The 72,089-nt window shown below is 37.4% G+C and overlaps 2 protein-coding genes across 2 annotated transcripts in view; both read left to right on the forward strand.

Annotated features, from left to right (window-relative positions):
• Positions 1–28,096: 28,096 nt before the first annotated feature.
• elovl2 (ELOVL fatty acid elongase 2) lies at positions 28,097–44,565 on the forward strand. Its single transcript, XM_083530044.1, has 8 exons — positions 28,097–28,228; positions 29,853–29,916; positions 30,905–31,092; positions 32,434–32,511; positions 37,650–37,821; positions 38,667–38,791; positions 43,161–43,295; positions 43,416–44,565. The coding sequence occupies exons 1-8, from the start codon at positions 28,211–28,213 to the stop codon at positions 43,518–43,520; spliced, it is 885 nt and encodes a 294-aa protein (XP_083386170.1). The 5' UTR covers positions 28,097–28,210; the 3' UTR covers positions 43,521–44,565.
• A 21,102-nt stretch (positions 44,566–65,667) lies between these two features.
• Positions 65,668–72,089, forward strand: part of LOC310720100 (uncharacterized protein) — a gene marked incomplete at its 3' end in the record, with an annotated part of 129,996 nt that continues 123,574 nt past the window's right edge. Inside the window, exon 1 of the mRNA XM_083530441.1 lies at positions 65,668–66,455. The remainder of the gene's footprint in view (positions 66,456–72,089) is intronic.

The raw sequence follows: 72,089 nt of genomic DNA on the forward strand, positions 1-72,089 counted from the left end.
CTTATTGCACCTTTAGGCAATTTTTCATTTTTCCTTTTAACTATTTGTCATGAAACTATGCTTAAGAATGTGAAAATTTACATTTTTATAATGATCATATTATGAAAATATTTTTGTCAAAACAGGATTTGTCTTCACCTTTTTGTTTTTCGGACACATATTGCACCTTTTAGCAATGTTTCATTAAATTTAGTTAACAATATGAAAATTTATATTTTCATAATGTTATATTTATTCATGTAAAATAATTTTTGTCAAAACAAGATCTGTCATGTCACTTCTATTTCATTCAGTTATTTGTCCCTTGTAACGGTTTGTCAGGAAAATATGCTCAACAATATGAAAGTTACAATTTTTATAATATCATATTATAAAAAAAATCATATTAATATAAAATTTTGTTTAACAATATAAAAATGTATATTGTCATGAATAAATTTTAATTCATGAAAAGATATATTTTTGTCAAAACAGGATTTGTCATGTCACCTTTTCTTTTTTATTCACTTATTGCACCTTTTAGCAATTTTTCATTTTCACATTTTAACTGATTGTCATGAAATAATGTTTAAAAATATGAAAATTTACATTTTTATAATGATCATATTATGAAAAAATGTCATATTTTGTCAAAACAGGATTTGTCGTCACCTTTTCGTTTTTTTTCGGTCAATTATTGCACCTTTAGCAATTTTTCATAAAATTTAGTTAACAATATAAAAATTAATGTTAATTTTTCATGGTGTTAAACAAAATTTTATGGAACAGTGCTAAAAGGTGCAATAAGCGACTGAAAAACGGAAAGGTGAAGGACGTCATGTTTTGACAAAAAAAAATACTTTTCATGAAAAAATATGACTGAAATTAGGACAATTTACCTTTTCATATTCTTAATCATATTTTCATGACAAACCAATAAAATATGCAATAAGTGAAATATAAATTTTCATATTGTTAAACTAAATTTTATGAAAAATTGCTAAAAGGCAACGGGTCAGACTAAGAGCGGTTCAAAAAACCCTTATGAGAAAAAACATACTAAGGACCGTGACGTCGCCCGGTATGGCGCAGCCGGGGCCCCACCCTGGAGACAGGCCCGGGGCTGGGGCTCGTATGCGAGCGCCTGGTGGCCGGGCCTTCCCCCACGGGGTCCGGCTGGGCTCAGCCCGAAGGAGCGACGTGGGGCCGCCTTCCAGTGGGCTCACCACCTGCAGGAGGGACCGTAAGGGGCCGGTGCTGAGAGGATCGGGCAGCAGTCGAAGGCGGGGCCCTTGACAACCCGATCCCTGGACAAGGAAGCTAGCTCTAGGGACATGGAATGTCACCTCGCTGGCGGGGAAGGAGCCTGAGATTGTGCGTGAGGTTGAGAGGTTCCGACTAGAGATAGTCGGGATTACCTCTAAGCACCGCTTGGGCTCTGGAACCACACTCCTCGAGAGAGGATGGACTCTTCACCACTCTGGAGTTGCCCATGGTGAAAGGTGGCGGGCTGGTGTGGGTTTGCTTATAGCCCCCCAGCTTAGCCGCCATGTGTTGGAGTTTGTTGGTGAATGAGAGGGTCGTTTCCCTGCGCCTACGGGTCGGGGATAGGTCTCTCACTGTCGTGTGTGCCTACGGGCCAAACGGCAGTGTGGGGTCTCTGGGAGGGGTGCTGGACAGTGCTCTGACTGGGGACTCCGTCATTCTACTGGGAGACTTCAATGCCCACGTGGGCAGCGACAGTGACACCTGGAGGGGTGTGATTGGGAGGAACGGCCTCCCTGATTTGAATCCGAGTGGTATTCAGTTATTGGACTTCTGTGCTAGTTACAGTTTGTCCATAACGAACACCATGTTCAAGCATAAGGGTGTCCATCAGTGCACGTGGCACCAGGACACCCTAGGCCGTAGGTCGATGATCGACTTTGTGGTCGTTTCATCTGACCTGCGGCCGTATGTCTTGGACACTCGGGTAAAGAGAGGGGTGGAGCTGTCAACTGATCACCACCTGGTGGTGAGTTGGATCCGATGGCGGGGGAGGAAGCTGGACAGACTCGGCAGACCCAAGCGTACTGTGAGGGTCTGCTGGGAACGTTTGACCGAGTCTCCTGTCAGAGAGATCTTCAACTCCCACCTCCGGCGGAGCTTTGACCGGATCCCGAGGGAGGCCGGAGATATTGAGTCCAAGTGGACCATGTTCTCCACCTCCTTGTCGAAGCTGCCGCTCAGAGCTGTGGCCGTAAGGTCTCCGGTGCCTGTCGAGGCGGAAATCCCCGAACCCGGTGGTGAAAACCGGAAGTAAGGGATGCCGTCAAGCTGAAGAAGGAGTCCTATCGGGCCTGGTTGGCTTGTGGGACTCCTGAGGCAGCTGACAGGTACCGGCAGGCTAAGCGAACTGCAGCCCGGGTGGTTGTGGAGGCAAAAACTCGGGCCTGGGAGGAGTTCGGTGAGGCCATGGAGAAGGACTATCGGCTGGCCTCGAAGAGATTCTGGCAAACCGTCTGGCGCCTCAGGAGAGGGAAGCAGTGCCCTACCAATGCTGTTTACAGTGGAGGTGGGGAGCTGTTGACCTCAACTGGGGATGTCGTTGGATGGTGGAAGGAATACTTCGAGGATCTCCTCAATCCCGCCGTCACATCTTCCATTGAGGAAGCAGAGGCTCAGAGGTGGACTCATCCATCACCCAAGCTAAAGTCACCGAAGTAGTAAAGAAACTCCTCGGTGGCAGGGCACCAGGGGTGGATGAGATCCGCCCTGAGTACCTCAAGTCTCTTGACGCCTCTGCAGCATCGCGTGGCGGTCGAGGACAGTGCCTCTGGAATGGCAGACCTCTTTTTAAGAAGGGGGACCGGAGGATGTGTTCCTACTATAGGGCGATCACACTTCTCAGCCTACCTGGGAAAGTCTATGCCAGGGTACTGGAGAGGAGAATAAGGCCGATAGTAGAACCTCAGATTCAGGAGGAACAGTGTGGTTTTCGTCCAGGCCGTGGAACACTAGACCAGATCTATACCCTCTACAGGGTGCTGGAGGGTTCATGGGAGTTTGCCCAACCAGTCCACATGTGTTTTGTGGATTTGGAAAAGGCATTCGACTGTGTCCCTCACGGCGGCCTGTGAAGGGTGCTCCGGGAGGGTGCTCCGGGAGTACCGGGGCCCTTTACTAAGGGCTGTCCGCTCCCTGTAAGACCAAAGCAAGAGCTTGGTTCGCATTGCCGGCAGTAAGTCAGACTTGTTCCCGGTGCATGTTGTACTCCAGCAGGGCTGCCCTTTGTCACCGGTTCTGTTCATAATTTTTATGGACAGAATTTCTAGGTGCAGCCAGGGGCCGGAGGGTGTCCGGTTTGGTGACAACACGATTTCGTCCTGCTCTTTGCAGATAATGTTGTCGTGTTGGCTTCATCAGACCAGGACCTTCAGCACGCACTGGGACGGCCGTGTGTGAAGTGGCTGGGATGAGAATCAGCACCTCCAAATCCGAGGCCATGGTCCTCAGTAGGAAAAGGGTGGCTTGCCTACTTCAGGTTGGTGGAGAGTTCCTGCCACAAGTGAAGGAGTTTAAGTATCTTGGGGTTTTGTTCACGAGTGAGGGAAGGGTGGAACGGGAGATTGACAGACAGATCGGTGCAGCTTCTGCAGTAATGCGGTCGATGTACCGGTCTGTCGTGGTGAAGAAAGAGCTGAGCCGCAAGGCGAAACTCTCGATTTACCGGTCAATCTACGTTTCTACTCTCACCTATGGTCATGAGACAAAATCCCGGATACAGTCGGCCGAAATGAGCTTTCTCCGCAGGGTTGCTGGGCGATCCCTTAGAGATAGGGTGAGAAGCTCGGTCACTCGGGAGGAGTTCAGGGTAGAGCCGCTGCTCCTCCACATCGAGAGGGGTCAGCTGAGGTGGGTCAGCTAAGGTGGCTCGGGCATCTGTTCCGGATGCCTCCTGGACGCCTTCCCGGGAAGGTGTTCCGGGTGCGTCCCACTGGGAGGAGACCCCGGGGAAGACCTAGGACATGTTGGAGAGACTATGTCTCCCGGCTGGCCTGTGAACGCCTCGGTGTCCCCCGGAAGAGCTGGAAGAAGTGTCTAGGGAGAGGGAAGTCTGGGCATCTCTGCTTAGACTTCTGCCCCCGCGACCCGGCCTTGGATAAGCGGGAGAAGATGTAATGTAATGTAATGTAATGTAATTGCTAAAAGGTGCAATAAGTGAGCAGAAAAAAAATGTGACGACAAATCCTGTTTTGACAAAAATATGACTTTTTTTCATAATATGATTATAAAAAAATTTATTTTCATATTCTTAAGCATAATTTCATAACAGTAAAAGGTTAAAATGAAAAATTGCTAAAAGGTGCAATAAGTGAATGAAAAAAAAGGTGACAACAAATACTGTTTTGACAGAAATATGACTTTTCCATAATATGATCATTATAAAAATTTGAATTTTCATATTCTTAATCATAATTTTATGACAAACAGTTAAAAGGGAAAAAGAAAAAATATTGCTAAAAGGGGCAATAAATGAACGAAAAAAGAAAAGGTGACATGACAAATCCTGTCTTGACAAAAATATACCTTTTTTTAATAATAGGATAATTATAAAACATTTATATTTTTATATTCTTGAGCATATTTTCTTGAAAAAACGTTAAATGGTGCAAACAACTGAATGAAAAAGAAGTGACATGACAGATCCTGTTTTGACAAAAATTATAACTTTTCATGATTAACCTTTAATCGGTCCTTGGGGTCTATATGACCCCAATCGACTTTTCCTTGATAAAAAAAAGGGTTTCTTTCATCTGAGTGGAATAATATTTTGTGACTTTTCCTACATAATCTATCTATACACACACAAAAAAACTTTCTGAAAAAAAAACTGATTCGGTTGTTCTGAAGGTATGTAAAAAGATTTTTTACACTTCTGGTCTTCGGGGTCAATATGAAATATAGAAAAATCTATAAATCCAGCATAAATCAGAAATTTAGATCATCATTTAAGTGATTTTTTCATAAAAAATTAATATTTCATATGCAAGCTTATGGTGTAGTTGAGGAATTGTGTGGTAAATAGGTACAAAAGTACTTCATATCTCCCAAAACACAGCATTAATGAATAGATGAGAAGTAAACAAAAAAATATATATATTATTTGTATAATTTAAAATGTATATTTTTTGTATAATTTCTCTATCAATTGTTGGGGTCATATAGACCCCAAAGACCAGATTTGTAAACAGGAAACGAAGACCTTATGAGGGTTAAATATAAATAAATATGAAACATTGCTAAAAGGTGCAATAACTGACCGAAAAAAAAATGGTGATGACAAATCCTGTTTTGACAAAAATATGACTTTTTTTTTCATGTTGTTAACTAAATTTAATGAAACATTACTAAAAGGTGCAATAAGTGACCGAAAAACGAAAATCATGTTTTGACAAAAATTTTACTTTTCATGAATAAATATGACAGTGATTAAGACAATTTGAATTTTCATATTGTTGAGCATAATTTCATGACAAACCAATAAAAGGTGAAAATAACTGAAAAAAAAAAAGTGACATGATACATTTTTGTCATGAAATTATGCTCAAGAATATGAAAAAAATTTTTTTTTATAATTATCCTAATATGAAAAACAGTCATATTTTTGTCAAAACAGGATTTGTCATGTCACGCTTTTGTTTTTTGGTCACTTATTGCAACTTTTAATGGGTTGTCATTAAATTTTGTTTAACAATATAAAAAATTTATATTGTCATAAATAAATTTTTATTCATGAAAAGTCATATTTTTGTCAAAACGACATATTTGTTTAACAATACATATTAAGATTTTTTTCATGAATAACAAAAATATAATATAATAATAATGTAAATAACATTTTACACATTTATAATACATATCATATTTGTTTAATAATATGAAAATCATCACCCTTTTTTCATTCACTTTTTTAGCAATTTTTTATTTTTACCTTTTAACTGTTATGAAATTATGCTTAAGAATATAAAAATTCTAATTTTTATAATGATATTATTAAAAAATAAAAAAATTTGTCACAACAGGATTTGTCGTCACCTTTTTGTTCTTCGGTCACTTATTGCACCTTTTAGCAATGTTTCTTAAAATTTTGTTTAACAATAAGAAAATTCATATTTTCATAATGTCATATTTGTTCATGAAAATTCAAATTGTCTTAATCACAGTCATATTTATTCATGAAAAGTCAAATTTTTTCAAAACATGATTTGTCATTTCACCTTTTAGTTTTTTTGGTCACTTATTGCACCTTTTAGCAATGTTTCATGAAAAGTCATATTTTTGTCAAAACAGGACATATTTGTTTAACAATACATAATTTTTTATAAATAACAAAAATATAATTTAATAATATTGTAAATTATTATTCATGAAAAGTCATATTTTTATCAAAACAGGACATATTTGTTCAACAATACATATTTATATTGTAAATTTACAATTTACATATTTATAATACATATTATATTTGTTTAACAATATGAAAATCATCTCACCTTTACTTTTTTTGTTTATTTATTGCACCTTTTAGCAATTTTTTCCTTTTTCCTTTTTAACTGTTTGTCATAAAATTATATAATAATGATCATTGTTAGTGTTAAGACTGTTGTCACACTGCTTTGCAGTGTTTACGATGTTAGTATGTAAACAGGGAGTCTTTATCTGGTCTTACACATCTCTGGCTAGTATATCCTTTTATCTAAACAGGAAACAACTTTAGGTCAGCTTTCTCTCCAATGTGTGTATATATACGTGTCTGCTGAATGCAATAAACCGATGAAGAACATTTGCTGTGTTTATAATGAGATATGATATAACAAAACATTTTCTGACCAAATGATAATTTTTACATAAATATTAGTTATTTCAAAAATATGAATTTTCATATTCATAATCATAATTTCATAAATACTGCAAAAAATGGGTTAGAAATTCATAATTCATCAAACACAAAACAACAGCACATATTTGGCAAAGTCTTCTGCGCTCAAGATTGAGTTTCTTAGCCGCTAAAAATGCCATTCTGCAAGTCTCAGGCTTCTAGGACAAAGAGAAAGCTGTTTTTCGACCCAAGCAAATTTGCACTTATAACATGGACTTGACCATGATAAATTTACATGAGATATGATGTTACAAATAATTTTCTGACTAAAATATAACATTGTTTACATAAATATTTTAGTTATTGCAATAAATAGTTTGTGCGTTAGATATTGCAAAAAGAGCATTTAGTTTATATTTACCAAGAGTTTATATTTACTAAATATAAACAGACATGACATATTATGCTTAGACAAAAATATGATGTTTTAAATAAAAAAAAATATTTTGTATTCATTAGCAAATACATTTTTCTGATTACACATTAATCAGAAAAAATTAAAATATTTTTGTCAAAACAAATCATTTGTTTTTTGTCAAAACAAATCATGTTTTGACAACAATATGGCTTTTTCATTGAATACGTAATGGTTAGTGTGAAAATATAAAATTTCATATTTATAAGCATGATTTAATAAAAAAAAGTTAAAAAGTGCAATTTGTATGCGACTTGAAATATGAAAAACTTACATCAAATGATATGACAAATCAAGTTTTTAAAATGTATTGTGAAAAATGACTTCATATTCATAAGCATCATTTAACTACGAACTGTTAAAAGTGCAAAAAATCACAGCAAAACGTGATATGACAAACAATGGTTGGAAAATCTTATTTTTTTTCATATATTCACTATATTTTTTTCATGAAAATATAAAATTTCCTATTTATAATCAAAATAAAAAAATACATTACCCTTTACCATAATAATATGAGTAATTGTGAAACTGTAAATAATATGATCATGGAAAACCTTTAAAAAAAAGTGCTATAAGTGACTGAAAAACAAAAGAGTGACCACAAAAATATGAATTTTTCATTAGAAATGTGATAGTTATTAAAGTGAATTTTTATATTTATAAGCAGCTTTTAATGAAAAAACGTTAAAATTGTAATATGTATAATTATGTAAGCGAAAAACCTACATGATAATGATTTGAGCGAAAAATACAGTTTTTTAATACAAATATTAAATTAATTGGTGAAATATAAATTCTCCTATTCATCAGCATAATAATTAATGAGAAACTGTTAAAAATAATTCTATGAAAAACATATTTATAAGCATCATTTCACTAAGAATCGTTAAAAGTGCAATCAATGAACAAAAAAGGTTTCATGATATACCATGTTTTGACATAATTACTTTTTTCTTATTAATATAAAATGAATAGGTAAAATATGAATTTTCATACTCAAAGGAATAATTTCATGAAAACTGTAAAAAAAAAAAAAAAAAAAAAAAAAAAGTGCAAAAATACAATGAAAAACGTGATATGACAATTATGAAATTATAACTTTTCATATTCATAAGCATCATTTAAGAAAAAAACATTAAAAAGTTCAAATGTTCATCACAAAAACTGTTATAACAAACAATGGTTTGAAACAAATTTCTTTTATAAAAAATTTTTTTTTTTAATTGTTTTTATTAAATTACATTTTAAACTCATAATTTTCACCTTTATTTGCATGAACGTGGTGGTACGGCTGCGGGGATTCTAGCCCAGGAACATGGTGACAGATTTCGCCCTGTTGCGTATCTTTCTAAATCTTTAGACAACCTAGCACAAGGGTTGCCCTCATTCTTGCGTGCAGTGGCTGCTGATGGTCTGATGGTCCGGAATGCTCAGAAAACAGTGCTGTCACATCCTTTGATACTGGTTATGAAATCATGCTCTTGGCAACAGAAAACGTAACCATTAAGCCTTCTTCTCAGCCGCATTCAGCTGTAGTAACGCTGCGTGATCTGCTAGACTTTATTGACTTAGATGGTTTTGACGACGCACACGATTGCCTTAAACATATTAAACAAGATACCTCTTGTAGGCCCGATCTTTTAGATATGGCCCTGGAAGCGGGGGTTTCCTTATATGTAGATAGATCGTGTTCAAAACCCTCTGATGTGTATTTATGTGGATATGCAGTTGTAAGATTACCTGATGAAATAGTTGAAGCTAAACCATTACCATACACATCTGCACAAGCTGCAGAGTTGGTCGCACTTACAAGAGCATGTCAGATGTCTGAAGGTAAAGTAGTGACTATATACACTGATTCTAAGTACGTTTATGATGTTGTGCATGATTTTGCCGAAACATGGAAGCAAAGACACTTTAAAACAGCTCATGGAAAGCCCATAGCACATTTTAATCTCATAGGCGACGTTTTAAATGCTGTTCAACTCCCTGCCAAAGTGGCCATAGTTAAGGTTAAAGGACATGCCGCAGGTGATTCAGAGGAAATTCGGGGGGAAACACGTTAGCGGATAAAGTAGCTAAGGAAGCAGCAAAACAACCAGTAGATTTGGACACAGTACATACAAATTCTGAGATCCCAATGATGACACATATCTCCAGTATACCAGATATTGACCTAAAAATTACTTCAAAGTCAGCCTACTGGACATAAAGTACTGGGCTTCTAAACAATGTAAATCATATTACTTCAGAGTCAGCCTACAGGACATAAAGTACTGGGCTTCTAAACAATGTAAATCATATTCTGCTGGTATCATTAGAGATGTACAGTAGATGGAAAAAATGCTCTGCCTAAACTAGCTTAAATAGTGTTGGTGAAGCATTACCATGGGGTGTCGCACATTAGCATATCTAAAATTACACAGGCTATTAACGCATCATACTGTATTGCTGATGTAGCTAAAACAACCAAGCTAGTGTTAGATTCATGTTTGACTTGTGCCAAAACTAACATACAATGACCTGTACGACATGATGCGCTTACTTTTCCTGAGCAACCTTTCCGACACCTACAGATCGATTTCACACATATGCCACCAGTAGGAAATTTGAGAAACCTGTTGGTTATAGTTGACAGATTCAGTAAGTGGCCAGAAGCATTTGCATGGGTGACAGAGAACGCTAAAACAGTTGTAAAAATATTAACGAAAGAGATCATCTCTAGGTTTGGTATTCCTAGTGTGATTGAAAGTGATAACGGCACACCTTTTGCTTCTAAAGTAACACAACTTTTGGCTAAAAGCTTTGCAATTGATTGCCATTTTAATATTCCCCATCACCCACAGTCAGCTGGAGTAGTAGAGAGAACAAACAGAACCATTAAGGAACGTGTTACTAAAGCCTGCATTGAAACAGGCCGAAATTGGGCTGTTGTTCTCCTGGCAGTACTCACAGAAATGAGAATGACTCCATCTTCAACTACTAAACTGTCACCTTTTGAAATTCTAATGGGCCGGCCTTTCCCGAGCAGGATCAAAACAGCACCCCCTTTATATGTGCATTAATTGGTCTGTTGGCCTAAGAAGCCTGCCTAAATGAGTTTTCAGGGCTGAAATAGTTGAGAGCCCATGGAAAGATCCTTTCTTTATAGTAGAAAGGGGGCCAACTCCCGGGTGAAGATGTGTGTCACTTGACTGTTTTGTTTAGCTTACCCTGATACCTGCTCTAGGTCTAAATTCTATAACAATATATGCATAGTTGTAATTACAATACAAATGTTCTTAGTTCTCTTTGAACACATCATTCAGAGAGAAGAAACTGCTACGTATTGTCGAGAAATTTTGCTAGTTTTAGGTATAAAAATAAGTAGAATACCAAAATAATAAAAAGAAAATAAAGGTAGTTGTGATAAGAGTATGATGGTTTATTGGAGAAAAGTATTGGAGAATTACAGGGTGCATTTTTGCAGAGTGTACAAAATGTTTACAACAACAAGCGGATAAGCTAGGCCAGAAACCGCAGGGTATTTTTGTCTGGTGTATCAAGGTTACCTAAGCGAGGAACTGCATAGCATGTGCATCTTGTATATGAGGGTGCACAAATGTAATTTTCATAAGCAACATTTCATTTCATTTCATTTCATCTTCTCCCGCTTATCCGTAATTCGGGTCGCGGGGGCAGCAGTCTAAGCAGAATCCCCAGACACTTCTCCGTGTCCAGGGATCGGGCCGTCAAGGCCCCTGCCTTTGACTGCTGCCCAATCCTCTCAGCACCGGTCCCTTACGGTCCCTCCTGCAGGTGGTGAGCCCACGGGAAGGCATAAGCAACATTTAACTAAAAACTGTTAAAAGTGCAAAAAATCAATGCAAAATGTAATGAAAATGCTTGAAAAAAAATATTGTTCAAATTCAAAATTGATTGTTTTTATTTAAATATTACATTTCATGTTCATAAATGAAATTTCATAAAAAAAAGTTAACCTTTATCATAAAAAATGTTTATTGTGAAAATATGAATTTTTAGATACATTAACATAATTTCATTAAAAACTATTACAGTGCAATAAGTGCACAAAAAAGTGACATGACAAAATGACGTTTTTCATAAAAATTGCTATTGTAAAAATATTAATATTCTTATAAGCCTAATTAAATGAAAAAAGGTTAAAAAGTGCAATCCGTGAACGAAAAACATTTACATGAGAAACCGTGGTTTGATAAAAATGACATTTTGCATAACAAAATATGATAGTCATTATGAAAATATGAATTTTCATATTGAGAAGCATATGTTCACAGAAAACCTTTAAAAACGTCCCATTAAGAAACAAAAAAAGTGATTATACAAATCATGTTTGACAAAAATGACATTTTCATTGAAAATGTGATATTGTGAAAATATGAATTTGCACTTGTCCGTGATAACTGAGGAGAACTCGGGTAGTTTTGCTGTTAAGAGTAGGCAAGACTACCTTCTGGGTAGTCTTGCTGTTAAGAAAGCTCACTCCTGAAAGGCCTTCTAGGACCGGGTTATATTAACTGCAGTAAAGTGATTTGCTTCTTCTCATATAATGACTGGAAGATTCTTCATTTGGTCTGGCTGTTTAATATTTGGTATTTTTAGACTTATTGGTAACTATATAGTAATTGCTTCGAATTGATTCGAACGAAGAGCCACTTAATTGATGTGTCCGCTCAGGCACAGGGTCTGAGTTCTAACAGTATACCTGATAAAACTGCTAATAGACATATTGAACAAGCACTAAGTAAAAATTGTCTCATGATGTCTTGGAGAAGATGAAATAACACCGATCCTATTTTATTAGTGTGTGATGCTGAATCATAAAACGATTTAAAGTGGCCATTGTTAGTGTTAAGATGGTTCTCATTTACATTTACATTTACATTTGCAGCATTTAGCAGACGCCCTTATCCAGAGCGACGTACAAAAATGCTTTGAGTCTCTAGCAATGAATAAATCTACACTTGTACGCAAGATTACAAACTTAACACTCACACATTTCCCACACTGGTTCACACACATTCCTTTGTCTGTTCAGTGTCTATAGAATATTTACGATGTTAGTACGTTAGGTATACAGGGAGTCTTTATTTGGGCTCACACATCGGCTAGTATGTCTTCTTATCCAAACAGTAAACAGCTTTAGGTCAGGCTTTCTTTCCAATGTATATGTGTATATGTATATGTGTGTGTGTATATATATATATATAGTGAGGAAAATAAGTATTTGAACACTCTGCTATTTTGCAAGTTCTCCCACTTAGAAATCATGGAGGGGTCTGAAATTGTCATCGTAGGTGCATGTCCACTGTGAGAAACATAATCTAAAAAAATTAATCTTGAAATCACTAAGTATAATTTTTAAACTATTTATTTGTATGATACAGCTGCAAATAGGTATTTGAACACCTGTCTATCAGCCAGAATTCTGACCCTCAAAGACCTGTTAGTCTGCCTTTAAAATGTCCACCTCCACTACATTTATTATCCTAAATTAGATGCACCTGTTTGAGGTCGTTAGCTGCATAAAGACACCTGTCCACCCCATACAATCAGTAAGAATCCAACTACTAACATGGCCAAGACCAAAGAGCTGTCCAAAGACACTAGAGACAAAAATGTACACCTCCACAAGGCTGGAAAGAGCTACGGGGAAATTGCCAAGCAGCTTGGTGAAAAAAGGTCCACTGTTGGAGCAATCATTAGAAAATGGAAGAAACTAAACATGACTGTCAATCTCCCTCGGACTGGGGCTCCATGCAAGATCTCACCTCGTGGGGTCTTAATGATCCTAAGGAAGGTGAGAAATCAGCCCAGAACTACATGGGAGGAGCTGGTCAATGACCTGAAAAGAGCTGGGACCACCGTTTCCAAGGTTACTGTTGGTAATACACTAAGACGTCATGGTTTGATATCATGCATGGTACGGAAGGTTCCCCTGTCTCCACCAGCACATTTCCAGGCACGTCTTAAGTTTGCCAATGACCATTTGGATGATCCAGAGGAGTCATGGGAGAGTCATGTGATCAGATGAGACCAAAATAGAAATTTTGGGTCATAATTCCACTAAACGTGTTTGGAGGAAGAAGAATGATGAGTACTATCCCAAGAACACCATCCCTACTGTGAATCATGGGGGTGGTAGCATCATGCTTTGGGGGTGTTTTTCTGCACATGGGACAGGGCGACTGCACTGTATTAAGGAGAGGATGACCGGGGCCATGTATTGCGAGATTTTGGGAAACAACCTCCTTCCCTCAGTTAGAGCATTGAAGATGGGTCGAGGCTGGGTCTTCCAACATGACAATGACCAGAAGCACACAGCCAGGATAACCAAGGAGTGGCTCTGTAAGAAGCATATCAAGGTTCTGGTGTGGCCTAGCCAGTCTCCAGACCTAAACCCAATAGAGAATCTTTGGAGGGAGCTCAAACTCCGTGTTTCTTAGCGACAGGCCAGAAACCTGACTTATCTAGAGAAGATCTGTGTGGAGGAGTGGGCCAAAATCTCTCCTGCAGTGTGTGCAAACCTGGTGAAAAACTACAGTAAACGTTTGACCTCTGTAATTGCAAACAAAGGCTACTGTACCAAATATTAACATTGGCTTTCTCAGGTGTTCAAATACTTATTTGCAGCTGTATCATACAAATAAATAGTTAAAAAATCATACATTGTGACTTCTGGATTTTTTTTTTTAGATTTTGTCTCTCACAGTGGACATGCACCTATGATGACAATTATATATATATATATATATATATATATATATATATATATATATATATATATATATATATATATATATATATATACAGTGAGGAAAATAAGTATTTGAACACCCTGCTATTTTGCAAGTTCTCCCACTTAGAAATCATGGAGGGGTCTGAAATTGTCATCGTAGGTGCATGGTGTTAGCAGGGTGTTCAAATACTTATTTTTATTTTTATTATTATAAATTTTCATGTACAGAAGCATATTTTCTTGAAAAACTATTGAAAAAAGTGAATGAACAAGATTTCATGATAACCATGTTTGGCAAAAATAAGAATTTTTTCATATGAATATGAAATAAATTGGTAAAATAGGAATTGGTATATCTAAAGGAAAAATGTTATGAAAAGCTGTAAAAAAAAAAAAAGTGAAACTTTTTAGAATTCTTTGAATCATTTAACTAAAAAACATTAAAAGTTCTACGCAAAACTTTATATGGCAAACAATGGTTTGAAAATTAAATTTTTTTTAAAATAAAAGAGGGATTGTTTTTATTAAAATACATAATTTCCCATTAAGAATAACATTTCATAAAAACACGTTAACCTTTACCATAAAAATATGAGTAATTGTGAAAATATAAATCATATGTTCATGTAAAACCTTTAAAAAAGTGCCATAAGTGAATCAAAAACCAAAAAATGACCATACAAATCATGTTTTGACAAAAAAGTAACTTTTATTTTATTAACTTTTTATTATAAAATTGAATTCATATTTTAATAATTATGTTTATATGAAAAAAGTAATATTTTAGACAAGACATGATTTTTGTTCATGTCACCTTTTCGTTTATCATTCAGTTATTGCACTTTTTAACAGTTCGTCATGAAATTATGCTTTAGAATATGGAAATTCATTGTTTCATAATTACTATCATATTGTTTATGACAAAAAATTATATTTCTGTGAAAGTGCTTTGTAATGACACTTTTTCGTTTTTCTTTTTTTTTTTAAACAGATTTTCATGAATTTATGCTTAAGAACATGAAAATTAATATTTTCATTAGCAAATTTTATTATGAAAAAATTTCATTTTTGTCAAAATATATTCCTAATTTCTTTGTTTTTTGTTCACTTATTGCACCTTGTAACGTTTATTTTTATGAAAATCTGCTAAATAAAAATTAATATTTTCATAACATCTAGCATATTTATTTATTATGGAAGCGCAAGGCATTCACAAAGAGAAAAGAAAAAAAAAATCACAGAAAGGATCTCATAATTATGACTTAGTATCTCATAACTATGACTTAGTATTTCATAATTACGACTTATCTCATAATTATGACTTAGTATAATTATGAAATAAGTTGGGGCAGTCTGTGGCAGAGGAGCATTTTAGCGCATAACACCGGATCTGATGTTACTGCATTCTTTGCTCGGAAGCGCCTCATTGCGCAACCATGGAGAGATCTGAAGCGGAGCGATGCCCACTGCGGAGGTCTGGAGCGGAGCAAAACCCACAGCATAGATCAGAAGCGGAGCGACACCCACAGTGGCGATCAGAAGGGGAGCGACACACTCTGCGGAGGTCTGGAGACCAATGTGACCTTACCCTCAGAAGAACTTAGCTCGGCAGAACTCTGGAGCGGAGCGCCGTCCTTGGTGGAACACTGGAGCGGAATGGCGCGTTCGGCGGAACACTGGAGCGGAGCGGCGCCCTCTGCGGAACTCTGGAGCGGAGCTGCGCGTTTGGAGGAACACTGGAGCGGAGCGGCGCGCTCAGGGAAGAGACGCCCTTGCTGCTCCCAGTAAAGAGAAGCCACACCCTCAGCGGGACCTCATGAGCTAAGAGGCACCCCCAGTGAGGACAGACGGCTGGGTGATGCCCCCAGTGGAACTTGGAAGCTGGGCGGTACCCAGAACCGTGGGCGCTGAAGTAGGGGCTGTCGTTGTCATCCGGTAAGTTGTTATTGTCCTTAATGTGAGTATAATCCGCAAAGCGGGTAGGATCCAGAACGTCTGTGTAATCCATCAAGCAGGTAGAATCTGTAAAGGCAGGTATAATCCATACAGCGAGTACAATCCATAACGCGAGTGTAGCGAATGGGTGAGAAAAGGGAAAAACCATTGACAAAGATAAAATGAGTATATAGTTTGAATAACAGTTTGCCGGCATTCTCCACCATTCCGTCGCAAAGCTTGCAAAGAAAAGGAAATATTTACAAGTAATTATAACGGTTTATAGTTACTCCTAAATATTTAAATCAAGTTGAATTGACGGTAATTGAATTAACGTTACACTTATTTGGTCTGTTCGTCTGGCGATAAACAGTATAATCTTTAATTAATTCTATAAAAGAGGTATCTCCCTGGCCGAGAAAGAAGCAACCCCCCTTTACTTTATACCGTACAAATAATAGAGCATGTAGTTCAGATCGAATGTTGCAGGAACCTTAAAATGTGAGCGGCACTCAGAGACAATCACTTATGAAAAATGCTGCATTTAATGAGTGAGACAAACACAACATAGAACTAACTACACAAACAAACAAAAAGAAATAAAGAAAATAAATTTGAAAATAAAAATAAACAAAAAGTTAAAAATAAGAAAAGGAGGAAGAGAGGGGAAAAAAGAAATGAGAGAAAGAAAGGAAAGGAATAGCAAACTTAAACTTCAAAATTAAAGTACAGCCTGAAACAAGACTCATCAAGGATTTAAATTCACCTTAAATTGAAGGGCTCAAACTTAAATACGCATCTAAATTGGTTGGTAAAACGGTTACTTGCATTGGCTTGTTGCACAAGAGTCCGGATGCGACAAAGAGATCTTTGAAGAGACAGTTAGGATGGAGTCAGATGTTCTTTCAGGTTCTCCTGAAGATCAGAGCAGTTGTTGTCCTTGAAAGTGAAGCTTGCCGGAAGATCTTGAAGGAAGAGAGTTGTTTCCAAGTTGTTCCAAACGTCTGACCCTCTGGGCCTCTGAGCAAATGAGTTGACTTGACCTGGCTGACTGTCTGACTAGTTGGGTTCAAGATGTTTTTAAGGTCCTGAACCCCACCCATCTTTGGGGAAATGGCCAATGCTATGGCCTGAGATTTTGGAGGGAAAAACTCCCTTTGTTCATGCGTTTGTGGGCATGGTTTCCAGGTTATACTTGCTTTGGAGAACTTAAAGTTTTATCCAAAGTGTATTAAGACAGTATGGTACATTTCATGATCAAATAAAATGCACCATTGTTTGCAAAATAAGGAACAGATAATTTTGGTGATCATTTTGATATTAGACATGGAAAGCAAGGACAGCATTAAACATTACATTACATACCAGTTAACATTTAACATACTATTAACATACCAGTATTTAAGGTATAACTTTGTTAATACAATGTTATATTCAGGTATATAAGATGCACCCTTGTAAGGAAAATAAAGAAAAGATAATCTTATGTCAACTTTGACATCAAGCCTTAAAAGAAAAGACAGCATTAAAACAGATGTACAAAGTACCAGGACCAGTATTTAAGGTATAACTTATGTTAATATAACATTATATTCTGGTGTATACAATGTACCCTTGTTAGTAAAGAAAGAATAAAGAGAAGATCATTTTAAATCAACTTTGAAATCAAAAAGAAGAGACAATATTAAAACAGAGGTATATTACTAAACCTTTTAGAGTGTAACTATTATTGAGGTAGAGTTAAACAATTGCTTTATTTATAGGAGAAGATACAAACAAGATGTATGTTTGTTTCATGTGTGAAGTGGGACATTCTATTTATTATTTAATTCATAAAAGAATGCTCCCTTTTAATGTGTGTGTGTGTGTGTGTCTGTATATGTGTGTGTGTCACAAACAGACATACTGGGGCTGAGTTCCGAGAATGAATTGTTTTATGGTTTGAGGGTCCCTGTGAATTCAACCAGAGACAACCAGAGAGGTGTATATGTGTGTGTGTGTGCGCGTGTGTGTATGTGTGTACTGTGTAAGGTGGCTTGTGTTATCAGTTGAATGCTGCTCATCAGCTGGAGAGGTCAGGGCTTTGTGTCTTCCGGGGTGGGGGTGTGACACGGTGGAATACACAACCTCCAATAAAAGTGTAAGCCGTGGTGCTCACCTTTTGATTAAGATATAGATGTCAAAGGTTAAAAGGAATGCCTTAGACATGAAATCTAAATGACACCCACCAGACGCTACACGAGTATAATCCTAAGAATCGGAACACGGAGTAGGAACCAGCGGGGAATGCTGGCGGTCACTAATCAGAATGCAGAACAGGAACCAGTGGGGAATGCTCGCCTCCTGACATCAGCCATCCGGTCCAGGGCCTTCCCAGAACCGTGGGCGCTGAAGTGGAGGTCTGCTGTTGTCATCTGGTAAGGTTGCTATTGTCCTTAATGCGAGTATATTTCGCAAAGCGTATAGGATCCGGAACGCGTGTGTAATCCGTAAAGCGGGTAGGGTCCAGAACGAGTGTGTAACCGTAAAGCGGGTAGAATACCGTAATGTAACCGTAAAGCGGGTAGAATGGTAAATGTAACCGTAAAGCGGGTAGAATGGTGTTACTGCAGATCTATGACCAGGATAGTACAAACTGAAGGCTCATGGAGCATAGAGCACAACATCTGGGACCTTCTGATTTCTGACTATCATTGACAGCAAGTTATAACTAAGTGGCTAGATACATTATTCTTTATGCATGAGCAAGCATTGAGCGGCCTACTTAAAGAATATTAGTTCACCCGTGATGTGTCTGCTCAGAGATGGGTTCTGATCTCCGACAATAGTTATGTATAAATGAAATTTTAGGCAGGAAAGGCAGGAATAATCAGTACAGCGAGTAAAATCAATAATGCAAGTATAATCCTAAGGATCGGAACATGGAGTAGGAACCAGTGGGGAATGCTGGCGGTTAGAATCGAAACGTGGAACAGGAACCAGCGGGGAATGCTGGCAGTCATGGATCGGGATATAGTGCAGGAACCAGCGGGGAATGCTGGCAGTCTGGAATCCAGGAGATCACTAGCATGAGTACGTAGATCCGACAGTGAGTGGGGTTGGAACTGGAATTTATAAAGGGAAATGGTAACGAGTGACAGGTGACAGCAGTTAGCACGTAGAGGGATCCCTGACACCTCCTGTCACAAGAAAGGTTTTGCAAAGCTTTTATCACTTTGAATTTACAAGTGTTTCCGATGGTTTCGGTATTTAAGAAAATTTGGCAAAGCACTTAGTCTTTGTGTGTCTCTATTGCCAGATATAGTGATTCTTTAACAATTCTTTAGTAAACTGCACTGCTAAAATATTTGGTTTTATGCTGATCATGTTATGTAACTTTCTTCTATTATTTGTTTTAGATGTGACATTTGTTTATTTATTATTGCCTGGCAAATAAATGTTAAATTCTTGATTAACTGAAATTTCCTGAAATCATTTATATCTAGTTGATTATGTAGCCTGGTGTTACTGCAGATCTATGACCAGGATAGTACAAACTGAAGGCTCATGGAGCATAGAGCACAACATCTGGGACCTTCTGATTTCTGACTATCACTGACAGCAAGTTATAACTAAGTGGCTAGATACATTATTCTTTATGCATGAGCAAGCATTGAGCGGCCTACTTAAAGAATATTAGTTCACCCGTGATGTGTCTGCTCAGAGATGGGTTCTGATCTCCGACAATAGTTATGTATAAATGAAATTTTATATTACTTAGCATAATTTCATTAAATCTCTTTTAAGGTGCAACTAGTGAACGGAAAAAAGGTGACATGACGAATTGTTTTAACAAAAATCTCATTTCTTTAAAAAATATGATAATTATGAATATATGAATTTTCCTATTCTAAGGCATAACTTCTTGAAAACCCTAAAAGATGCAACTAGTGAATGACAAAATAAAAAGTGACTTGACAAATTTAGTTTTGACTAAATATGCTATTTTTCATGAAAATAATCTGATTTTTATAATAATTTTCTGAATAACTGTTAAAAAGGGCAATAAGTTAACAATAGACAAAAAAGTGACATGACCGAACATGGTTTGACAAAAAGATGACGCTTTTCATAAAAAATGTGGTAATTATAATAAAAAGATGATTTTTTTAAATATGTATTAGCATAGTTTCATTACTAACCGTTAAAAATTCAATAAGTGAACGGAAAACAAATGTGACATCACAAAAAATATTACTTTTTCTTCGATAATATGATAATTTTATAAAAATATATATTTTTTATTAAATAGCATAATTTCATGAATACCCGTTGAGTTCAACTAGTAAAAGAAAAAAAAGGTGACATGACAAAATATGTAAAAATAAATCTCATAAAACATTATAAAAATATTAAGTTTTATATTAATTAGCATAATTAAATGAATAACTGTTAAAAGGTGCTTCAAGTGAATAAAAAATTCAAAGGTGACAACAAATATTTGTATATTATATGATTTATATTATATATTATATATAGAAATATCATATATTTTTATAAGGAAATATGATGTCATATATTCATGAAATTATAAAAATATGACCATATTCTAAGGTATAATTTCATAAAATTCCATGAAAAGGTGCAAAAAGTGAACGAAAATCAAAAAGGTGACATAACAAATCATGTTTTGACAACAATGACTTTTTTCATAAACAAAAATTTTTAGTAATTATGAAAATATAGATTTTTTTCAAAACAAAACAAAGCAAAAGGTGGCATGACAAATTAGAGTTAGGGTTAGGGTTTAGTGTTAGGGTTAGATTAAAAACAAGTTATGGTATATGACATAACAAATCATGAATATATAAAAATATGAAATTTTTCCTAAAAATAATAAATTAATAATGAAAATATGAATTTTCATTTTCATAATCATAATTTTATGAAAAACTGTTAAAAACTGTGGAAAGTTATTATTTATCTAAAGCGCATCAGCACCTCATGTTTGGCAAAGCCGTGTACGTGCTATGAAGAATTAGCTTCTTAGGCGCTGAAAATGCGATTCTGCAAATATCAGCCTTGCAGGACGAAAGGAAAGCAATTTTTTAAACCAAGGCTTATTTTGACATACAGCATACACTTCACCACAATACAATTACATATTTATGATGAGATAAGACAACTCATATTTTGATAAATATTTGACTTTTTTCATAAATCCTAACAATACAGATGATGTTCCAACAAAAAAAAGACGTTTCTCAGAAAAAATATGCTAATTGTGCAATTATGTGCATGCAATTAAACACGATTCATTTACATGTTTATGATGAGATTTATCATGAAAAATCATGTTTTGTCACAAATATGACTTTTTACACAAAAAAGAAAATATTAATTTTCACATTCATATTCATAATTTCCAAAGCTGCCCACTCACCCATCCTTGAGCCCCCTTTTTCCCTCCTGGGGAGATGGGCGGGTAATGGAAAAATAACAGAAGTTCCCGGAATTCAAACTACTGTACTTGCATAATGTAATAATTACATTTTTGGAATGTACGCATTTTACCTCCACATGTTTGGTATCATTTGAAAGGTCTCAGGATGATTGGAAATATGATCTCAGTCACATATCAGTAGAACAGACTTCAGGTTTGGGGAAATTCTGTCCTACTGACATAAGAATTGCCCCTGAGAAGATCCTTATCATGTATTGGTTTTACATTAGGTGACATTTGGTTTTTAGGTTTGCAAAGCTTTTATCAATTTAAATTTTTGAGTGTTTATGATGCTTTGGTATTTAAAGAAATTTGGCCAAACACTCTTGGAAGCATTCTGTAGTCAGAACTTCACACACAGTTTCTGTGTGTCTCTAGGTACAGTGACTCTTCAACAATTCTTTTGTAAACTGCATTGTTAAACTATTTGGTTATATGCTGATCATGTTGTGTAACTTTCTTTTTTTTTATTTGTTTTAGATGTGACATTTGTTTATTGATTATTGCCTGGCAAATAAATTCGAAATTCTTGATTAACGCTGAAATTTCCTGAAATCATTTATATCTGGTTGATTATGCAGCCTGGTGTAACTGCAAATCTATGACCAGCATCGTACAAACTGAAGGCTCATGAACGTATGGAGCATAGAGCACAACGTCTGTGACCTTCTGATTTCTGACTATCACTGACATAGCAAGTTATAACTAAGTGGCTAAATAAATTATTCTTTATGCATGAGCAAGCATTGAGCGGCCTACTTAAAGAATACAAGTTTACAGACTGGTAAGTTTGTGTCCGTGTGCATGTGTAGTGGCTATCACTGACTTAGGAAGTTATGACCAAGTAACTAAATCAATTATTCTTTATAAATGAGCCAGCATTGAGCCACCTACTTAAAGAATATTAGCTTACCGTTATATCCTCTGACTAAGATTTGGACTGGCCAATGTGCCTCCGTGGTCATTCAAGTATCATTCGCCAAGCACAAGGCTCTAAGCGACTCCAGGTCCATAATGTATGATTATTCAAAGACGGCTGTGGGAGAGCGTATTGTTTCGAGGGAAAGGAACACCACGACAGGACCGTGTCTAAGTCAATCACGTTACTTTTATTGAATGTTTATTTCTGGTGCTCAGTGCCTCAATCACATGTCTCTGGCGCACACACACACACACACACACACACACACACATCCTCGTGCTCCTCCTTAAATGCCCCCTCCGATCACTGAAAGAGAGAGAACACTCATTAGACATTATTCGCTTCAGGTAAGGCATTCCTGTGTCTACCTGCTCACGGCCTCGCCCTCCATTCACAAACCAGCGCTTGGCCACGCCCCCGCTGCCACAACGGCATCTTTAGAATAATCTATTAAAATTTAAGAAGAAATACAGCCAATATGGTGATCAGCTAAAATTAGATATATTCAAGTTAAATATTTATTATAGATTGGAGTCAGATTAGAGGCTAAAATTGGATTGAATGCTGAGCTGAAGTCTATGAACAGCATTAGTACATAAGAGTTCTTGTTGTCTAAGTGGGTGAGGGACATCTGCTAGCTGTTGTGCACATTCCCTGAACACTCTGCCAGGAATGTTGTCTGGTCCAGCAGACTTCTGTGGGTTAACTCTGCATAGAGTTTTCCCTCACTTCAGCTGTGGTTAGACAGAGAACTTAGACAGAGAACCTCCCAATTTAACTGGGAGGAGGGGTGTGGTCTTCCTCGCCACCATGTTGTTCTGCACCTCGAACCGGGTGTACAAGTCGTTCAGTGCATCTGGGAGGGAGACATCACTGTCACAAGCAGGTGATGTCGTCTTGTAGTTTGTGATTGCTGGAAATGCTGGGAGCGGCAGAGCGAGACAGCGTGACAGCTACCGAGGGGGACATGGCAGGTGGATCCCTGACAATGACAAAGCATCTAAAAAATATAACTTTATTCATAAAAAATTTTATTATGAAAATTTGAATGTTTATCCTCATGAGCATAATTTCATAAATAAATCATTGAAACATGTTATATGTGAATGAAAAACAAAAAAATTGACATGACAAAGCATAGTTTGACAAAATAAAGACTTTTTTTTAGTAAAAAATTGAATTGTTAACATGATTGTTTTTCATGTATCTTCATAAGCATAATTTCATAAAATAAAAACATTCTAACATTCTAAGGTGCAATAATTGAATGAAAAACCCAAAATTATATTTATAATGAAAATATGAATTTTCATTCTCGTAAGCATAATATCATGGAAAACCATTAAACTGTGCAAGAAGTGAACCCAAACTAATAAATCATGTTTTGACAAAAATATGACTTTCTTTTTTTTATATTTTTTATTATAATATAAAATTTCTTATTCATAAGCGTAATTTAATGAAAAGCCATTAAAAGGTGCTACAAGAGAATAAAAACAAAATTGTGACATTACAAATCCTCTAAAAAAAAAAAAAAATAAAAAAAAAGTTACATGCCAAATCATGCTTTGACAGAAATCCAACTTAAAATAAAAATATCATAGTATTTTTTTAATATTTTGTACCGAATGGCCTGGCAGAGGGACCGTTTTGGGAAGGATGTGCTGCACGTTAGAGCAATAAAGGATGTAGATAGAAATGTGTTGACTAGTGAGGAGAGTGTGTTGAGAAGACGGAGGGAGTCTTTTGAGCAGCTGATTAATGAGAAAAATGAAAGCGAGAGAAGATTGGATAATGTGGAGATGGTGAAGCAGGAAGTGGATAGGAGTAGTAAGGAGGTCATGAGAGCAGCTATTAAGAAGATGAAGCTTGGAACCAAATTGAACACAAAGAGAATAAACACAAGGGAGGCGCAAAAGAAATTGCCCTTTAGACAGATGCTGCAAAATGTGTCAAAATAAAAGTTTTCTGCCATACATTCAGCAGGACGTTCATCAGCTGCTGTGGCTGATGATGATAGTAGAGGTGGTGGTGGTGACACTAGCATCAACGGCATGCACAGTGAGGAGGATAAACAGATGGTAAGAGTTGAGAGAGAAGTGAGTGTAGAGCCTGCGGTAAGCAGAACTGCTTTCAGAACACTTAGGCTATGTGATAAGTTTAGATATCCCTTGATAAAACTGAGCCAAAAACACAAAATAATGGTTAATTCAATTCAATTCATTTTTATTTGTATAGAGCTTTTAACAATGAACATGGTCTTAAAGCAGCTTTACACATTTTGTGGTGATAAAAATTAATAAGATGTTCTTTATAAGTGTAAGTTTGCACCGAATGTCAAATAAACAATGTTGTGGGGTACAATGATGGTGATCAGAGCAAACTGTAGTCCTGAGTCAGTGTAGCAAACTGTTGACATTAACTACAGTCCAAATCCATCCTCAAAGCTCCAGTTCTTACTACGGAATTTCATGGAACCACCATTGATGAAAAATCATCCCCAGCTGCACAGAGTGGCCTCCAATCGCAGAGAACACTATCCAGAGGCAGGCACGGACGAAGTGGAAAAATCTGAGGGGGGATGTTTTCACTTGTTGCTCAGTGGGCCAAAGTTGTCTTTTCAGATGAAAGTAAAGAAAATTTACCATTTCATTTGTATATCAAGGTCCCAGAGTCTGAAAGAAGAGAGGAGATGCACAGAATCCAAGTTGCAAGTTCCAGTGTAAATATTGCACAGTCAGTGGTGGTTTGGGGAGTCATGTCATCTGCTGGTAATGATCCACTGTGTTTTATCAAGTCCAAGGTCAGCACAGCTGTCTACCAGGAGGTTTTAGAGCACTTCATGCTTCCCTCTGCTGACCAGCTTTATGGAGATGCTGATTTCATTTTCCAGCAGGATCTGGCAGCTGCCCACACTGCCAAAAGCACCAAAAGTTGGTTACTTGACTGGCCAGCAAACTCACCAGACCTGGAGCCCACAGAGAATCTATGGAGTATTGTCATGTGGAACAAGAGACCAAAAATTGCAAATGAGCTGAAGGCCACTGTCAAAAATACCTGGGCTTCCATATGACCTCAGCAGTGCCACAGACTGATCACCCCCACTGCCAAATTGGGGCAGTAATTAAAGGAAAAGGAGCCCTTACCAAGTATTGAGTACATATACAGCAAATGAACAGAAGGCCAACAATTCAAATGTTTTTTTGATTGGTTTAATGAAGAATTCAAATTTTTTGAAATTGGTGGGTTTTTGATAATTGTGAGCCAAAAACATCAAAATTAAAAGAAATAAACAATAAAAATCTATCAGTCTGTGTGTGGCGAATCTATTTTCTATAATATATGTGTTTTACTTTTTTGTATTGAATTACTAAAATAAATAACCTTTTTAATAATATTTCAATTTATTGAGATGCACCTGTATATATGTACATATACAATAATCATTGTGTTTAAACATTCACACAGAACCTGCATAGCTTTGTCTTGATTTTTTTTATTTTATTGAAACACACACCCAACACACACACACACACACACACACACACACACACACACACACACACTCACACACACACACACACACACACACACACACACACACACACACACACACAAACAGACAGACAGATAAATTATAAATACAATATAAATATTATTGCAGAATAAAACTGTATTATAGAAACCTGGATTGAAAAGGGTACGATTTCCAGTAGAAAAAAAGCATTGTTCTGCTAGATTCTAGCATTTTCTAACAGTATCATCATGAGTTAAACTGAGAAACGTACATCTTTAAAGTGGATTTATTTATTTATTTTTTACATAAAATGGTGCTATTTTAATAAGCACAGTTACATACAAACATTTCTAAATTAGCTAATTCTACAACAAAAAATTGTCCCTGGTGCTGCTACTTTCTGTTATTTTTCCTTTGACTACAATAATAAAATCAAACTTTGATTGGATGGGCAAAATGCAAATTTGGTGGGCTAAGCCCAGTCCTGCCCACTGCTGCCACTGAATTATAGAAGGGAGTTGTTTAAATTTGCACTGTATTAGGGTGAACCAGGTGAGGATGGGATCCCTTTGAATCTTGATTTTCTCAAATATAACTCATAAAGCTACCCACAAATATTTAATAATCAAAATGCATAGATAAAGAAAATAAAAATCTACATACCCCTAATAAAATAACAGGCTTTTGTGATGGAAAAAAAATCAACCAGTACAAACTTTTTAGGAACTGAAACTGGGGGCATACATGTGAACATTTATGCAGCCAGTAAATTCTAGTAAACTTTTATATTCTTGCTATTTTTCCTGAATGTTTGATTGTTTATATGTAATCATTTAACAGTGAGGTGAAAAAAAGTTCTGACATGATTTATCTTGGTTTCATTTTTTATATCACAAAAACTTTTAATTTAAAAAAACGTTACATTTTATTTAATTGACAATATCCATTGTTAAAAACTGGAATTGTGTCATCCACAGACTAATGTCTACTCTGTTGTTTCTCTTTATAAATGTTATTTGGACATGGTTAATGTAGGCCAATTGCCTGTCTAAGCAAAAAAAGTGGAGCAGAGGAGACATACGAGTTGCACTTTCGCCTACTTGGAGAAACACACGCACGTACGCGCGCGCACCACAAATACGCTTTTTTTTTTTAAAAACACGTTGGAGAGAGGTTTGTTACTTAAAGCTGTTAACGATTGATTTTAAGTTTTGGTTTTCTTTATAAAAACATGCGGGACATGTCTAAGCACTAAATGTAGTTACAGTAATGCAAAAAATTCATTCCTATTTTTATTTCTATTAAAATTTATTCAGACGCTTTTTTGAAAGATATGATGGCATATCGCCTGCGTGTACCTATGCGGTTGAGAACGATAATGTAATTAAATCCGAGAAACCTTTAACCGCATCCGTTCATCAATGTGTTCTTATCGGTTTTCTTGGCACGCGCACCCCTCTACTGTAGGAGGACCAACCAGAGAGCATGAGCAGCGTCACCCCACATTAACCGCCATCAGCCCACCGCTCTGCAGCCATTCACGCGTGCACAGCAATGGACCAGTGCCAATAAGCGCGACCTTGCATTTGCGCATGCACGAGTTGGAGGCCCGCTTCAGTCGAAACAGGCACGCGCTTTGAATAATGGCATATACTAATAGAGAACTGGTTAAGACGCTTATCTTCAAATATTATGGTCTTTGTGTTACTGTAATGAATAAAATGATTGTTTTTATTGCTAATAGATGAATCTGCAATTGAAGTATAAGGGTCTAAATCGCTCTTAAATTATGAGCTATATTAAACATAATTCGATGAATAAATGTGAATAATCAACAGGTTAAGGTAAAAAAAAATTATATAAGTTAATTAAGGTATATCGTCTAAAAAACCAGAAAGACATTCATGAATTCTAAATTTTATACGAGTGCATTTAAATGTTTTAAATACTATGATGATAAAGCAAAATCTTTTGGAAAAAATACTCATTTTTCCCAAAATGAGTAAATTATGTTTCGTCTTGTGTAGTCACAAGCTATTTCCGTGCTTGGCACCCTATTTATTGTTACTTGAAAATGTACAGATTTTTAAAACAGATTTCCTGCAAAAAGCCTGCAGGTTTTAAAACGCCCCAGTACCCTCTAACCACGCGGAACTTTGGATCATTCGCCCCGCCCACCATACCTAATACCCCACAGTACCGCCATCGCAGACAGAGAAAGGTCTGTTCATTAAGCCGCATCACTCTGTAGTACAAAACAACTGAAAGTCTAGCCATGTATTTAACTGAAAAGGTAAGAAACAACGATTTGCTTATTGCATGCGTTTTAAGATGTAGTTAGTTGTCGTAGTGAATCGGCTTTGCTACTTCATTTTTTTATTCGAATTATTTATTAGCCAGTAATACAACTTTTTTCCCTAATAGTGGATTTCATGCATAATAGCCTACTGACTGTACACAGTCCAGATTAATAAGTAATAAAAATAATAATACTTAATATGTAATTCAGTTGTGATTATTTAGGCATGTCCCTGGATGAAGATATTTAATGACTTAAAGGGATTTTCTAGCTAATTGGCGTAATCCTATGTAACAATTAAAATCTTTACATTTTCAAATGTACATTTCTACTTGCTTTGAAAGCCATCTTTTATGAATAAATAAATGCATGCCTTCCCTCACCACATTCATAAACCTCCCACTAGGCCTTCCTCTTTTCTTCCTTCCTGGGGACTCCATCTGTCAGCGCTCTCCTACCGATATACCCCATGTCTCTCCTCTACACATGTCTAAACCATCTCAACCGCGCCTCCCTCACCTTGTCTCCAATGTGCGGCCCCTCTAATAAACTTGTTTCTAATCCTGTCCATCCTCGTCACTCACAATGAAAATCTCAATATCTTTAGCTCTGCTAACTCCAGCTCCACCTCCTGTCTTGTAGTCAATGCCACAAATGAATGTTCGCCAACTAAATATAAATAATCTTGATGCATTGCTGAATCTTTTTTCAGGAATTTTAACATTTGCTTTTGCTTTGAAAACAAGTCTTTAGAACTCACAGCCTAAAGTAAAAAAGCACACAATTACATTGCTAAATTCATTACCTAGTGGGCAAATTGATTACAAGCAAAAAACAAAAAAACAAAGCAAACACTTTATTAAGCAAAGTCCATATTTTCATCTAAACATTTTCTGTTCATTAAGTCTTATCATAGTGTATCTCTGACTCTGATTGTTATATTTAGTTTCCAATATAGGATCCACAAACAATGGCACACTTGAAAACTTGTTATAGGATCATGAGCTTCCAGACTTTTATACAATTTAAATTTTCACAGCAAAACACTGTATGTATATATATGTAAATAAAGCATAAAAAAAAATCTGGATCTGGAAAGGATTCTGGATATTCCTTTGGATAGAGTGGGGTTACAAAGTTCATTACCACCTCCTTTTTGTTTGTTCCAACTAAGCCATCCTACCCACCTTTTGTCACCATGTACTTTGTATTGTGCCCAGTCAATGAACAGTGAGGCTCTTAGGAGGACAATGTGGCACTGTTTTAAAATGGCCACTCACAGGACAATTAAGAGACTCTGTGACTTTGTTCTTCTCTCTTTCCATCAATCTCTCTTCTCTCTTTCACAAACATACATATATTAGAAGTGGGCTGTGATCTGTAAAATGAGAAAGGACAAAATGATGTGCATACAACATTATTTTTTTGCTGATTGTGTGAACATTCATTTAGGCAGTTCATTAGAAATAACAAGCTGAACAGATTGAACAAATTTATTTGAGTAATTATTTTAAGTAAAAGAGCACTGTTGGCAAGCATATTTTTGAAAAATGGAAAGACTCAAGAAAACCTATTAGCAAATCCCACACATTTCTTTTCAACTTTTTGTGCATTTCAGAACCATTTCTATACCATTGACAAATGGTTAAACTCTGCAGTGGATAAACTATTTGGAGAGAGAGGTTTGTGATTTTTCTCTCTTTGTATTACCTTTATATTCTTAGTCATTGCAATAGTTTTCAGTCTGACTTCTAATTATTGTTTATTTACCTTTGCTTATTTAGTACATCCACTCAATATTGTCAATTTATATCCACTGCAATATCTTTATCCATAAAAAACTGAGGTATAATTTTTTTCCATGCAAATTAAACCAGAAATGGTTCTGTAGCTTAACATTTTAAGAAGATAGGTGTCAAAGTTTATATAGCCATCTGAGCCATATTAATAAAATAAATCTAAGTGGAATCCCACTTATGATTCTTGTGGTAAATTGTGGCCCAAACCCAAAAAAGATTACATTTAAGATTGTGTTAAAGAATAATTCAAATTTATACTTATTTTCTTAATTTTGAATAGAATTAGACTACAGAGGAATACAAATGTGTCTTGGGTTGTTCATTGGGCATGTCTTGGGTAGACATTCCAGTAATCTAAGAATTCAGGCCACTGTTTAACAATCTCTTGACAAAATACATACTGTTATGTAACCCTATATAATCATTCACATTATTAATACTACTGAATAAAAGCTTTTCTCTATGATTTGTAAAACCATGACTGCTTGTTATTTAAATGCATCCGTGATTTAATGTAGCACACAAACAGTGGAAAGTTAGCGGACAGGATAGAAATAGATTATAATATTGTCTGGACCTGGCAGACTCTTGCAGTTAGGTTAAATCATATAATACAAATACATAGTTTGCAGATGTCAACAGTACAACAGAACTGTGGGAACTTGCAAAACAGATGAAATGCCAGACAACAAAACATGAACAATAAAATATTTTGTCTTTCCAAAAATATGTAAAATATGTAATTTTGTATTTCTGTTTTGTTGTCTGTCAAGTTGTACATAGCAATGTGATTGAAATAACAACAGCTAAATACATTTGTCTTTTTAAATAATGCTGATGCAATTATTTATTAGTATGTGTTTGATGGTAGATCCAAGAGTACGAGGTTGGCTGTTGCTGGACTCCTGCACTCCCACTCTGGTCCTCACCTTCATCTACCTCCTGATAGTCTACTTGGGACCAAAGTACATGAAAAACAAGATGGCGTACTCTCTGAAGAATGTATTGCTATTGTACAACTGCAGTGTCACTATGCTGTCCTTCTATATGCTCGTGGAGGTAAGAGGATAAATAAAACAATAGTACAATTAATATATATTATATACATTTATACATTTTATAAACATATACATATTATATACATTTATTTATACATTATATATTAACTGCATTATATTTATGGATTCAAAAAGTATTCAGACCCCTTTCACTTTTTAAAATTTTGCAGGCTGACCCAATAATCATTCAAATAGATTTTTTTCTTATCTATACTTGGTATCCCATAATGGTGGTGAAAACAGAATTCTAGAAATGTCTGTAAAAAAATGATATTTAAATTAACTAAAATATCACATATGCATACTTGTTTAGACCCTTTACCCAAGACTCTGTTGAACCATTGGTATACAGCCACTTTCAGGTCTCTCCAGAGATGTTCAATAGAGGTTCAAGTCAGGGATCTGGCTGGGCCACTCTTGGACATTCACAGAGCTGTCCCTAAGCCACTACTTTGTTGGCTGTGTGCTTAGGGTTGTTGTCCTTTAGGAAGGTATACCTTCGGCTGTGGACCAGGTTTATATTGAGGAAATCTGTACTTTGCTCCATTTAGCTTTCCCTCAACCTTGACCAGTTGCAGTTTTGATGAATTATGAATTTCTAATCCTTTTTCATCCAATGTTTTTGAATATAAAAAGTAATATTTTTATATTAAATAACATATTTTAGTCAAACCAGTTAAAACATGACTGTTGTCCTTCTGGAAGTTGTCCCATTTTCACACAGGATCAGCAGAGCTCAGTCAGAGTGACCATTGGGTTCTTGGCCCTTTTCCCCCGATTCACACACTTCATGACATGATTTTTCAATTACAAAATCAATTTGAACGGTTGTTGCATTAGGCTGCAACATAAAATTGAAAAGTCTGACTACTTTTCGAATGCACTATATACGTATATATGTGTTATATCTGGTTGTAATTTGATATTTGATGTAGGCTTAAGCATTATTTAATTAATTGGCTGCATTGATAAATAGGTTAATAGGTCCTAATAGTCCTTATACAAGGATCATTGAACAAGACTTCCAGAAATGTGTAATTATGTCAGAAACATTATTAAAATATAAAAAAAAAGAAGACAGTAACACAAGAAGCAATCACAGACAAGCCACCTTAGGACAGATAGCAGATGCAAAGGAAAAGGAGAGAGAGATTTATAATAGAAAAAAAAGAAATTAAGTTCCTTTTCTCCTGCCCTTTTTGGACTTTTAATGTTCATGTTCAACAGTTTTTAGTATCTGAACAAAATGCTTTATTTTTTTGTGCATGTGTTTGTGTGTGTGTGTGTGTGTGTGTGTGTGTGTGTGTGTGTGTGTGTGTGTGTGTGTGTGTGAATTCGGTAGCTTATTTCAGCAACCTGGTCAGCAGGATACAAACTGAAATGTCAAGGGCTGTTTAAATCAGGGGAGGGTGACATCAGGGTAAGTGAGATATATTACAGCTCACATCAGTTTTAAATGCCAATCAGCAAAAAATTTTTACGTTTTGTATATAACTGTATCATGGCATTTCTTTACGAGAAGGTACTCTTATTTGTATAAATAATCTGATTGTTCTTATGGCTGGTATACAGAAAACTAACAATGAACTAGAGTAGTAAAAACCTGTTTATATGTTCAATATCTGTTGTAGAGTACTTGCTATTTTCATAGATATTACAAAAGTGTTACCTAAACAGTTTAGTGTGCTTTAAAAAATATATAAAACAGGAAAATAACTGAAGAATCCAGTTTTATTCAGACAAGAGCAAATAAATGTTTTGTTTTTGCATTGTACCAAAACAAGTGGCATTGTGATTTCACTCTGTTCTTTACCATTATGCTAGCAAATCCTCATTTACCGAATGTTTCAGTGTCTCTTAATGTTTCTGTTTAAATGTGGCTATTTGTATTTTTAGGTTTGAATGCACTGCAAATGCAGTGTGCCTGGATGTAAATAAATGTTCTTAAGTAGTACATCATCCCTTCATATAAACATTTAAATTCTTAATTTAAATCTTAAAAAAACTCAACATACAGCCATTTTTGTCAAAATAGATGCCAAGAAAAGTGAACATGTCAAAACTGTGTCCAAAGGGTCAGTATTTTGTGTGAGCCCCATTGTTATCCAGCACTGCCTTAATACTCCTGGGCATGAAATTCACCTGAGCTGCACAAGTTGTTGCTGGGATCCTCTTCCACTCCTCCATAATGACATCAAGGAGCTGCTGGATGTTAGACACATGGCGCTCTTCCACCTTCCCCTTTAGGATGCCCCACAGGTGCTCAATAGGGTTCAGGTCTGGAAACATACTTGGCCACTTCATCACCTTGTCATTTTGGTGGTGTGTTTGGGGTTGTTATCATGTTGGAAAATTGCTGTATGGACCAATTGTTGCAGTGTAGAGCTTATGGTATGAGCACTGACAAGTAGACCTTCCACTTCTGCAACCACTAAAGCAATGCTGGCAGCACTTATGCTTCTGTTTTTTGAAACCAGTTTTTGCAACTGACACACAGCACGAGGACTCAACTTCTCTGATCGACCTTTGCAAGGCCTGTTCCGAGTTCAACCCATCTTGGGAAACCTCTGTATGTCCCTGGCCCCTATACTGTAACTTAGTTTTAACTTTATTTATTTATTTATTTTCTAATATATAAATTTATTTATTTATTTATGGGCATTGTCTTAAAGCAGCTTTACACAGATAAAGCGGTAATAAGGTTATATTAAAGAATGTGTAAGTTGGCCTATAAGTTAGTTCCTTAAAATTGTTTATTCCTGATGATCAAGCCAGTGGCGATTGTGGCAAAACACCTTGAGATGGTATAAGGAAGAAACCTTAAGAGGAACCAGACTCGAAGTGAAACCATCCTCATCTGGGTGGCACCAAATGTCCATTCAATGTATTTATATTGTTAAGGTGTAGTGAAAGGTGGATGAGGTATTTAGTAATAGGTGGATGAGTATGAGGACAGTGTAACAGCAGTGAAGTGTGCAGTAGGAACGACACTGTTTCAAGGTGGAGGTTGGACTGCATCAAGGATCAGCTCTGAGCCCTTTCCTGTTTGCAGTGGTGATGGACAGGTTGACAGACGAGGTCAGGCAGGGGTCGCCGTGGACTATGCGGATGATATTGTGATTTGTGGTGAAAGTAGGGAGCAGGTTGAGAAGAGACTGGAGAGGTGGAGGTACGTGCTGGAGAAAAGGGGAATAAAAGACAGAGTACATGTGTGTGAATGAGAGGGAGGGCAGTGGAGTGGTGTGGTTGCATGAAGAAGAGGTGGTGAAGGTGGAGGAGTTCAGGTACCTTGAGTCAACGGTGCAAAGTAATGGAGAGTGTGTTAGAGAAGTAAAGAAAAGAGTGCAGGCAGGGTGGAGAAGAATGACAGGAGTGGAGCCGGAGGTAGCAGAGCTGAAGATGTTAAGGTTTACATTGGGAGTGACGAGGATGGACAGGATCAGAAAAGAGTTTATTAGAGGGACAGCGCATGTAGGACATTTTGGAGACAAAGTGAGAGAAGCTGAAAGAAGAAGAAGAAGAAGAAGAAGAAGAGTATAGCTAAAAAGTATGAAAATAAGGTTAAGAATAACATGATAAATCTTATAGGAGTATCTTCTGGTTTAGACACAGAATAACCTGCGGGAAGAAGCTCTATATATATATATATATATATATATATATATATATATATATATATATATATATATATATATATATATATATATATATATATATAAAACATTAGAGATTTGGCAAATTCAGTTTCATCAAGTGCCAAAAGATCAACAAGTTGTTGATCTTTTTTTTTTGCCAGTGCATCAATAAACACAGCAGAAAAACTCAAGTTCAGTTTCAGTAGGAACAGTGTTGTTGAACTCCTTATTTTGCCAGTTCATCAAAGTCTGGAGTAAGTTTTGTTGTGGCAATTCTCTTGATAGAGAGGGGTGTTTGTCAGAAACTGTCGCAGTTTTTAAAGAGTATCAGATTAAGCTCTCTTAAGAGAAGAAGAGAGTATTGCACGCGAACAACGTCAATGGAGCTGAAGTGCGACATCATTAGGGGAAACGTGGGCATTACAGGGGAAAGGTGAATTGAACAATGTTTACCCATACCTATTTTAATAGAATTTGGTCACGTTCGGCAGGCCGGATTAATAAACCCAACGGGCCGTGTGTGGCCCGTGGGCCGTAGTTTGCCCATGTCTGGTTTAAAAACAGTGCCATTGACTAAAAGACAGGAGGTGGAGCTGAAGGTGGCGCAGTTGAAGATGCTGAGATTTTCATTGAGGATAAACAGAATTGGAAACGAGTGTATTAAAATAACAGCAATGAGAGATTTAGATGGTTTGGATTTGTGGTGAGGAGGGACATGGGGTATATTGGTGTAATGCTGAATGCTGAAAATGGAGCCACCAGGAAGGAGGAAAAAAGACCAAGGAGGAGGTTTATGGATGTGGTGAGGAAAAACATGCAGGTATTTGGTTTTGATAGCGGCACACATAGAGGACAGGGTAGTGTGGAGATGGATAATCTGCTGTGGCGACAACTAATGGGAGCATGTCAACAGGCAAACAACACTAAGCACACAGCCAATACAACAGAGGACAAGTCTGGTTTAGGGACAACGCTGTGATTGTCCTAGAATGGCACAGCTGGGGCCTGCACATGAACCTTATTGAACATCTCTGGAGAGACCTTAAAAAGCTGTCCACTGATGGTCCCCATTCAATCTGACCCATCTTGAGAGCATTGGCCATGACGAATGGCAGAAAATCCCCCAATCCTGGTGTGCCAAGCATTTTTCATCATACCGCAAAATACTTGAAACTGTAATTGCTGGCAAACTTCAGTTAAGTACTGAGTAAAGGATCTGAATACTTATGTACATGTAATATAAAAAAAAATTGTCATTTGTATAGTGTGCGAGTAATTCAATTAAATTTAATTTTTTTTTTTGTATAGCGCTTTTAACAATGAACATTGTCTCAAAGCAGCTTTACACAGATAATGTGGTGATTAAAAGTGAATATGTTCTTTATAAGTAAGTTTGTCCCTGGCGAGAAAGCCGGTGGCGACTGTGGCTAGAAAAAACTCCCCGAGACGGCATAAGGAAGAAACCTTGAGAGGAACCAGACTCAAGAGGGAACCCATCCTCATCTGGGTTGCACCGAATGTCCATTTATAGCAGATATATGATGTTGCGGGGTGCAGTGATGATGATCAGATGCGAAAAGTAGTCCTGAGTCGATGTAGCAGACTGTTGACATTAACTACAGTCCAATCCATCCTCAAAAGTGCCCGTTCTTACAAGGCGTTGATGAGAGACCGTCCCAAGCTGCAAAGAGTGGCCTCCAGTCTAACAGAACACTATCCAGAGGCAGGCCTGGATGAAGTGGGAAGAGAGAGAGAGAGAGAGAGAGAGAGAGAGAGAGAGAGAGAGAGAGAGAAGAGGGGTGACAGGAAGAGAAGGATATGGATTATTTAGTGTCTTTATTGTTTATGAAAGTTAATATCAGTGTGCAGTTTGGACTCCGGCAAGACTCGCTATGGCAGCATAACTAAAAGCGAGAACCAGAAGGTAACACCAACATGAGGGATCTCTGGGATAAGAGACGACCCACCACACCACCGTCAACAAACCTAAATGAACGTGTGAGAGTGAGGGGACGACAGCATACAAATATCCCAGTTTACCAAACACTCTATATCCATGCTTCCTCCAGATGCGCCTTTACCTGCGCCTTTACCTAAGAAAAAATATACTGATAAAAGGCTTGACTAAATAAATATGTTTTCAAACCTGTACAAATGAGTACAAACCCGATTCCAAAAAAGTTGGGACACTGTACAAATTGTAAATAAAAAAGGAATGCAATAAATTACAAATCTCATAAACATATATTTTATTAACAATAGAATATAGATAAAATATAGAATGTTAAAAGTGAGACATTTTGAAATGTCATGCCAAATATTGGCTCATTTTGGATTTCATGAGAGCTACACATTCCAAGAAAGTTGGGACAGGAAGCAATAAGAGGCCGGAAAAGTTAAATGTACATATAAGGAACAGCTGAAGGACCACTTTGCAACTTATTAGGTCAATTGGCAACATGATTGGGTATAAAAAGAGCCTCTTAGAGTGGCAGTGTCTCTCAGAAGTCAAGATAGACCGAGGATCACCAATTCCTCCAATGCTGCGGCAAGAAATAGTGGAGCAATATCAGAAAGAAGTTCCTCAGAGAAAAATTGCAAAGAGTTTGAAGTTATCATCATCTACAGTGCATAATATCATCCAAAGATTCAGAGAATCTGAAACAATCTCTGTGCATAAGGGTCAAGGCCTGAAAACCATACTGGAATGCCCGTGATCTTTGGGCCCCTCAAATTTTAAACTTCCACATCATTGCATTCTGTTTTTATTTACAATTTGTACAGTGTCCCAATTTTTTTGGAAACGGGTTTGTATTTTGTATAGTAAATTCACCATATATGCAATAATATATTTAATATTTTGTCATTTTTTAGGTCTCATATAATTTGTGCAATTCAATACTGTTGTCTCTCTGACTATTAGGTAGCAAAAGTGTTGTGGTGGTACTACTTCTCTAAGCTGATTGAGTTTCTTGACACCATCTTCTTCATACTAAGAAAGAAGAACAATCAGATCACCTTCTTGCATGTGTATCACCATGCCTCCATGTTTAACATCTGGTGGTGCGTTCTCAACTGGATTCCCTGTGGACAGAGTAAGTATGCACACATGACCACCACATGCTAGACTGACTGAATAATTGCACAAATGACCAAGAGCTCTGGTGTTCCTAATAAATTGGAAATTTAATAATTAGATTTCTTTCTGACACATGTTTAAGCATGGCCTAAATATTATAGCATTCAAATCTAAGTAAACTCAACTCAACATAATTTAGCTTCCTAATTATGAAGTCTAATGTCTCAAAACATTTGCTTTGGGTTGTTTTAGCCAAGCCTTTTAAGAAAAATGCTTTAATGACTAAAAACAAGTTTAAATAGACACATTTACAAATATACGAAACAAGAAGACCTGAAATGGATCCTTATGTACATTTCTGTGACGTACATGTTGCTCATTTACATCACAGATAGAGTATATAATTAAGTTTTGCAGTAGGTCACAAATCTAGGTAGTCAAAGAATTCCCACATAATGTTAAGAAGTAACCAAAAGCAAAATAGAACTTTAAAAAAAAAAAAGACTAGATAAAGGCTTAAAAGCCAGCAGTGCAAACACACCATAATACTAAACAAGATTGTAACTAAATTGTGTAAATGAGGTGTGCACAAACATGAAATGAAGCAGTCATCAAAGGAAGAATAAAAAACATTGAGAGACACATTGTATATACAGTTTCATAAATCCTTCTTAATTTTTTATCACCACAATGTGTAAAGCTGCTTTGAGACAATGTTCATTGTTAAAAGCGCTATACAAATAAAAATTTATTTAATTGAACTGAAATTCTAAACTATATTTGCCTGATTCCGTTATTTATAAAACTTGTGTTTTCAAGATTAGATTGACTCAGCTGATGTTCTGTCTCGTTTATGTGCAGGTTTCTTTGGACCCACTCTGAACAGCTTCATACATGTGCTAATGTATTCATACTACAGCTTGTCCACCATTCCCTCTATGCACAAGTACTTGTGGTGGAAACGATATCTTACACAGGCCCAGCTGGTCAGTACAATATTGCAGTACAAAACACTTAATGTACAATTGAGTACATGAAAAATTATTTAAATGTTATTTAAGGCCACCTACACTATATTACCAAAAGTATATATTTCCACATGATCACATGTTATGTATACCACACATGATATGTATGGTATGTGTTTTTAGAGCATTACATAACACATTTAGTCCCAGTTTAGGTTGCACACGATGCACTTTATGTGGCTAGGACAACTTACTTTAGTCCTTAGCTCTGCGTTCTGTTATGTAGCTTTATGTTTTTTATGTAGCACCAGAGTTCTGGAGGAACGTGCTCTCATTTCACTGTGTTACAGCGTCATCTATATGTGGTTGATATGACAATAATCTCTTCTTGACTTGAGTTTAGACACAAGGGTGTTAGTAAAGTCAGGTACTGATGTAGTTAAGGTTGAGAATTAATTCCAAATGAATGAATTGAAAAAAAAATAAAATAAATGCATACATTTTCTGTATAAAACAAAACATTTACAATCACTTAAAATTTGTATAGGAAAGTACAGCCTCTTTCAGGAATTTTTTTAAAAGAAGGAATTGTCCAAATGTCAGTTTATAACACATGAACCATAGAAAATTATTTTAGTTTATAGTTTAGTTCTTAGCTTTTTTTTACTAAGTAAGAAGCACTGCTAAACACTGCTAAAGTGAAGCAATGCTAATAATATAGACAAAAACTTTAGGACACCTGACTTTCCTAGCCATTTGTGGTTCATTCCCAATCTGTTACTGCAGTACTGAAGGCACACAATTGTATAGGGGGCCTTTGAATGCAATAGCATGACATTTTCCCTTTACTTGAACTAGGAGACCCCAACCTGTTCCAGCAGGGATCCATTCGAGATCTCCTGCTATAGAGCTCTGACCTAATAAAAAAATGTTATTAGCTCAACCCTAATCGACACCTTTGGGATGAATTGGAATGCTGACTGCACCTCAGGCCTCCTTACCTTAACTACATCAAAATCTGACTTTACTTACACCCTTGTGTTTGAATGAGCACAAATATCCACAAACACACTCCAAAATCTAGTGGAACATCTTCCCAGAACAGTAGAGGGAATTGTAATAGCAAATTGGGACTAAATGTGGAATGCAATGCTCAAAAGGCAATACCATACTTATGAATGGTGTTTGCAAACTTTTGGCCGTATAGTGTATAAAATATGGGGTTCAAACTAAAGTGAGTTAAGAGAATTATGAATCCACCAAAAAAAGAACCAACAGAAAACATCCAGTGCAAGCATAGGTTAGACAATTGGGACCCAAAGCCACTGAAAAACAACAAAACCCACAGAGTTTAAGAACCCATCACTAGTGAGAGCAAGCAATAAGAGGAAATATGCCAATCAAATGCATTCCACAAGCATATGAGCACCATGGAGAAATACCTAGCAGCCTCACAGTCAATCTAGGCCAAGTTTGTGAAGAAAGATTACAATAGGCATTCCAAGTTGGCAAAAAGGCAAACAAGGTGACCTGAGAAACATCCTTGAGTACCTGTTATATACAAGGATGTAAACCAAACTATGCATTTAGGGACACCTTGTATGTGAAGGGCAGAGGCTATTTTTTTCGTGAGTTTATTAGGTAAAGTCCCAAGAAAAAGGAAAGGAGAAGGGTATTAAATAGTTAGTCTAGAGGCAAAAACATGGAGTGAAACAAAGGAAGAAAAAATATTGGCCCAAAGGCATGTAGGAAGAGTTAAAACAGAACCTAGACTGCTTACTAGGTCATGTGCAGAAAGTTTAATGAGAGAATGGTGTGGGCTCCTTATTGTTTCATGACTCCTATGGACAAACAATTAGATTTCTTGCTGATAATTTTGTTTATGTCTCCATGGTCTTTGCTGCTTTCCAGTCCCATATCTAGCTCCTATATCAATAGTTCCTTCCTCATGCACTTTGATGATTTCATGGAGGTCATGAAAAAGGCAAAGGTAGCACTTTACCCCAAATACTGTAGAATCTCTACAAGTGGCTCAAGAACTGCTCTGGAATACTAAATATCCTGTGGATCCAAGAAACCAAACAATAATATCAGGAATGTGTTAAAAAAACAAAATTCTTCTCACTTGTGGGAAGGCAACATTGATATAGGAGCTGATCAAACTAGGGAAGCATGAGAAGGGCATCCTACATGTGGTGTGGTAAGACTTTAACAACATTTCCCCAACATCACATTGATTTTGCCATGGATTTTTCTACATCCCAAAATACATCAGAAACCTCGTGTCTGGCTGCTTTAGGGATCTTTGAATGAGCTTTGCTCATCATAAATTGGCAGCAACTGAAGGCAGGGATTACTGTCTTCCAAATGAGGGGACATCCTTATACTGTTTGCTGCATCTTTTAAGATCATCCTAATTGGTCAGAATAATCCATTAGTTTAACAATCCTAACTAATGACTAATTATGTAATGATTAACTAATAACTAATGACTAATTATATAGTTGCCTAAGCCAACATACATCTCACACTCTGGACTCCCTACATCTATGCACACATAGAATTAATTAACTTGTGTTGAGCCATTTGGCAAAGCAGGCCAAGGCATATTTGAATACCATGACTCCATGCTTGGAGGTCAGATCTCCATGGTTTCTGTAGAGTTGCCCTGCTTTGTTTGGGGGGTGGGGGTTACTGTTATCTGTCCTTAATATACCTTAGTTATTTTTTTTAACCTGATTAACAGAGCAGTCTTAGCAGTGTAGCAGGTATAGTCCACTTACACTAAGATCTTCACTCACTCGCATAAATATAAACTCTTGCTATATATATATCCCAAACGTTGTCAGGGCTGAAATTTGATAATTTTAAGTTGTTTTGGATAAGGGCAACTACCAAATACCTTAAATGTAAAAGTCTTTAGCAGCAAAGCTTTTTAACAGGCAGATGGTGAAAGTATTGCAGAAACAGATGGCCTGTTCAAAAATTGAAAATGTCGTGCTGTTGGTGTCACTAGCTAAGGCCTAGCTAATTTCATGTGCCTTAGTCTACTACAACCAGGGCCCTTTCGGGTTTCTAAGTGGGTGCTTTACTAAGAAGATCAAACCGGTTAGACCTACAAAGCAGAGAGTAGCGGTTTTATAACTAGTGGTTCTACCATTTTCTTCTCACCTCATTTAATTTGCATCTAATTCACATTTTCTGTTATGTCTTGTGATTTTTATTTTTCTGGTGCTGTTATGATGCTCAATATTTTTATTGGTATAGGAGTAATATTTATTTTTACTTCTGACTTTCTGACTATTATTTTACTGTTTCAGCTATCTGTTTTGTCAATACAAAATGACCACAGTGTTTGAAAATAGCATTTTGTGGGTCATCAAAATCAGATATTTATACAGAATTTGAAAAAGATTGATAATTAAAGGCCCAATATTAATATTTTTTTGTTATAAAAGTCAATACATTGTTCATATATTAATATTACCATAATTTCCGGACTATAAAGCGCACCCTTGTATAAGCACCCACTGAATTTTACTAATATTTTTATTTTTACATAAATAAGTCGCATCTTGTGTATAAGCCGCACATCTACACTGAAAATAATAAACTTTACACAGGCTTTATCAAAAGAGAGTGTCTGTTACACGGTGTAACGGGTGAAATATGTTGTGGCTCCTTTAAGAGCAGAGCTTTTAGAAACCTGTCTGTGCTTATATGATTTCATTTGCAACTGGAGTTAGCGAGCCCTCCCTTCACCCTGACTCAACGCGTTACAAAGGCTTGTATCTAAACAGTAGCCTACCAAGAAAGTCATTGTTCACTGTCTTCCTCCTTCCTTTCACAACTACTGTATTTCTCTCGGGAGTTTATCTTTTGGCATCGTCGTGCGTTTAAAAAATCAACACCGGTGGAAGTTTTTCTCCCGAAGCCGTGCAACTTAGAACACAGGTGAGGTGCGTTTTTTCGTTTCGGTTTGGAAATTTCATTGGTCTAATGTTATGGGGTTCAGTTTTTTGGCTTGAAATTTGTGAAACCGGGAAAAACCCAGGAAAAATTCATAAATTAGCCGCTTCGTTGTTTAAGCTGCGGGGTTCAAAACGTGGGAAAAAAGTAGCGGCTTATAGTCCGAAAAATACGGTATGTGGAATGCTGAAATATAATGATTTCAGCTATCCATAAAAGGATAGTGAGTCAGAACACTGTTATATTTTGTAATTGAGGGTCTATTTGAGGTAAACTATGTTTCTATAACTTTGTTTTCTAATTACTTCATTTCATTTTTTTGTTATTTTAATTTAATAGCTCATAAAAGATTAAAGTTTAAAATGACTGACTGTACAAGCTAAACATGGTATGCCATTTTTCATGGTTTTCATTTCAGGTACAGTTTATATTAACTATTACACATACATTAAGTGCATTGATTTTCCCCTGTGGATTTCCTCTGGGCTGCCTATTTTTTCAGTCCAGCTACATGGTTACACTTGTTATCTTGTTCATCAACTTTTACATGCAGGTAAGAAAACAAGTGCTATTTTGTATAATTACCAAAAATTCTAATTAGACATTCAATATATGTAAGTGAATGCAATGCATCATTTACTTAATCCTTTACTTTAATTTCACTACATTTCAGACATACAGAAAAAAGCCAGCCAGAGATGATAAAGCTAGAGAGATGATGAGAAACCTGAATGGCATCTCATCCTGTGTTAATGGTGCCAAACATAAGCTGCACTGATGACAAATAATGGCTCTTCAAAATTATTATTTCATGATGACTAATCTAATAGCAGGGATAATCCTCTTTAATTGTAATAACTGTTTCTTGTGCATTGTATATGTAGTAAGATTTCAAACCTTTTGTTTTTGTTTGTTCCTACCAATCTTCGACATTGTTAAGAACTTTAGGGCTTCACTGTATCTCTGTATAAAATTGGTAGACTTAATAGCTTAGGCATTTGGCATTCATTTCAATAATACATTGAGACCCAGCTACATCACATTATCAGTTGTCATTTAAAAGTACATTTTAGTCTAGATTACTTTAATTCATGATTTATCACTATTTGGTGATTATATACAAAAAACAATTCACAAATTTTTTGCCAGCATTTTAATATTTGTTTGCCACAATATTATAGTGAATAGTAATGGTAAACAAAGACCTAGGGCACTACATTCAGTTAAAGTCCATTATTATTATATTATTACATAAGAAAAAGTTGCTTTTTATGCAGTTTTACTTTTCTTGTATATCTTGTTAATCTTCTGCTGTTGCTGGAAATGTGATTTGTCCCAAAACAAAATGACATAGAATATATTCTCTATTCCAGCAACTTGTACAAAAGCTTGGATGCCATGTTGTGAAAGGAGCATGATTATTTGACCATTTGCCAGAAACTTAAAAAATACAGTGCCTTGCAGAAGTAATCAACATGTCTGATACTGATTTTCAATTCATGTCCTCTTACCAATTCATAAGTTTATCAGTTTTACAAGTCAGTGGCGAAGATGGCATAGAAAAGCCCTGAGATGGCATAGAAAATCCCTGAGAACCAGACTCAAAATTAAACTAATCCTCGTTTGGGTTGACACTGATGTCCATGCATTATAATTTAATCATTGTTGACATTACCAGCTGTTTACAGATAGACAATTGAGTGCAAAACATTTTGCAGCAATTATAGTCTTAAGCAATTGTAACATTGTTTTAACTCTAAGTTTAATTTGAATAATGCATTTGTAAATTGTATAATAAATTCATATATTATGTTATTTAGAAACGCTTAACTGTTCTTTTACTTTGGGTGTAGTGTGCATTTAATGTTTATGACTTGAGAATTTAATCTAAGTGTAATGGTGTCATATGGAATATATATGGAGAATATTCCAGTTATTTTTTAAAGGAATGGCAAATTGTATTTGCAATTGTGTTTTCCATATGTGGACGCATAAATTGTGACATAATCCAAATGCAATTGCAAGTCTTTGCGTTACCCTATGCATTTCGCTTTTGTGAATGCACAGTGAATGCCACATTTTAAATGGAAAAGCAAAGTCCATTTGCAGCTAGATTTTCTGTGTCTTCCGAGTTATGACAGTCATATTTTAATAGCAATATTAATTTCCACATCTGCTTTTTTACTGTCTCTGCATCGCATATTTAGCCTGCCAAATTAAAATTTTATCGCAATCGCTTTTGCATTTGCATTTCCAATGCCTTGCACAGAAAACTGTCAATTAAGTGTCAGGATGGGTAATTTATTATTGGACATGTTTGTATTGGGAAGTGCCACCACTCACAGTCAACAGCCAAGAGGGGAAATGTTTTGAACAATGGAGGTAGTCTGTGAAATTGTGGAGAGCATTAAGACACAGGAAATACATTTGCAAATAGACTGGTGATTCATTCTTACAATTTGGATAAACCTGATGCCTATGATGATGTTCATCTTTGCAGTTTTTGGTAAGCTTAACATTGTAACAAAAGTAAAATCCAGCTGATACAAATAAGCATGCATTTATTGTCATTTTAACCTTACACTGTAGCACTTGGTGAGGAGTATTGGGAACTAGGCTTTCCTTAGCATTCTCAGGAAGTAGAGATGCTGCTGTGCTTGAGCTGGTGTTAAGGGGCTAAGTGAGGTTCTCTGCCTTGGGAACACCAAGAAATTTGGTATCAGCATCTCTATAGAGGTGCTGATCATGTTTAGTAGAGTTGTTGCTCTGTGCCCGACAATCATCACTTTTGTCTCACTTTATATTCAGAGAATATGTTTGTTGACTTTACATCAGAGATGGCAAAAGAACGCACTTCCTTTACTCAAGTAAAAGTACAGATACTTATGTTTTGAAAGACTGGTAAAAGTAAAAATACTGTGTCATGTGTCATGCTGGTAACTGGACCTCAAATCATATTAATATATTAATTAAAAAAAAAAAAGTTACCAAATAAATTAATCAATATAGAAGAATTTGACTTCATTACTTCCCATCTCTGCTTTATACCAGTATGTTTACCTGTGCACTTCTCAGTATGCCGACTTGTATTTTGCAATTGACCTCTAAACATTGGTAAATTTTTTAATGTACACTGTACATTGTAGCTGCCAGTAATTTACTGTTAATTTATTCATTGTTATGTATTGTACAGCATTTTACTGTAAAAAAGAACTCTAAATTAAAACTCAAGCTAACTCATTTTATTTGCAGAAACTGACTGCACTTAAATTGGCCAACTGTCCTTTGTTTATAAACTAATATTTATAATGTTTAAGTAATGTGAGCATATTAGTACTTGAGTGCACAAAGAAAAACTTAACTAAATAATTTACTTATTATGCAATGTTACACTCCCTTTTTAAGTCTAGAGTAGGGACTGTACATAAGGTGTTTATGCTATGTGTTAGATTTTTATCATGCCCAAACGAAACTTGGAGAGATTTTCCATACCACCTGTGATGCTCCGTAGTGCCTTTCTGAATTCAGGGAAGGAGAAATACACAGCACACAGAATGTGGCAAAATGTTCCTCTTCCTTTATTGCAGGCGGCAGACACGTATTTATACACACAGGATGATACAGTCCACACACACACACACACGAACACGCACACACATATTGGGGAGAAAGCTGACCTAAAGTGTTTTCCTGTTTAGACAAGAAGACATACCAGCCCAGATAAGACTCTCTGTTTACCTTACAGACTAACATCGTAAATACCTTATAGACACTGAACGGACAAAGGAATGTGTGTGAGATAGTGTGAAAACAGTTTTAACACTAACAATGGCCACTTTAAATCACTTTATGATTTAGCATCACACACCAAAACATATGATGTTCATCCTGGGAACAGAACCTGTGACATAAACTGCGAATGAAAAGATAAAGACAAACAAAAACATACAGATTCCATTTCATTCTTTCCATACATGCAAATAATCCTTCATTATCACCACTCAAATCGAGGCCTTTATGGCCTGTCTTCATCAAACAAGGCAACATACATAGTACAATTCCAACAATCAATACAATAATCATTCCTAAAACAAAATAGTGTTCAACACTCGTAAACAAATTCTTAATCTTTTCCAAAAACTTTGTTCAGCAGTTGTTTCACGTTCTCCAAGACATCAAGAGACCATTTTTTCTCAGTGCTTGTTCAGTATATCTATAATCAGTAATATAAGGTATACATAACAGTTTCTTCTCTGAATAATGTATTCAAAGAGAATAAAAAAATCTCTAGTTACAGTCTAGTTAGAGTCTAGTTACATCTATGCACATATAGTTATAGAATATAAGACCTAGAGCGGGTATCAGGATAAGCTAAACTAAACAGTCAAGTGAGTTTGATCTTCACCCCGGAGGTGGCCCCCTTTCTACTAAAAAGAAAAGATATTTCCGTGGGCTCTCAACTGTTTCAGCCCTGAATACTCACTTAGGTAGGCTTCTTAGGCCAACAGACCAATTAATGCATAGATTAAGTGGGTGCTGTTTTGATCCTGCTTGCGCATATCCACTGTGGCTGATAATCAGTCAGAACTCCAGTTCTGGTTACAGCTAGAACAGTCGCTGGACCCAGATACTTCGGTTCACCGACCTTGATGGGCTTTAGACTTCTTATGAGGACCTGCTGATTAGGCACAAAAGGAAGAGGAAGAGTTAGTGAAACATCAGCACTGATAGAATTAAATTTCTCAACCAGGGCAGAAACGTAGTCGTCCACCATCACTTCCAGGTTACCTAAGAAAGAAATGCCAGTGCGTCTCCTGACCCATAGGGTCATGAAAGGTTAGAACATAAAATGCTAAAAGGATTATTTTTGTTAGAGATAGGGTTAGTTTTGTTAAAGATAGGGTTATTTTAATTTCTGTGAGTACTACCGGGAGAACAACAGTCCAATTTTCGCCTGTTTTAATGCAGGCTTTAGTAATACGTTCCTTAATGGATCTGTTTGTTCTCTCTACCACTCCAGATGACTGTGGGTGATAGGGAATATTAAAATAACAATCAATTGCTAAACTTTTAGACAAAAGTTGTCTTACCTTCGAAGCAAAAGGTGTGCTGTTATCAATTTCAATCACACTAGGAATACCAAACCTAGAGATGATCTCTTTTGTTAATATTTTGATAACCGTTTTAACATTCATTCTCTGTCGCACATGCAAATGCTTCTGGCCACTTAGTGAATCTGTCAACTATAACCAACAGGTATCTCAAATTTCCTACAGGTGGCATATGTGTAAAATCTATGGCCACTTTGGCAGGGAGTTGAACAGCTTTTAAAAGTCGCCTAGCAGATTAAAATGTGCTATGGGCTTTCCACCAGCTGTTTTAAAGTCTCTTTGCTTCCATGTTTCAGCAAAATCATGCACAACACCATAAGCATACTTAGAATCAGTGTATAAAGTCACTACTTTACCTTCAGACAAGTGACATGCTCTTGTAAGTGCAACCAATTCTGCAGCTTATGCTGATGTGTATGGTAATGATTTAGCTTCAACTATTACATCAGGTAATCTTACAACCGCATATCCACATAAATACACACTAGAAGGTTCTGAATATGAACAGCTACTTATAGACAATCCCCCTCTTCCAGGGCCGTATTTAAAAGATCGGGCCTACAAGAGGTCTCACGTTCAATTTGTCTAAGGCAATCATGTGCGTCATCAAAACCAACTAAGTCAATATCGTCTAGTAGATCACGCAGCGCCACTACAGCTGAATGCGGCTGAGAAGAAGGCTTAATAGTTACGATTTCCGTTACCAAGAGTGTAGTTTCATAACCAGATCTACGTTGTGCTGTCACATTTTGTTTGTCGAGGTTGTATAAATTAGCTGTTACCTGATTTGAGGTGTACAGTATCAAAGGATGTGACAGCACCGTTTTCTCAGCATCCCCAACCATCAGAGCCGCAGCAGCCACCGCACGTAAGCACGAGGGCAACCCTTGTGCTACATTTTCTAAAGATTTGGAAAGATACGCAACAGGGCGATATCTGTCACTGTGTTCCTGGGCTAGGATCCCCGCAGCCGTCCACATTCGTGCACATAAAGGTGAAAAGGCTTAGCATAATTCGGAAGACCCAGAGCTGGAGCAGACTGTATAGCCTTCTTGAGGGCAGCGAAACTGTTAGTCATTTCATGAGTCCGCAGAATGAGATGTGATGGAGGAGCTCTGTGATCAATAGCACTACGCAAAACTTTATCATGCTGTGCGCAGTCAGGGATCCATGCTCGGCAGTAGTTCATCAGTCCCAATAAGCTCTGCATCTGTTTCACAGTCAGAGGCCTTGAAAACCTAGTCACGAGCTGTACTCGGTCCTGTGACAAGGATGTCATCTGCGTATTGAAGAATGCAGGTTGTTTACGGCAGGTGTATATCAGCCAAAGTTCAGTGCACTACGGCTGGCGAGTCAACAAAGCCTTGAGGAAGACGTGTCCAGGTGAATTGACGTCTACTATAGGTAAAAGCGAAAAGCGGCTGCGTCTCTGAGGACAAAGGGACACAGTAAAAAATCCGTGAGTCGCTGGTATAGAGTTTACAATGGTAGCTACATCTGGCAGCAAAGAAGCTAACGGAATAACTAATTTATTAATCTCACGTAAATCTTGTGTTAGCCTCCAGCATTTTTTATCTGCCTTTAAGACAGGATTAATCGGTGTGTTATACGGTGAATGTGTCTCGATCAAAACACCCTGTGACAATAAATTGTCAATAACTGGAGCAATGCCAACATTCTTCTCTTTCGACAATGGATATTGTTTAACAAAAATCGGACGGTGTGTTTTCATGAGTGTATGATACGGTTTTACCTGGATTAAACCTGCCTCGTCTTTGTGAGAGGCCCATAATTTAGGGTTAACTTAACCTGGAGCATAGCAGAAACCTCTAGCAGCATCTAAATCTCTAGGAAAAAGTATCTAGATGTGACACAATTTCACTCCATAATGCCAAATGGTCTAAATAAGGATTAGTCCAAAAACCAGCACAATTCCTTTACATAAAATCTTTGGGATTTTCTTCCGGCAGTAAGCGAGAAATGTTATGACCCATCATCTTTACACAGAACAAAGAAAAGACACACAACACTTAAAATTCAGACAATACACACAACACATAACACTCAGACAATACAGCTGCGCAGGCACCAGGGAGATCGCAGTCTTTAGACAAAAAAGGTAATCCAGTCTCTCCAATTGGATCACAAATTTTGTAAGTTAGGAGAAAAAAATAGACTTTAAAGCCAAAACAAGATTTGAAAAATCTTTGTCTTTTTAAAATGTCCGTTTTTCTTTAGTTCCTTTTCTCTTTTATCACTTTTTTTTTTTTCATAAAACAATAAATTTTTCATTTATCAATTTTTTTCAGGCATATAAAAATTATCGTGGATTCTTTTGGATACTTCATACAATATCAACTATATTAGACAGACCGTAAAAAACGTCTTCTAATCTTGCATCTTACATCTAAGGTGAGGAGAAAAAAAAATGTTGCGACAAAATCATCCCACCAAAGGACATTATCATTAATTAAACAATTAATGCATAACCAAGACACGAACACACATGCAGCCCTATTAGCTGGCAAACGGGACAATCCCCGCAAACAAGATTTTTATCATGCCCAAACGAAACTTGGAGAGATTTTCCATACGACCTGTGATGCTCCGTAGTGCCTTTCTGAATTCAGGGAAGGAGAAATACACAGCACACAGAATGTGGCAAAATGTTCCTCTTCCTTTATTGCAGGTGGCAGACACGTATTTATACACACAGGATAATACAGTCCACACACACACACACACGAACATGCACACACATATTGGGGAGAAAGCTGACCTAAAGTGTTTTCCTGTTCAAAAAAGAGGACATACCAGCCCAGATAAGACTCTCTGTTTACCTTACAGACTAACATCGTAAATACCTTATAGACACTGAACGGACAAAGGAATGTGTGTGAGATAGTGTGAAAACAGTTTTAACACTAACACTATGATAGTTGGATGATAGGACATAAATAAGACCCAGTTCTAGTTTTTGTTTCAATTTATTTTCCTGTGTATAATACAAATTTACATGAGTTACAGATGGGACATTATATTATTTGAATATCAGAGTTGGACTTAGTGGTGGTGCCAAAACAAAGAACATAACAAAACAACTTCCCTTTCTATGCACATCCTAACCTGTTCAAAATAAATACAGTGCGTGACACTCACTGTGTCTAAACAGAAAACTTCTACAAGGGGTACGTAGAGGCATGCCCAACCTACCTGTCCACATGGCACATTCAAAACTGGTAGTAACAGCAGGTTAGCTGGATTGGTGTAAGTTTAAGTGCAAAGGTATATACAAAAGGATAAGTTATTGCTATTCACCAAGGGGGTAATCCTCCTTTAATCCTCAAAGCCAGACTCTTTGGTGACGTCTGCTTTTTGCGAGGGGTGTGGCAAATCCCCTATAATGCCCAGATGAAAGGAATCACCACCTGCAATTAAGGAAAGTCAAGACCACAGAGAGACAGAGGGCAAAAAGAGAGGCAAAACTATATGTGCCTTTGGGGCATGTAACATGCAAAATCTTTAAAACTATCAATTTAAGTCAAATCTCTTGCAGATAGCAGCACACATTCATATGCCATTGCATTAGCATAGAGAGTCTCACTGCATCAGTAACTACACAGTAAATGCCTTTAAATAAAATAACATGCAGCATAATATCAATATGTTTCTGTCCGTTCTTGACTTAAACACATTAGGCCCTTAGATAATGATAATTACCATCAATCGTTAACCAAAACCATGTAAATACAATTTCTTGTCATACCTTTTCTCAAATGTGCTTTACAAACACAATTAAAACAGCCAGAGAAAACCAATTTTAAAAAGAGTCAAGGGTCACGAGCCCAACTAATGCACCCACTGATATCCAAAATTGTGAGGTCAAACGAGGTCATTTTCAAACACATATAATCCTCTGTTAAGTCTCAAAGAATATTTGTCATATATCTACAAAACAAAGTCAAACTGTAATAATTGAAGTTGGTAATGCTGATTTTGGAGTTGTTTAATCAACCTCTAATTTAGTTCAGTGGATTTTTTTTTAGGCTGTGGCTGTCAGTTGTGGTTTTGTTCCTTGTTCCTTCCTTTAGTAATTCTGCTTGTTAACAGAAGTGTTCATCAGTGTTTTTCATTCACTCTACCAAGTGGTACTTAAATGACTCAAATTTACTTACGAATGTAATCCCCAAATTATTGGGGATTTTACTGTTTTAATAAAACAAACAAACAGCATTTTAAGTTCAGAATGTGGCTGTTTTTTTAATAGCAATTTTTGAGTCTACCTTTGTGTCCTGGTATGGTTTAAAATTACATTCTAATATTTTTCTATAGCATTTCACTGATGTTCTTAAGGGAATGCATATGAAGATCAAAAGTGAGAACATGACAAACAAAACTGAGAAACACAATTTGTCTTGAATGCATAACAGCAAGTGAACACTGTTTTACCCTTGCAGTAGTGACTAGTTGCACTAGTCACATGGAGGTATATGTCACTAACATATGGGTTGGACTGGACTTTGCATGGCAATGGCATGGCAAGCAGTGTTGTGCTCATTACTAAAAAATAGTAACTAGTTACAGTTACTCGTTACTTTATTCAAAAAGTAACTCTGTTACTTTATTGATTACTTACACCAAAAAGTAATGCGTTACTGTTAAAAGTAACTTTTTAGTTACTTTTTTAAAGAACCTTCTTTAATGTTTCCATTAATGCCCTTTTATGCGTTATGATCTATACAAACACAAAACTGACTCAAACACAAAGTCATTTTTAAACAATATTTTATTAAAGTCAGAGCAGCACAAACTGAATATATCACAAGGATTTCTGAAATAAATAACAAAACAAGCTGAATAATATATTCACAATCAAAAACTAAAGTGTCTTCTGCTGTTGTGTTGAGCTCTTAAAAATGTTCCTTTCACAGCTGAAGTATGAAAACTATCCACAATGTAGAACAGTACACCGGGTTAGCTTCTAGCTCCACAGGCATGGAGGTCCTGGAGCAGCTTTAACAGATTGGAGTTGCTGTTTATCGCAGTAGATAAGAGCTTCGAACCAGAAAGACACAACTTACATTTGACTTAAAAGTTTTTGTCTATATACTCAACTAAAGTGAAATAATGAGCATATTTCCACTTTGAGAAACTCGTCTTGCTCTCACCTCGACTCGCCATTACTGCCGCACAGACCTGAATAAGCGGAGACACGCCCACAGTGCGTCTTCTTCGTGTTTACAGTGGTTCATCCACCAATCCTACAATGCGTATTCTTCATGTTTACAGTGGTTTATCCACCAACCCTACAATGCGACGCTGCTGTAAGCAGGTTAGACTGTAGTCTACACTTTAGCCGAAATTAATTCATTTATAAAAGTAACGGGTAACGCACCATACGGTAACGGAGTTACTTTTTTTTTAAAGTAACGCGTAACAGTATTAGTTACCGGTAACGCGTTACAGCCCAACACTGATGGCAAGCATGGAGACAGAGTTAGATTATCCAAATGCAGGCTTTAATTAAGAGTAGTCAAACAGCCAGGGTCAACAACAGCAAACAGATATTCAGGGGGTAAGACAAAGGGTAATCCAAAAAGAAGATATGGTCGAGGCAGGCAGCAAACTATCATAAATGTGGTAAACGGGCCGAGATAAAATAAATAAATTAATACATAAATAAACCACATGAAAATGTGGAACAATGAGCCCTATCTGGGCTTCTGGGAACTGTAGTCCAAAGCGAAACAGTCTTGGAAGTCGTGGTGCACTTTGGTGGTGAGTGGGAAGAATGACCGGGATTGGGTATGTGACAGTCACACATTAGCTCCAGTCACCAACTTGATCATACAAATTAGATTTTCAATCACTTTGATCTAATAATAATGTGTAAAGAAATTACAGACTGCCTAAACCCAGACTCCACTTCAAGCCTATTTGCCATAACAAGAACACAATTTAAAATAACAAATATATTAAAGCTAATTATGTTATATGGGTAGAAAACACAGTGAATAAAATAAACAAAATAAATCAATGATATTTAGTATAGGAGTGTTAGTCTCTAAAGTGTTACCATTACCATTCAGAATCAGATTAAACGATAGTGTCCCCCAGCCATTTGAGTGATACTCAGTTCTAATATTAAATTTTAATTTAAAGCATATATCAGTTAACAAGAACATTATAAAATGTTTAAGCTGGAATTGTCTGTGTTCTTTATCAAGATATTCAACATTATTGTTTTCTTTTTACATTGGTACACCAACAATGAGGAATTTCTTCTATTTTCAGGGAAAGCACTCATTAATACAGTCGAACCAACTTATCTCGACCTCGGTTAACTCGCCAACCCTATTAAGTCGACGTTTTTAAAGTGGAACCGCCAAATTCGCGCTTTGTCTTAGCATTTTTTAACCAGTTATGTCGATTTTTTTATGTCGCCGAACCCTAAATATCTCATCCCATCTCCTATTTAAGCCCCTCACCTCCACACACTCGCGGTCCGTTATTTTTTGTGCATGATCGTATGTGTTGGTTCATGTCGGTCTGTGTAATCGCGTATACGTATCCCGCTACGTACCCTTCTTCTCGGACTCCGCATTCTCTTAACAGCACCCCGGATTACCCCGATCCTGCTTTTTTCCATGTTCACGCTGTCTGCACCACGTTTATCCGTTGCTGCCCAGCGCTGTGCTTTCCATAGCGCGGATCTGTGGATTCTCTACACGAACTGTCTCTGCTTTCACAGAACTTCGTTGACCGCGCTCCCGGAGCGCACCACTGGATATTACTGCTTCGCTACAAATATTGGTGGATTATCTCCTGAGTATTCTCCATAAACTTTGTTTGCTTTTACTTCGGCTTCCGCCTCCTTATCCGCATTACAGGTAATCTCGATCCGCATGACCAATAAAACAAATCACGGCAACGCTGTTGTGTAAAAAAAACTCCAAAAACACGTGCATGCACATTCCCATTTAATAACGCACATCATGTACATAAAGAAATTTCAAGCACGTTAAATTATTGCCGCCATATTGGTTTTCGTTTATCTCGATCATCGGTTATCTCAACGCTTTTTGGCATCCCCTAGGCCGTCGACATAACCGGGTTCCACTGTAAATAGAAAAGAAAAAAGAAAAATTTAAGGGCAGAATATAGAATTAGTATATATATTGTATAGTATATTGTAGTAGAATCATTGTTGGTAAACTAACTGAAGCAAAGTGCTCATGCTTTTTAGGTTCTTAAAGTAACTGAAACCTTTGTGGGGTGGTTATAATTCTGTTAAGTTTGAAGCAACCGAATCAGCGCAATTCAGTGCAAGTGGTGACAGAATTAGTCACCGAAGTAATCAGTGTATTACCCGATGCTATAAATATGAAAAATCCATCATGGTAAAATGTTTTGTTACAGTAGAGCATTAACTACAGCTGCTACAGCTTTAACTTTATACACTTTAAACTGCAGGAAAGACAAGAAACTAAAACCCAGCAAACACTCATGCTGAAGGTTTAGTTGTAAATGTGAACATCTAGAGTCATTAATTTCTGAACATTGTAAAAATGGCACTTAGGCCATTTCTTTCCGACTAATCCTATGTGTAATAAAACTATATTGGCTATTACTAATAATAGTAGCTGATGCATAGTCAACCTGAAACTTAACAATTTTTCAGTTAGTACTGTATTTTAACATAGGCATCGAATAGCAAATGAAAAATAAAAAATATATAAAAAGTCATAAATTTTGTTTCCATTTACTTGGTTTTATTACATTTACTGTGCATTATAATTTAAATTAACAGATTACCTCCCAAAAGAAAATGGAAACCATTTATGATCCAAACAAATATGACTTCCTTTCTTTTCTTTTGGATATTTTAGTGTATTTTTATCTATATAATGAATGTAAGTGATGACTAAAAATATGCTTTTTAATGGTTTATTTGTAAAACATTCTTCATTATCTGTTTGTGTGTGCATGTGTGTGTTATACATAATTCAAAATTACACTAATGCTTGAAACAACAAGAGTATGACATTTTACTATAATATAATATCTTATATAATTTTCCATTTTAAGTGAAAGTTTTATGGTCCAAGAAAAAGGCATATGAGGAGCTGTATTTGAAGTTAAACACTAAGGTAGGAGAAAAGGATTTATACCGATTGGCCGACATTACCGAGATGGAAATGTGTTGACTAGTGAGGAGAGTGTGTTGAGAAGGTGGAGGGAGTATTTTGAGCAGCTGATGAATGAGGAAAATCAGAGAGAGAGAGAAGGTTGGATGATGTGGAGTTGGTGAAGCAGGAAGTGGATAGGATTAGTAAGGAGGAAGTGAGAGCAGCGATTAAAAGGATGAAGAGTGGAAAGTCGGTTGGTCCAGATGACATACCAGTAGAAGCATGGAGATGGTTAGAAGACATGGCAGTGGAGTTTTTAACCAGATTGTTTAACAAGATTCTGGAAGGTGAGAGGATGCCTAAGGGATGTAGAAGGAGTGTGCTGGTACCGATCTTTAAGCATAAGGAAGATATGGAGTCTTGCAGTAACTACAGGGGAATTAAGTTGATCAGTCACACCATGAAGTTATGGAAAACAGTAGTGGAAGCCAGGCTGAGAGAAGAGGTGACCATCTGTGAGCAACAGTATTCAATTCAATTTAATTCATTTTAGCGCTTTTAACAATAAACATTGTCTCAAAGCACCTTTACACAGATAATGTGGTGATTAAAAGTGAATATGTTCTTTATGAGTAAGTTTGTCCCTGATGAGCAAGCTGGTGGCGACTGTGGCAAGAAAAAAACTCCCCGAGATGGCATAAGGAAGAAACCTTAAGAGGAACCAGACTCAAGAGGGAACACATCTTCATCTGGGTTGCACCGGATGTACATTTATAGCAGATATACGATGTTGTGGGGTAGGTCCACTGGTGGTCTAGTGGTTAGGATGCGCGCTCTCACCGCTGCGGCTCGGGTTCGATCCCCGGTCAGGGAACCAACCCCAGCCACTCTTAGTGCCGGTCCCAAGCCTGGATAAATGGGGAGGTTTGCGTTAGGATAGGCATCCAGCGTGAGAACATGTGCCAAATCAAACATGCGGATGGTCCGCTGTGGCGACCCCTAACGGGAGAAGCTGAAAGAAAGTTTATACGATGTTGCGGGGTACAGTGATGATGATTAGAAGTGAAAAGTAGTCCTGAGTCAATGTAGCAGACTGTTGACATTAACTACAGTCCAATCCTTCCTCAAAGTGCCCGTTCTTACTCCGGAATCCCAAGGCGTTGATAGGTTGATAAAAAATCGTCCCAAGCTGCACAGAGTGGCCTCCAGTCGAAGAGAACGCTATCCAGAGGCAGGCCTGGACAAAGTTTAAAGATCCATGGAGGGAAGAGGGGCAGGAACAGTGGTCACTGGAACCTCAGGAGCATGTTTAACTCGACCGAGAGAGAGAGAGAGAGACAGAGAGAGTGACAGGAAATGAAGGATATGGATTATTATGTGTCTTTATTCTATATTATATGACTCCGGCAAGGCTATGGCAGCATAACTAAAAGGGAAAACCAGAAGATAACACAGACATGAGGGATCTCTGGGATAAGAGACGACCCACCACACCACCATCAACAAACCTGAGTGAACGTGTGAGAGTGAGGGGACGACAGCATACAAATATCCCAGTTCACCAAACACTCTATATCCATGTTCCCTCCAGATCTGCACCTTTACCTAAGAAAAAATCTACTGATAAAAGGCTTGACTGTTTTCAACCTCGACTTGAACACTGAGACTGTGTCTGAGTCCCGAACACTGATAGGAAGGCTGTACCATAACTGTGGGGCTTTATAAGAGAAAGATCTGCCCCCTGCTGTAGTCTTCATTATTTGAGGAACCAACAGATAGCCTGCACCTTTTGATCTAAGTAGGTGTGGAGGATCATACTGGTACAGAAGTTCACTCAGATACTGCGGTGCGAGACCGTTAAGTGCTTTATACGTCAGTAGTAGTATTTTATAATCAATGCGAGATTTGATGGGGAGCCAGTGTAGACTGATTAAAACAGGAGTGAAGTGGTCATATTTTCTAGATCTAGTGAGGACACTTGCTGCTGCATTCTGAACTAACTGAAGCTTATATATGCACTTACTCGCACATCCAGACAGTAAAGCGTTACAGTAGTCTAATCTAGATGTAACAAAAGCATGAACTAATTTTTCTGCATCCTGTAACGACATCATATTTCTAATTTTAGCAATGTGCTATGATGAGGCCTAAATCCTGACTGATACATTTCAAAAATGTTATTCATAAGCAGATATGAGCATAACTGCTGTGCTACAACCTTTTCTAAAATTTTGGATATAAAGGGGAGATTTGATATTGGCCTGTAGTTGGACAGCTGACATAGGTCAAGGTCAGGTTTGAAGGATTTAGGTATATAACCAGTGCTAATGGAAGAATTTATTATTTTTAAAACAGGTTCAATTAGCTCTGGAATTATCTGTTTAAAGAAACTTGTAGGCAAGGGATCGAGAATGCAGGTTGATGATTTTGATGAGGAAATTAATGAAATTAAGTAATTCTCATGAATAGGAGTGAAGCTTTGTAGTTGATTGTCTGTTATAATTACAATGCTGTCTACAGGATTTCTTGTAAAGTAATTTGGATTTATATTAACCGTCTAGATTTCTTGCCTGATGTTTTCAACTTTATTATTAAAAAAGTTCATGAAATCATTACTAGCTAATGATGGTGTGCATGTAAGTGCAATGCTTTTATTTCTTGTTAATTTTGCTACCGTGCTGAATAAAAGTCTAGGATTATGCTTGATATTTTCTATGAGGGTGGAGAAATATGCTGATCTAGCAGCACTAAGAGATTTTCTATAATTTAGGAGGCTCTCCTTCCATGCTATTTGAAGTATGGTTTCATGCCGAGGAAGAGCACCACAGATGCCTTATTTGCTTTGAGGATGTTGATGGAGAAGTATAGAGAAAGACAGAAGGAATTGCATTGTGTATTTGTGGATTTAGAGAAAGCCAACAACAGAGTGCCAAGAGAGGAGTTGTGGTATTGTATAAGGAAGTCAGGTGTGTCAGAGAAGTATGTGAGGGTGGTATGGACATGTATGAGGGCAGTGTGACAGCAGTGAAGTGTGCAGTAGGAACGACAGACTGGTTCAAGGTGAAGGTTGGACGGCATCAAGATTCGGCCCTAAGCTCTTTCCTGTTTGCAGTGGTGATGGACAGGTTGTTGGACAAGGTCAGACAGGAGTCCCCCTGGACTATGATGTTTGCAGATGATATTGTGATTTGTGGTGAGAGTAGTGAGCAGGTTGAGAAGAGCCTGGAGAGGGGGAGGTATGTGCTGGAGAGAAGAGGAATAAAAGTCAGTAGGAGTAACACAGAGTACATGTGTGTGAATGTAGAGTGGTGCGGTTGCAGGGAGAAGAGGTGGAGAAGGTGGAGGAGTTGAGGTACCTGGGGTCAATAGTGCAAAGTAATGGAGAGTGTATTAGGGAAGTAAAGAAAAGGGTGCAGGCAGGGTGGAGTGGGTGGAGAAGAGTGACAGGAGTGATTTGTAATAGTAGGGTATCTGCAAGAATGAAAAGGAAAGTTTATAGGACTGTGGTGAGACCTGCGATGATGTATGGATTAGAGACAATGGTGTTGAGTAAAAGGCAGGAGGCGTATCTGGAGGTAGCAGAGCTGAAGTTGTTAAAATTTTCGTTGGGTGTGACGAGGATGGACAAGATTAAAAATGAGTTTATTAGAGGGACAGCCCATGTAGGATGTTTTGGTGACAAGGTGAGGGAGGCGAGATTGAGATGGTTTGGACATGTGCAGAACAGGGACATGAGTTATATTGGTAGAAGAATGCTGGGGATGGAGCCACCAGGAAGGAGGAAAAGAGGAAGGCCAAGGAGAAGGTTCATGAATGTGGTGAGGGAAGACATGCAGGTAGTTGGTGTGAAAGGCAGATGTAGAGGACAGGGTGGTATGGAGACGGATGATCCGCTATGGCGACCCCTAATGGGAGCAGCCGAAAGAAGAAGAAGTGAACGTTTTCTGGACTTTCAGTGTTCCCACTGACTTCAGTCTTACCAACCCTGTTTTCTGACCTGTTGTTTTATACACTAATAAAACATTTTATCATACATCCTGGTGTTGTGCCCTATTTTCCTACAATTTTCATTCCCACACAACAAACCTGCAACAACTATTACAAGCCAATGCAAAGGCCTGCCCACAGGAGCACCACTCCTTTGTGCTTTCTTTATCTAACCGACTTCCTCTACTTTTCTCTACTCTCCTGAAGCACTAGTTGAAAAACTTAAAAAAAACTCTGGGTATAAACGATTCTATGATTAGGCACATGAAAATAGGCCTTTAGGGGCACCAGTAAAGCAGGTTACTGGAAGCAATTTTGAGAGGAAGTATCCATCCCACTCGGAAAGGTGCTGCTCTCATTTCCTATAATATTCTCATAGTGTCAGAACAGAACTTTAGTTGTGACAATACAGTGTTACGTCCCAGTCTAGGGTTGGGGCGCACAGCGTGATTAAAGGCACGGGGTAAATATATACAGTACAGACCAAAAGTTTGGACACACCTTCTCATTCAAAGAGTTTTCTTTATTTTCATGACTATGAAAATTGTAGAGTCACACTGAAGGCATCAAAACTATGAATTAACACATGTGGAATTATATACATAACAAAAAAGTGTGAAACAACTGAAAATATGTCATATTGTAGGTACACAGTGTTCATTATGTTGAGACTGTGTCTGTTTCCTGAGCTAAACTAAAATGTAGATATTCTCAAAATTTGTTTTAGTAACTTTAAGATAAATTAGATGAGGCTGAATACACATATGGCACCTTTGATCTGAAGATAGGACTGTTAAATATTAGTGGCAAAAGTGCTGATTAAACATGAAACTATTAATGATAAGGAGTTTAATGTACTGTGTTTAACCTAAATGTTTAACCCTTTGGATGAATTTCAAAAAGTATTATGGAAAGTATTTCCACAAATGCCTTATTTTAAACATAAAGCAATTATTTCTGGCCAACTTGTAATATTAGATTTTTTAGTATCCATTATACTTATTTGCAAAGTTTACTTCAAACTTTATTTACTTTATTGGTGTTGATTCAACTTTTTTATTCATGTTCAGTTGTACTTAATTTATTTTGGATGATCTATCTCAATTGAATTAAGTCATTAAAAGTAGAGTTAAACAAGTTGGCCAAACAAAATTGCTTAATGCTGAAAGAGAAGCCATTGAATCACATGGAAATACTTTCCATGATTGATTTAAGTACATTCTAAGTATTACATTTGAATTCACATTAAAAGCTTGTAGGGGAACCACCAGCAACTCCTCCCTCCTACACTCAGCACAATCGCACAGCCTCACCCTCCTACTAAGCAACTGTCTCCAATCTACTCTCACCTTCATAAGGCCCCCATTTCCACTCGATTACCGTTCGATCTACGGTTCACACTGGCGATCATCCCTGGACTACCCGCATTACGGATTATACCCACTCTCCGGTTCGTGCTTACCGTCTCACCTACATCAGTACCTGACTTTTCTAACACACTTGTGGCTTATCCACCCTCATTTCGGTGATGTAGCTTCCTGTGTTTAACTTATTTGCCGCGAGTTCCGTGTTTGTATTTCTCTCGGCATTTTCAAACAAACCTTACTATTTATCTATACTTTTTTCCTCTTTTAATAATCCTAAATTGTTTTTTTTTTCCTGACTTGTGCCAGTAGTTAGTTAACTCGACTATCACTTGTGTTGAATATATTCATTGGCTCTTACTTTATCATATCTCTGTATCTGAACTCTATCTGCTATTATTAGCACTATCCCGGCTGTGTGTCTGCCTTTGAGCACAGGTGAGGACTCGTTCGAGTTGCAAACGGTGGAGTTGGGGATTGAGGCTTTGGTGAAATAGATTTGCGAGCTGCATGCAAAGCATGCCCAGCTGCGAGAGCGAAAAGCGGCGCTGGAAACATCCCGGGTGGACACGCACTTGTCCCAGGTAAATTCCTGGGTTAAACCTAACGCTTCCAGCACCACAACTCCGCGTCTTTCTCTGCCCAGGCCCAGCACACCTACAACGCGGCCCGCCCAGATATCGTTCACTCTGGCACCGGTGCACCACGTACCCTGCCCGGTTAAAAAAGGTTACAGAACAAGCACCTGCACCTTGGTATAATAGTTGTAGCGTCTGCCACAGGTTATTTAGACTTCATGTCCCAGGCATTCCTGTTAACCTATGACATATACATCTCAATCAAAAGGTGAAACTTTTATTGGGGATGGTATATCCGTAAAGTGTCACACTCCCCCTCCGAGGACACTAAACAGGACCAAACCCTGAACTCTTGTTTAGTTTACCGGGACCCCTAAAACAATAAACTAATAAAACTCATGAAACAATCCAAACTCGAAACTAGATCCAGCATGGCTGCTTGTGACAAACACACACAACCAGCTCCAGAACGTTTGGATTTTACCACAAGACAGATAACCCCCCGGAAGACTGATAACAAAAGCCAGTCTCTATACCACACACACACACACACACACACCACACACGCGAGCATACACGCACACACACACACACACACACACCACCCCGAAAGCCAGATAACCCCCCCCTGGCCTCTCTGGTTCAATTCACAGCGACCCTCAGACCATAAAACAATTCACTCTCGGAACTCGGCCCCAGTACGTCTGTTTGTGACACACACACATATGCAGACACACACACACACACACACACACACACACACACACACACACACACACACACACACACACACACACACACACACACACACACAAACACACACACCACAAGGGAGCATTCTTTTATTAATTAAATAAAAATTTAATGTCCCACTTCACATGATACAAACATACATCTTGTTTGTATCTTCTACTATAAATAAAGCAAGTGTTTAACTCGACATCAATAATATTTAAACCTTAAAATGTTTAGTAATATAACTCTGTGTTAAATGTTGTCTCTTCTCTTCTTAAGGCTTGATTGACTTAGAATTATCTGTTCTTTACTTTCCTGACAAGGGTGCATTTCATTTGATCAGAATACGACATTGTAGTAACATCCGTATACGATAATGTATACCTGTTTTAATGCTGTATGTCCTTTTAAGGCCTGATGTCAGAATTTATACAAAATTATCTGCTCTTCACTTTCCTAATGAAAGTGCATTTTGTTTTGTGTTTTCATTTTTTTTATCAGAACATAATGTCGTAGTAACATTAGTTACACTTTGACTACTGATTTTTGTATGTAATGTACCGCTGCCATTATGCCGTCAATCCTCTCGTGTTTAGTATCCAAATGACCACAAAATTATCTGTAACTTATTTTTCAAACAATGGTGCATTTTATTCAATCATGAAATGTATCATACTGTCCTAATACACTTTGGATAAAACTTCTCCAAAGCGAATATAACCTGGAAACCATGCTCACAAACACATGAACAAAGGGAGTTTTTCCCTCCAAAATTTCAGGCTGTAGCATTGGCCATTCCCCTAAAGATGGGTGGGGTTCAGGACCTTTAAAACATCTTGAACCCAACTAATCATGGTCCAGTCAGGGTTCAGTCGGGTCCAGTCAGAGTTCAGTCAAGAAAGCAACTCGCTCACTCGGCTCGACCAGAAAGGCTCGGACCAGAAAGGCTCGGACCCCAGGGGCCTTTGTTTGTGTAGTTAGTTTTATGTTGTGTTTGTCTCATTCATTAAACGCAGTATTTTTCATAAGTGATGGTCTCTGAGTACGTTTCATAAATGCAAAGTTCCTGCAACATCAGGTCTGAACTACATGCTCTATTTAATTTAATTTTATTTTATTTACGGTATAAAGTAAAAGGGGGTTACGTCTTTCTTGGCCAGGGAGATACCTCTTTTATAGAATTAATATAACATTATACTGTCTGTTTGCCGGACGAACAGACAAATAAGTGTAATGTTAATTCCATTACCGTCAATTCAACTTAACTTAAATATTTATAATTACTTATAAATATTTACCTTTCTTTGTGAGCTAAATTCACTACATATAATGGTGGAGAATGCGGGCAGACTGTGCTTCCAACTATATACTCAATTTATCTATATTATAAGTTTGTCCCTTTTATCCCCCAGTCGCTACATATAATGGTGGAGAATGCGGGCAGACTGTGCTTCCAACTATATACTCAATTTATCTGTATTATAAGTTTGTCCCTCTTATCCGCCAGTCGCTACAAGTCATACGCATGCCCTCAAGAGAACAGCCCATAATCTGGAGAGAGAATGGAGGAAAACTAAATTGGAGGTATTTAGAATTGAGTATAAAGACAGTATCCTCAGCTAAAAGCTGCTAGAGCTGAACACCTGAGCAAACTCATAGAAAACAAACAAAACAATACCAGGTTCTTTTCCAGTACAGTAGCTAAATTAACTACAAATCAGGTCTCTGAAAAATGTGTTCCATCACAGTTTAGTAGTGAGGACCTTATGAATATCTTCATTGAAAAAATAGATAACATTAGAAAAACAATTGTGGAGGTCCAACCTCTGACAGAATCTACTGACATTATCTCGCCTACAACTCCACAACTCCACTGTTTTACATGTATAGGACAGGAAGAGCTGTATAATGTTATTACCAAAGCTAAATCAACAACATGTCAGTTAGATCCCATTCCAACTAATCTATTGAAGGAAGTGTTATCTTTAGGTCACGTCCCTAAATCCCTCAAGTTAGCAGTTATTAAGCCACTGATTAAAAAAACTAATCTGGATCCAAACACGCTATCGAATTACAGACCAATTTTAAATCTCCCATTTATGTCTAAGATTTTAGAAAAGATTGTCGCTGCCCAGTTATGTTCCCACTTGCAAGAGAACAATATCTTTGAAGAGTTTCAGTCAGGTTTTAGGCCCCATAATAGCACAGAAACTGCCCTAGTTAAAATCACTAATTACCTGTTTTTAGCTTCAGACCAAGGCTTCATCTCGCTGTTTACTAGATCTTAGTGATGCATTCGACACTATAGACCATGATCTCCTCCTAGATCGCTTACAGAATTACATTGGTATTCAGGGACAGGCATTAAGCTGGTTTAAATCTTACCTGTCCGATCGTTACCATTTTGTAGACTTAAATGGAGAGTTATCCAGGCTAATGCTAGTAAATTATGATGTGCCACAAGGTTCAGTTCTAGGACCCCTGCTTTTCACAATATACATGCTTTCCTTAGGAAATATTATTAGAAGGCATGGAATTAGCTTCCATTGTTATGCTGATGATACCCAGCTATATATCTCATCCAAACCAGGCGATACAGCTCTAATAGCTCGCATAACTGAGTGTGTTAAAGAAATAAGAGATTGGATGACCCATAACTTTCTACTATTAAATTCTGATAAGACAGAGATTTTGCTCATCAGCCCATAAACCAGTAAACAGAAGCTCCAGCATCTTAACCTGCATTTAGACAGATGTTCTGTAACCACTAGTTCAACGGTAAAAGACCTGGGAGTTATTTTAGACAGCAACTTGTCTTTTAATAATCATATCAGCCAAGTTACAAAAGCAGGCTTCTTTCACCTTAGAAATATTTCTAAGTTAGGAAACGTTATCTATATCTGATGCAGAGAAGCTCGTCCATGCGTTCATGACCTTCAGAATAGACTATTGTAATGCATTACTAGGTGGATGTCCTGCATTATTAATAAACAAGCTTCAGTTAGTTCAGAATGAGTTCTTACAAGGTCAAGAAAATATGATCATATAACACCAATCTTATCATCCCTGCACTGGCTTCCTGTTAAGTTTCGAATAGACTACAAACTACTGCTTCTTACTTATAAAGCCCTAAATGATTTGGCTCCCATGTATCTCTCCAGTCTTTTAACACGCTACAATCCGTCACGCTCCCTGAGATCTCAAAACTCTGGGCTTCTAGTAGTTCCTAGAATAGCAAAGTCCACTAAAGCCGGTAGATCATTCTCACATTTAGCTCCTAAACTCTGGAATAGTCTTCCTGACAGTGTTCGGGGCTCAGACACACTCTCCCAGTTTAAGTGCAGATTAAAAACATATTTTTTTAGCAAAGCCTACACATAACGTACGTCTCACATCATAACCTTGTGCTTCAGAACATCTGATCACATGCACATTATCAACTTGTTCTGTTAATATCATGAACAGCAGCTACGTTAATTTCTCTCCACTGCTTCTCCTTCTCTCCCCATCCCGAGGCATCCTAAGGTTTGGCCAGCTCCAGTCACGTCCCACCTCATGAAGATTATGGACCTTTGAAGAAGTAGATGCCGAACTCGCAAACATCCCGAACCATCTAGAGACGTACCAGTGCCAATTTAATCCCAACTACATGTGGTTTTGACATTGGACCTCCTGGAGTGTTATAAAGGCTCTGGCATGGGGAAGCTGATGCTGGATCTGTGATGATCACAAATGTCCCTAGTTTTATAACCATAAAGACTATATAAGACTGAAGAAAGATCATTACTTATACAGTGGAACCCGGTTATGTGGCCGGCCTAGGGGACGCCAAAAAGCATAGAGATAACCGATGATCGAGACAAACGAAAACCAATATGGCGGCAATATATTAACTTGCTTGAAATTTCTTGATGTACATGATGTGCGTTAATAAATGAGAATGTACATGCACGTGTTTTTGGAGGTTTTTTTAACACTACAGCGTTGCCGCGATTTGTTTGATGAAGGCATTTCATGTACATACATGTTTTTTAACTGTCAGGAAACCACCTGCCACGCCCCCTTCGTCGGCTGTCAAACCTCCGCTTTCTCTGAAGCTCCCAGCTTCAATCACGCACACCTGGGACTCGTTTAGCACTCATCACCAGCTCCTATTTAAACCCCTCACTTCCACACTCTCACCGTCCGTTATTGTTGGTATATGTTGGTTTACGGCGGTCGTTGTTATCGCTCATGCGTATCCTGGTACGTGCCTTCCCACTCGGACTCCGCACTCTCTCAACGGCTGCGCTTTTCTTCCCAAAGCGCATCTCGAATTCCCCCGATCCTGCCGTTGTTAATTCTATGCTTTTGCTGCTCATCCCACGTTCTCCCGTGTGCTGTTCGGCACCGCGCTTCTACCAAGCACACCCGTGGATTATATATACAGACTGTCTCTTTTCAGTTTAAGACTTAGTGGACCGCGCTCCCAGAGCGCACCACTGGCATATTCAGTGTTGTGTTTGTGTTTGGCTTTGCCCTGTGTTGCAATAAACTGTTTTGCTTTCACTTCGGCGTTCGCCTCCCGTTCATCGCATAACATTTAACAACAAAAGCCATATGTGCACCAACTAACAGCAGAGATTTACCAGTATACAATACAAACCACCGTCGATTCTCGATACAAACCTTTATTATATTCTCCAACACAGCAAATACAAAGATCGCTCACAAAATCACTAAAAACGTGCGGGGTGTAGTTCGTTTTTACAAAAAGCTAACCAGTGTCAATTAAATTCTCGAGTCATTTCACCCTGACACAGCTCTTAAAAGTATCCTACAACTGTAGCATCTGTAAGGCTTGATTTTTCCGCCACTTCCGCGAGTTCTTTTGCGGCTGCACAGTGCCGATCGAGATAACCGACGTTAAGTGGCAAATTTGCGCTATAGAAATAAACTCAACTTGACTCCTCATGCCTTTGCCCCGTGTATTAAGATGATTAAAGCATTTGCCCATACTCTGGTTTCCGACTCCTGATCCAAAGGTTGTGCTTCAGCAAAGTCAACTTGATGTTTAGGGTAGAAATATGAGCACAAAACCACTGGTCATCAAGTTTAATTAACAAAGGTAAATTATTTACATAACTGCTCACCATTCTTTGGGTGTTTAGGTGTTAGTTTTGTAACATTTTTAAAACAAATTTCTGGAAATCATGAAACATTAAAAAAAAAAAAAAGTTAAATACTTTTTTATTACAACTAGAATGAACTGTAGTACCTTGTAATGTTAAACTTAATTTATACTGGTTTGTTTCGAAACAATTTTATCATAAAATCTGAAACAGAAATACTGCAGGTAAAAAAGGTTCAACTGTACTATAGCACCCCACTTTAAAAAATTAGAACTGTAAACTTACGCACTTTAACAAAGGGATGCTTGGCTAATACAATTATACAATTCATATTATACAAAAGGTACATTCCTTAGTTCACAGACTACAGGACTACAGATTACAGTCACCCCCTCTAAAATGACTCCCACATTCTCTGGGGGATCACTAAGCTCAGCACCTTTATGTCGAATAACAGATGCCAAAGAGGGTCTCTTCCATGGTTGTGTGTCTGCTTACATCCTCTGCCTATAAAAAAATAATAATTTCTTTTAAACCCTGATGTTAATTACATCCCACCCCATACCGAAATCGAATCACTTTTCATAACGTTATAAACATAATAATGTACAACAGCTAACAGTTAAAATTTATCGTTCTGCAAATCAGAGAATAAACACGTGAATTTCTACATGGAAGTGCAAAATTAAATTCTATAACATTTTAAACAACCCATATTTCTTCACCCTAATTCAAGGATGCAATTTCTGGAAAAAGAACCTTGATATTAGTTTTATCTCCATAGAAATTAAATTAACTAAGATTTCACAATATGTTTAGACATACATGTTTTGTAAAAATATAAAGTTTTTTGGACCCCCTTTTTAAATATTCTTATTCAGTATTTCTTCTTAAAATATTTAGGACAACAAGTAAATTAACCCAAATATGTTTAATAGATTTAGAGAGTCCACAAAACTCAATATCTTTTACACTAGTATATGAAACATTGAGATCCAGCTTGTGCTAGACGCTATGAATTAAGAGCACACACAGACAGCATGTGCAGTTTATCTCTAAATAAAGAGATTTTGTAAAGGTCACATTTAGAGCTGCTTCTAAACTTTAAACATGGCAACTCACACATTGTAAGGTCTGGCTAGTGTCTTTTAGATTCATGTCTCAGGTATTCCTTTTAACCTTTAACATTTGCAGTTCACTCAAAGGACAAGCACCACGGTTTACACCTCTATTGAAGGCCAGTCTCTCAGGCCAGTCTCTCAAGCCAGTCTCTTTACCTGACCCAGAACACATGCACATGCGCGCACACACACACACACACAAGTCAAATCAAGTCAAGTTTATTTGTATAGCGCTTTTCACAACAGACATTGTCTCAAAGCAGCTTTACAGAAAACAACAGTGAAGGTGAATGGTGTGCGTTTGTCCCTGATGAGCAAGCCGTGGCGACAGTGGCAAGGAAAAACTCCCTTAGATGATATGAGGAAGAAACCTTGAGAGGAACCAGACTCAAAGGGGAACCCATCCTCATATGGGTGACATCAAAAGTTTGGTCATAAAAACACACACACACACACACACACACACACACACACACACACACACACACACACACACACACACACACACACACACACCATCCTGGAAGACGCAAAGCCATAAAAACCCTCTTTAGATTCTCTGGTTGACTTCGCAGGGACCCTCAAACCATAAAACAATCCACTCTCACAACTCGGTTCCAGTACTTTGGGTTGGGGAAGGGTGCAAACTCTTTAACTTAGGTCAGCTTCAGCTATCAGTAGTAAAATCTAGTAATATATAATATCATTTAGCAATATGCTTCAGATAACATAACATTGCTTATATTAGTTTAAATCTAAGCTTAATACATATAACCGTTACTCAGCATTAATATAGTATAATACTTAGCTTCGCAGAGAACTCTGTATAAACTGTATAAAGAGATTTCAGACGAAATCAATAATCATGCTTTAGAGTAAAGTTGATCATATATAAAGTTTAGCATACATTATATAATCAAAATGCTTGTAAATGTAATACATGTTATAAAGTCCAGTGAGCAGATACGGATGATGGGTTAGATTAGGGATTAGAAAAAACGGCAGTTTTAGAAAAATAAGGAGAAAAATTTAGAGGCGCCATGAGTGAACCGGAAGAGATATTCGAGGTGGAAAATAGAGACGCATATGAGGACCAATAGTCACTCCAGAAAACAGGCCAGTAGAAAGTGGTGACCACACACACCAGGCAAAGGGTGTCGGCCGGGAGGAAAAGATAGGAAAATATAACGTAAAATAAAAATAGTAAAATAAGCAAGCAGCATGCAGGCAACATGCACATATATAAACAAAGCACAAATAGAAACTAAAATGAAAAAATCATATAAAAATATAAAAAAATATATAAAAATTAGAAGAGTAATAGGATAATAGGCACAATACTTCTTCTTGTTCTTCTTTCGGCTGCTCCCATTAGGGGTCGCCACAGCGGATCATCCATCTCAATACCACCCTGTCCTCTACATCTGCCTCTTTTACACCAACTACCTGCATGTCTTCCCTCACCACATCTATGAACCTCCTCCTTGCCCTTCCTCTTTTCCTCCTTCCTGGTGGCTTCATCCTCAGCATTTTTGTACCAATATAACTCATGTTCCTCCTCTGCACATATCCAAACCATCTCAATCTCGCCTCCCTCACCTTGTCACCAAAACATCCAACATGGGCTGTCCCTCTAATAAACTCATTTCTAATCTTGTCCATCCTCGTCACTCCCAAAGTAAATCTTAACAACTTCAGCTCTGCTACATCCAGCTACGCCTCCTGCCTTTTACTCAACACCACTGTCTCTAATCCATACAACATCGCAGGTCTCACCACAGTTCGATAAACTTTCCCTTTCATTCTTGCAGATACCCTACTATCACAAATCACTCCTGTCACTCTTCTCCACCCACTCCACCCTGCCTGCACTCTTTTCTATACTTCCCTAACACACTCTCCATTACTTTGCATTGTTGACCCCAGGTACCTGAACTCCTCCACCTTGTCCACCTCTTCACCCTGCAACCGCACCGCACCACTCCACTGCCCTCCCTCTCATTTACACACATGTGCTCTGCCTTACTCCTACTGACTTTCATTCCCCTTCTCTCCAGAGCATACCTCCACCTCTCCAGGCTCTTCTCAACCTGCTCACTACTCTCACCACAAATCACAATATCATCTGCAAACATCATAGTCCAGGGAGACTCTTGTCTGACCTCGTCTGTCAACCTGCCCATCAACACTGCAAACAGGAAAGGGCTTAGGGCTGATCCTTGATGCCGTCCAACCTTCACCATGAACTAGTCTGTCATTCCTACTGCACACTTCACTGCTGTCACACTGTCCTCATAAATGTCCTGCACCACCCTCACATACTTCACTGACACACCTGACTTCCTCATACAATACCACAACTCCTCTCTTGGCACTCTGTTGTATGCTTTCTCTAAATCCACAAATCCACAATGCAATTCCTTCTGTCCTTCTCCATACTTCTCCATCAACATTCTCAAAGCAAATAAGGCATCTGTGGTGCTCTTCCTCGGCATGAAACTATACTGTTGCTCACAGATGGTCACATCTTCTCTTAGCCTGGCTTCCACTACTCTTTTCCATAACTTTATGGTGTGACTGATCAACTTAATTCCCCTGTAGTTACTGCAGGTCTGCACATCTCCCTTATGCTTAAAGATCGGTACCAGCACACTCCTTCTCCATTCCTCAGGCATCCTCTCACCTTCCAGAATCTTGTAAAACAATCTGGTTAAAAACTCCACTGCTATCTCTCCTAAACATCTCCATGCTTCTACCGGAATGTCATCTGGTCCAACCAACTTTCAACTCTTCATCCTCTTAATTGCTGCTCTTACTTCCTCCTTACTAATCCTATCCACTTCCTGCTTCACCAAACTCCACATCATCCAACCTTCTCCCTCCACATACCCAATTACTCCCTCCACCTTCTCAACACACTCTCCTCACTAGTCAACACATTTCACATTTAAAGTACCAACCTGAACCTCCACTTTGCCACACTTCTCCTTTTCCTGCTGTAGCGAATTTAGCTCGCAAAGAAAGGTAAATATTAATAAGTAATTATAACGGGTTATAGTTACTCCAAAATATTTAAATTAAGTTGAATTGACGGTAATGGAATTATCATTACACTTATTTGTCTGTTCGTCCGGCAAACAGACAGTATAATTTTATATTAATTCTATAAAGAGGTATCTCCCTGGCCAAGAAAGACGTAACCCCCTTTTAC

Source organism: Silurus aristotelis (assembly GCF_946808225.1).
Source record: "Silurus aristotelis genome assembly, chromosome: 25".
NCBI lineage: Eukaryota > Metazoa > Chordata > Actinopteri > Siluriformes > Siluridae > Silurus > Silurus aristotelis.

Coding starts and splice junctions, on each gene's coding strand:
- elovl2 (XM_083530044.1), top strand. Junction 31,093..32,433: donor CCTTCTATATGCTCGTGGAG/GTAAGAGGATAA, acceptor TGAATTCGGTAG/CTTATTTCAGCAACCTGGTC. Junction 32,512..37,649: donor CAGGGGAGGGTGACATCAGG/GTAAGTGAGATA, acceptor TCTGACTATTAG/GTAGCAAAAGTGTTGTGGTG.